Source organism: Arachis hypogaea, chromosome 3 (assembly GCF_003086295.3).
Source record: "Arachis hypogaea cultivar Tifrunner chromosome 3, arahy.Tifrunner.gnm2.J5K5, whole genome shotgun sequence".
Classification (NCBI taxonomy): Eukaryota; Viridiplantae; Streptophyta; class Magnoliopsida; order Fabales; family Fabaceae; genus Arachis; species Arachis hypogaea.
In genome coordinates this window covers 29,652,483-29,724,571 of record NC_092038.1, presented here as the reverse complement: position 1 = coordinate 29,724,571, position 72,089 = coordinate 29,652,483, and the positions used below count along the sequence as shown (strand labels likewise).

Here is a 72,089-nt window from a genome sequence, read left to right as displayed (position 1 = left end):
TGTCAGTGATAGAAGACATAGGCATGTGTGCAAAAGGTTGCTGAGCCAAACTTTGTTGAATTGGTTGCAAGGTAGGACGGTGATTTATTGGGTCAGGTTGTTGATTGGGATTATAAACAGGCTGCTGTTTGATAGGAGGGGTACATTGGCCTTGAACAGGTGATGGGGAGTGCGGAGGCTGGCGGGAACCGAGTTGGTTCCGGTGACTCGCTGATAGAAGAAGAGTGGGTCGTGGTGGAGAGGCGAAGAGGGCCTGACGGTGAGAGAGATATGTGTGTGTGATTGTTGGAGGTGGGTAGGTTAATATGAGAGAGAAGAGCAACGTTTTTATAGGTTTTAATTAGGTTTACTTAATCTTTTAAATTTTTTAAATTTTGAATTTAAAAAATTTAAAATTAATTATTAATATAAATTAATGTGATTTTGTTTAGTTTTTGGCTGGTAACCTTTTGGTACCATATACTTTTCCTTAAATTAAATATACCTTATATAAGTTATAACCAAAGATACAAAACAACATAATGCAAAATGAATTCTTAGATATGTACCATTCAGGATTTTGTATTCATAGATACCACGAAGCTATTTGGGGAGTAGGAATGAAGAATGAAGAATGAACATAAAATAACTTTAAAAACATATAGGAAAATGAATTTGTATGTGTCAAAGAAAAAAAAATCTGGATTCATGCAGTCTCGAGCAAAAGCTTCACGCCACCTAATCGAAGAAGAGCCGAGGAAAATGTTGAACTGTTTGTTTCATTTTTTTCTTTTATGGTTCACTTTTCTTTGGAGGGTAGAACGGAGATGATGCACTCAAATCAAAAGAAGGGAAGCTAGTAGAACGGGGAAACTTAACAAGGCGGCGCAGATGGTGACCCTGGACTGTGCATTCCCCTGGCCTCCTGTCTTGGTTCCGGCAGGAGCCGGAGATGGGGATATTTTGGAAACTGCGGGCAGTGGTGGCTCTATCACTTCAGAGACTGTTAAAGGTGGAACCGGTGCAGGAGCCGGTGGTGCTGCGCCGGGCGGAATGGCTTGAAAAAGAGCACCTGGTTGAGCAGGTGCCATGTAAGGAGGTGTCTTGTTACCCAAATTTAAGCACTTGTTCCCTGCAGGAGAATGGAGAGTAGCTATATTGGTGAACTGAACCAATAAGAATGCGACTACCGACCACAAGATATGTAAATACTTTTCATGAAAAATGTTAAATATGAATACCGCAATATCTATTAAGTATAAAAGATGTATTCAAATATGATAATGAATACCTATATATACAATTTTAGAAACATTTTAGTAATTATTCTAGAGACTAAACCCCCCAAAGTGGAGATTCACTCCTTGCACCGATTTGGTCCTTTAGATTCCAATTGAACTATTACCGTCCCTAGATAGATTTCCGAGCACCATAGTGGTCCCTCGATTCCTTTCCGGCAGCGACAGAAAACGGAGTGATGAACGAGCACTCCAATGCCATGCGGGACACGGGTGAAACAACAACGTTTACTTTTGGTGTCCAACAAAAGCAGAAACGACATCGTTTTGGTATATGATGGCATCTAAAATGGTTTGCACAAGCCTTTGATTATACAAACACTTCTTCCTTTTTGCCTTAATTGGGTGCCAAAAGCAAACCTCGTTTCACCTGTGTCTAGCGTGGCATTGGAGTACCAACTCATCACTCTATTTGCTGAGTCACTGCGGACTACTCTGGTGCTCGAGGATCAATCTCGGGGACGATAATAGCACAATTGGAACCTCGGGGACTAAATTGGTGCAAGGCGTGAATCGCAGAAACTACTATGGGAATTTAGTCTACTATGAATATGACATTGTCTCAAATAATAGATAGAACAAAGAATTTTATCTTTTGGTGTAAAGTCAGACACAAAATAAGAAAAACCCAAGGCAACAATATTTGATAGATATAAGCATACATGATCAAAATTGAAGTATTTGTGCATAATATTTAGCAATGAGAGGTGAAACGGAGCCATGTTATAAAAGATTCACTATCACTTACTTCTGTATCTATTTGCAGTTTTTGGGAAGTCTGTGATGACACCATCAATTTCTGCTCCTGTAACATATGAGTTGATCTCCTCAGTTGCATCTGAGAAGAAATCCCATGCCTGAGAAAGAAACTCATTGCTGAATGTTTCCACGAAAACCGAGAGGTTAGAAGATTTTAGTTTTGACACAGTCTTTGTAGTGCCTGTCAAGAAGAGAACATCCTGAGGAAATACAGAATCCTTGTTGATAACCACAGAACTTGCAAAGCTTTTTATATCCGCAATGGCGGCATTATCTGCATTGCTGATAGTCTCATCAACCTCGTAGACAAGCTCATAATTGGTCTTCTCCTTGAACTTCAGTAGTACAGAGCTACTAGTGGATCGAATCATAACTTTCTGTGGTCCCGGTTTATCATAACCTGCTTTGCTCAAAGCATTCATGACTGAATCAATCACACCTAACCCCTGCTTCTTTGCCAGATATGCTGCATTCTGATGAGAGGAAAGAAACTAAAATGTTAATTGATAGGGGAAAATGAAGGGAAAGAAACCAAAATTATTTTTTTTTTTTATTGAAAATTTGCAGGAATATGATTTTGGGCAGTAAGCATAAGCAATCTCTTTTTTTCAAACTTTCAATAGAGGAATTTCCCAAAAAATATATAGGGAGGAATTGATTAACAATGCAAGACTTGGCACACCTGCACTTACACTTTCTCAATAATTTTTTATCATTGATCCAACTATTGAGTTATCTATCATGATCATCATTTGAGCCAATTTTTTTTTATTGAGAAAAAAAAAAAACTAGATATCAAGAAAAATGGAATTAAATAGTACTGACTCGTTATACATTTAAAACAATTGTTACCTTGATTTTGAAAGTGAATCGAACAATTTAGTATTAATGTTAAATTGTGGGAAAGATCATAACATATTAACTTCTCTGAAAACCTTTAAAATATGATGTAATGGTGTAATAACTGTATTATCTCACTATATATAATACACACGACACATCTCAAATGGACTATTAGATAGTAACTTAAGTCAACCCAAACCATTTCACATTTTCACACAAAAACTTACCCTTATTTTTATCAAGATAATATGTTCAAATTACAGCTAATAAATGAATCCTATACAGGAATTGCGAGCATTGAATAACACACCTCAACAATGATCATGACACCTGACAGAGAAGTCTGGTTTTTTGCCAAGGATAGGAAATCCGATAATGTTACAAATTCCCCAGCATTCCTATTCTTTGGATTTCTTTTCAATGAATAATTGGTATAGGGGTTCAATATTGAGGCTGCAAGGGAAAAAGCGAAAGCAAAAAACTTTGCATTTATTTCATTTCTTCAGGAATTAAAAAATAAAGGACAAAAACTACAGGCAACAATCTACAAGACAGCAGAAGATACAAGAGGAATAAAGTTGTCATGATAATGATTAGTGAAATGTTGATTATCCAATAAAGAGGAATTGTAAGCCACAAAACACTTATGCTTGGACAACAAGACAGGATTACAAAAATGCATATAAGGAGATAACGAAAAATGATAGACCATACAACTAACTGAAAATTATAAAAGCTTCCGTTGACTTACGGGTCAGGCTTTTTATGTTATCCCAAGTCAAGCTGAATGTAAATATGCCATTGCCAGACTTAATCTCTGGGATAGTTGTGGCAAGTGTGCTGAAGGTTGACTGAGCGGCATTAGTAGTCTCTATAAGATCAATGGAACTCAAGCAAAATGGTACTCCATCTTTAGACAATTGAACTGGACAGTCGAGAATATCCACACCATCTGATATGGCTTTTGTATAAGCTAAATCGGTACAAGCAGGATAATCTCCACTTGCTCCATATTTTGAGATAACCAAAGTGTTAACTGAAACATGAGTAACGTCAGAACAGCATTATAAAATGAAACAATAAGGAAATTACTAATGAACGGTCACAGTACATGTTCCAAAAATCAGAACAGGGCAGTGCTGTACCTTTTTTTGTGGCATTGGTTCCTAGATGTGCAAAGCAATCTGCAAGTGTAGCATTGGAGACAAACGAATTCTTTAGTGAGAACTTAGTAGGAGAGGGAAATAAATGTATACACGCAGTCATTTTCATAGGCTTAAGGATGTAAAGGCCACAACAAAAAACTGAGTGCAAACTTGTGTTTAGAAAATGTGATGAGATCTACAATTATAGTAACTTAACAGTAGATAATTATATTATTTATCAGGATCACAGACCTACCTAGAGAAGGAAGCATATTAAGATGTGAAATCAATAATGCCTTGAGCTGATAGGTCACTCACTAAAAGATTTTTAAGTAACTATATGTATGCTATAGGTTATTATCTAACAGATCTCAGTACCTTTATGTGCATGCTAAAATCAACAGTAGGACATGAATCCCCTAAGGCCAAAATAAGAATAAACGAGACCCGTGTGGTAGTGCCCTTTCTTTCATCAAGGATTGATTACAACTACCTTAGTGGCACTGGAACCCTCATCAAAGGTGCAAGAATCCCATATTCTCATTATATGTAAAGTAAACTTGCTAACAGAAACGCTAAGTTTGGGAAAGATTAATCACCAAATTCCAGGATCATGCATCATTTGGTATGTAAATTCACACTATAACCGTTAGAGATCAGGATAGAATCATATCATATCCATCAAATATGATCTCCAAGGATTAGCATTGAGTATATATATATCATTATTTCCTTATTAGTATTAGTGTATTAGGGTTTTATACTGTTATAAATAGATGTGAGTATTCCTCTCATGTTAGACACGTCATATAAGAGTAACATGTTTTTTCTTTCATTTTGCTGAATACTTAACTCTCTTATTTTCCTAATTAATCATGGAATTCAACAATAACTGGCTTTAAAAAAATCAAAATGGATTTGTGAGACCGGATAATGGAGAAATAAATTGTTAGAGACAGAGCTCTTAATGGAATTAAAAGTTTACAAAAGAAAGAGGTTCTAGGATATTTCTTGGTGGTTCCTATCATAAATAAATAAATAACTTACCAACAGCTTCAGATGGTGTTATGGGGAAGTCAGATAGCACACCATCAACAGAGAAGTCACCATTGTCGATGAATTGGAGGTACTCAGCAAGAGGATCATAACTGTAATTGTAGCTAATTAGATTATCATTTGCAAAATCAGATGCAAAAACTTCCAGCCCTGCTTTATGTGCATCTGAGACCAATGAGGTATGAGGCTGCAGATAAAGGCCTGAATCTACGGGCCATATGTATCCCTTGGGAACAAGAATTCCAGAAGCAAATGTCTTGATAAATGTAAGATTCTTTAAGAGTGAACCATAAGTTTGATTAGTTGATGGTTCTACAACATCCTGTCCCATGAACCTGAATACCAACTTCGTTACTTTCGGGAGCCGTGATGTTATACTTCTCAAAAAGCCAACCTCCGGTGATGAGATATAACTGATAACTACCCTTTTAGAAGCTGCAAGTACAAAGCTTCTCATACTCAACTTGTGTTGCGAAAAGAATGCATCATGCTGAAAAATAACAGAGAAAACAACATTTAGATCAAGGGGAAAAGAAAAAGGCAACCTGTGATAGAATTGAATATTTCTTCCAATTATTACCTGAATATTCAGCCATATGCCTGGTTGTGGTTTTGATATCGCAGCTATATCGTCAACAGTTTGCATTGGCAAGCCATCATACAGATTAGTTCGAGAATATATTCCCTGAACCACTGCCAAGTAACAAGAGATTGTCAGCAACAATATAAAGATAAACTTTAAACACTATACAGACTGAAAGTGTAACAAGATCAGCATAAGAGAACACATACAACAAAAATGCTGCATTGGTAAGTTTTTAACTTACCAGAGACATTGGTTAGCTGATCTGATGTATAATCCACGGAAAAGTAGCCAGTGGAACGGACACCATTTACTGAGTAAGTAGTACTCTTGTTTGGGTAAAAGTTCGCAATGTCAGTATCATTATCAATCTTGACATCTGCAAGGCAAAGGCCGAATCCATCTTTTGTTAATTGCACATCACACCACAGAAGGACATCAGATACACTGGTTGATAATGCAAACTGGTAGGCAAGGCTTGTGGAATCAGGAAATAGCCCTGAAAAACCACCTCGCGCTACGACCAATGGACGATTTCCTGCAAAAAGAAAATTACAATAAGTGGATTTCAATACACCAAGCATCATAGAAAGCTAACATCTGCATTCAAGGTTACCAAACTCTCAACTAAATGTAGGAATTCCCAAATTTAGACTCTCAAATGGACTTTGATTACCATGAGATCATCTAGGTAAATGGAAGGGAGGAGTGTTAGGGGCCTTTTGTGATTTGTAACCATCAATTAGTCATTATTGGTATTTTTAACAGTGTAAGATTTCACCCAATAGTGTGAAATTACTCGCTTTTCTTTTGCTGGTTAATTGCTGGACAGATTTTAATATAGGTGCTGGCTCCCTAGACTTTCACAAAGGGAAATATTAACATGAGTGGCTCAAAAGAGAATATTAATATTTTCTTTTGAAAAAAAAAAGAAAAGAAATAAAACAACGGATAAACTTGGAGGTTATGTGAAGAACTTCACTATTACTCACTCTGTGATCAGAACATGCAAACATTCCAATTAACTGTTATATTACTTTAACCCACAACTATTTCATAAAAAATGCTAAATCTTGTATTGAATGGATATTAAGATGACAATCATATTAGGAAGATGATTCAGATATACAAGGCAAAATTAAACTTTTATGTTATTTTTTCCTTCAGATATGGTTATCGGGGGATCCTAATCAACGAGACATCAAATCAAAGTGTCATACTCATTTTCAACTTCCCTTCAAACTAAGTAATTAACATTAGCATTACTATTAAGTAGCTTCACCAACTTTGTTTCCACGCAAAAACCAAAGATCAAATAAAGTATAGAGAGTATAGAACAGAAGAAATAAAAACACAGATCGTTAGTAAGTTAAAAGAAGGAAGTTAGACAAACCAGTGAGTGTGTTCCACGCGGGTGTGGTGGATCTCTGAGCTAAAACCACAGCTACAAGAAGCGACTGAACAACAAGAAGTTGGAGAAGCAACGGTTGCTGCAAAGAACTTGAGCTCCACATTCCGGCAATCTATGCAGATTAAGAGAGAGAGAGAGAGAGAGAGAGAGAGAGAGAGAGAGAGAGAGAGAGTTGGTAATGAATGAGCTCTTTAACCCAGAAGCAGAACCTGTGTGAAGTTGGCAAGCGTATACACCTTTTTTGTTCACATATTTATATTTATTTATTTATTTATACCATAAAAGTGTAACTCAATATAGGGAGAGTGTCTAACTTGACCAAATTTTTTTTGGATTTAAAAGGAAAAACTTTATTGTCGAGAAAAAAAAATGTATAGTAAAATAATCATTTGTTATGTATATCACATTTTTATGTAGAACATTAGGATATTTTTCTGTTCCAGAATCTAATTCTCTGTTTTTCCATTTATTTAACATTAAAGTTTGAAGCCTTTCTAGAGGAAAATGTTTTTCACTTAACTATAGGATTTTTAACAATGTTTTCCTACTTTATTACAGGGAAAGTGATTAATGCAATTATTAGAAATGAGAATAGTTAAATTTGTTTCACTTTGTATACTATAAAGATTGATAAAAATTTGATATATAATTTTTTTTTCTAAAATACTTTTTGTCACATGTATTAACACAAATATTTTTTATTATTTGTAAAATTTAAATTCAAAACTCTTTATTTAAAAAATAAATGATTTATTATTTTAAGTAATTTTTGTTTATTATTTTTTTACAAATTTAATAAATAAAAACAATTGATAAAGAATAAAAAATAAAAAAATTATCTATGTACAAATAAAATTACACAAACATAGTACAAATATCATTCCACATTAAGAAAAATAGAACAGTTTCAATTCTTTTTGCTCTAATATTAACAAATCAAAACTTAAAAAGAAGAGTGATCAAGTAGACAAGAATTCACAAATAAAAGTAGAAAACTTAATTAGAAGAGAGTAAATCTAGATTCAAGTCCAATCTTCCATAGAAAGGAAATAAGAAACAAAAAGCTAACTTCTCTTCAACTTTAAAACGCCTATAAATTTAATCATAAAGAAATCAAATTAATTTTATTTTTATAAAAAATAATTTTTATACTATAAATGTACTCAAATATTAATTTTATTCAATGTGTAAATTTATTAATATTCTAAAATTTAAGAATATAACTTTTTTTTCATTGTCTCTGGATCAATACAAAATTAATTTTATTTATTTATGTATAAATTTGTTTAATATTTTATTTTTTGTTATGGATAAAAATAGTACTCTACAAGAACAATACCTGCTAGTACTAAGATGGTAAGATGAGAGCGAAGCAAGCAAACGGGCCGATGGCTAATGGTGATTTAGTGAGAAACTAATATAACGGAGCAGTACGGTAGCAACAAACAGAACAAAGCAGATCTGAAGCCCAGAACACCAAACACGACAAAACAGTGAGGCTGAGACAGCAGCAAGACGAGCCACGCTAGCAACAATGGGAGGAACCAGAAAGAACAGAATGTGATGAGTATGTTTGGAAGCGGTGATTCTAACTAGTGGAAGCGGTGATGGACAACTCCTATAGAAACATGGAGAGATGAATGAAGGACGCTATTTACTTCAAGACACAAGAAATTTTATTAGATAGTAGTGAGGCCAAGCTGGCTTGAGCTTTCATTTTTTTAAAATAAATAAATCTATGTCAATTGTCAAAGGCACAAAAACCCAGCTGGCTTGAGCTATAAGCCGCGGTTTTGACTGATGTCGAACACGTTCTGTGTGGGTCCAGGCCGCACGTAAAAACAGAGTTAGTGAGAGGATAACGTGGGATGGTGACTTTGCAAAACCTGAAAAATGCGATTCCTTTCGTTTTTTTAAGGGTGTGAATACGATTCGATAAGAAGAGTAGAAGATTGGCTATTAATATTATTATTGAGTTTGATTGATGATGATGGTAGTGCTAAATGCTAATTGTTGAGAATTTTTTTAGGTTTTTATTTTAAAAAATATAAAAGAACATCAATTTCCAAAATATATATGTTAATAGAGACAATTAGCGCTTGTGAGATAGCTAGTTTATTCTCGTAAATAAGCATAAATCACAGTTGGATAATAACATATATTAACTATTATAATAATTTCCTAAATCAATTTTCAATATTTTTTTGTTTGACACTTAAATCCTTCATAAATTTTAAAAGATAAATTTATCTTTAATATTTATTTTTATTGCTTAGAACAATCGCTACAAATATATTGTCTAGCTATTTAAGTTAAGGTGAAACATTAAGAGGTTGATTGATTTGTTAAAACATTTTCTGTTTTTGTTTTTCTATTTTTGTTTTTAAAAAATAATTTTTATTTTCAACTTTTTACCTATTGATTTACAAGAAGAGAATTTATTTTTAAACATTGAAAATAATAAAAATATATTTAGTTAATCTATTTTAATTTTTATTTATTGATATTTTATTAATTGATTCTAGATTAAACAAATTATTTTTATAACAAATTATTTTTTATTTTGTTAAAAAAGAAACGGTCATAGTGTTTAAAAAAAACGTTAAAAATATATTTTAAAATAAAAAATATTTAAAATTAATATTTTTAAATATAAAAATAAATTATATTAATATTAAAAGATAAATGCAAGATACAAATACAAAATAAATAAAGTATATAAAATAAGAATACAGTTGAATCTAACTTAAAAAATAGGAGTACGGCTAAAAATGATAAAAATAAAAGAAAAGTACAATTAAAAAAGAAAAATTATATTGAAAAAGAATCCACAAAAAATTCATATTAAATACAAATACAAATAATATAAACTATATAAATTCTTTATGCTTAACTTCAGAGTCATTAACAGAAAGAGTATTACTCCTTTTTACTCTTTAATTACTCAGATATAAATGATATTATATATATATATATATATATATATATATATATATATATATATATATATATATATAAACTTAGTTTAATTTTGATGTACTAATAATATAAAATATTAGTGTAATTTTATAACGTAAGAATACTGAACACGGACATGGAACATAACACACAGTCGCAAATTTTATAACGTATACATATAAAATATAAAGTATTTTTTAGATAAATCATAATTATATTTTGATATTTTATTAGTATTAAAATATAAATGATTTTTTTAATTATTTCTAATGTCTTATTTTAATTATATCAAGTATTTAAAATATTTTTATTTTAATAAATAATAATATATACTATATATAAATTTAGTTCAAAAATATATGTTAAGAATAAGACTGGACACGTAACACGTAATGATATTTAGGTGTCTATCCGAAGAATAATTTTTTATTTTTTATTAAAATACAGTTGGACATAGACACGGGTCTTGGACTAGTGTTGGTGAATATCATGTCAGAAACGCTGTCACGGTAATGCGTCTTGGACTAGTGTGAGTGAGTGTGGTGTCCGAGACACAACAACTTAACAAAATGTTCATATTTTATATGAACAATTATATCACTTCTTTTTTGTTGATATAACATTACCTAATTAGATATACTTATAAAACTAGACTAGACATGTATTCATAGTTAAGTCACAAAATACATAATATAAGATTCGACTTTACAAATATTAATAGTGTGATAAGTAACAATATGTTGCATTATAACATAAGACCATCTTATTTAGTTTAACTTATTTAACCTAAATCCCAAGATACAAAATATCCAAAAGAAAAGAAAAATTACAACCTAGATAAACAAAAAGAAAATAATATGCTAGTCTTCTGAACTTCTTGAACCTGCCTGCTACAAATATCCTCCAAAACGCTAAGATATTTTCCTTAACTGTAGTCATTGAACTCACATAGAGATAATTTGAAAAGGCGAGAAAGAAACCATAGGGGTGAAAACAAGTCTAAGTAGGAAAGAAAAGGAATTAACATATGTGTGAGACCTAATTCATCATATCCTAGAAAAGGTTTAGTGCTTGTTTCAAATGCACAAGCAATTCACATAACATGTAAGAAGCATACTAGATTGAAATTTCTTTTCACAGATTCAAGTCTCTATCATCCCAGGTGGATGATCATATCATTGGAGACCTTAGAAGCCAGGAGGAGATAGCATCAGATTCCACTGAGGAGGAGGACTCCTACTATTCACCGAGTTTCTAACCCCTCACCACTGCTTTTCATTGCAAGCATAGAGGACTGTAATTATTCTTTGTGATGTGTCACTTTATTATTGAATTTTAACTATAGTTAAATCATTTTGTAATTAAAAACTTAATTAAAAGGGATGAATGTATAATTTGATAAAATATTAAAAATTAAATTCTAACTTTTTTTAAATTAATCTACCAGAAAATGTACCTTAACTCTTTCTTATGCTATCGTTTCTCTTTCATTCTTTATTTGTCAGCGCTCATCCTCAATCCTCCACCCAAAAGGAAGCCAAAACCACTACTTCTCATAGGTACGTTAGTTAGTTCAATTTTAAAATTAAAATTCTCAGCCATCTTAACTCTACACGATAAATTCATTAGTTTTTTACACCATTTTCGTCACTCTCTACACTGTGTCAGTGCAATGCTGGTGCAAGAACTGGAGCGAGATGTCTTTGTCTAAGATGCTCTAAACCACAGGGATGCTGTCTATGCCTCTTTCCAAAGAAGAAGGTAGCATGATGTTGAGGCATATAAGTGTTTTTTTGTAAGGTCGTTTATTAAGGAGATGGACAATGAGAATATCTTACAAACGACATTGCGGAACTCAATCCTCTTGAACTAGAATCACATTCCCATTTTAAAAAATTATTTAATTATAAAATGGTCCTATTTAATTAAAATGTTAACTCTCATTAAGTTAAATTAACTCAAATTGAAAGTAAACATTCAACTAAAATATGTCACATCTATAAAAAGATAATTTACATGTTATTTAAGAAAAAGTTGAGTAGAGTTTACTATATTTTTTACATATTAATCATGGTCGAGGTTTCTTCAACTCCAAATTTTCTAGAGTTTATCTTCATCCCCTATAAAAAACTTAATAAGGTCAGAATGATTAGTTTCAAAAAAAACATTTTTTAGGGATGAAGTTGTATTATCTTTTTTAAAATTCTACAAGGATTAATTTTTATAATACGGTAAACTATTAAAATACATTTGAATAAAAGTGTATTTGAATTTTATTATCAACAAAAATGTCTTCAAATAATTTAAAAACGCAATAAAAATATTTAACATTAAATATATATTTTTTAAAAAATACTTTAAAGATTGAATTTTAATGTAATTTTTTGCAAGCATGATTTGATAAATTAGATATTTTTATTTTTAAAATTTGGTAATTTTTATTGAGTATATATTTTTTTGCGATTTTTTAAATGTATTATTGGTTTTTGATAAAAAAATCACTAAAGATATATATACTTAGCGAAAAATTACCAAATTTTAGAAATAAAAATATCTCATTTTTTAATCATATTTGCAAAAAATTGTATCAAAATTCAATCTCTAAAGTATTTTTTGATAATACATAGTTAATGTGGGGCATTTTTTCTCGTTTTTAAATTATTTGAGGATATTTTTGTCAATAATAAAATTCTAGTGTATTTTTGTTAGCGACAAAATTATTCGAGTGTACTTTTTATGGTTTACTCTTGATAATAATTAAAAGAGAAAATTTCACTCCCCTCCACTCTATTTGTAAAATATCCATTCTCCTCCCTTATAACTTCAAAAAAAAAATCCTCTTTAGTCCATTTTAAATTTTGTGTTAACTAATGTTAATTTTATCCATTTTTCAAAAAAAAAATAAGTTATTTTTTTTATAAAAATACTCTTTAGCAAATTTTTTTTGTCATTAAATTTTATTTACCAAAATATTTTTTAATAAATTACTTTTTATTAATTAAATTATATTTTTATCTATATATTTAAAAAAATTAATAATTAAATTATTTTTTTAAAAATACCATTCAACAATTTTTTAATTATTAAATGGTGATTTTACTAAAATTTTCGTTAATAATTATTTTTATATTTTACTATTAATTTTTCGATATCAATATATATTATTTTAACATTAATAAAAAAAGTCTTATCATTGTTAATATGTATAACAATTAATATATATTGATATCAAAAAATAATTTTACCAAGATTTTTTTATTTAATGTTAAAATAATATATATTAATATCAAAAAATTAATAATAAAATATAATTATAATTGTTAATAAAAATTTTGATAAAATCACAATTTAATAATTAAAAAATTATTGAAGGGTATCTTAAAAAAATAATTTAATTATTATTTTTTTAAAAATATTTTGGTAAAAATATAATTTAATCAATAGAAAATTATTAAAAGATATTTTGGTAAGTAAAATTTAATTACAAAAAAATAAAATTTTTGTTAAAGGGCATTTTTGTAAAAAAAAATTATTTTTTCTTAAAAAATAGATAAAGTTAATATTAGTTAATACAAAAAAAATTAAAATAAATTGAAAAGAAGATTTTTTAAAAATTATAAGAGAGGAGAATATACATTTTACGAATAGAGAAGAGGAAAGTGTCATCTTAATAGTGTAATTTTCTCTAATTAAAATCATTTTTCATTTTTTTTTGGAAAAGGGACAGATAGGTCCTAACTTTTTAAATTTTTCATAAATACATTTCTGACAAAATTTAAATACAAAAAAATTCCTGACTTTAATAAACGGATGATAATTTAATCCTTCCGTCTATTTGTCTCTCATACACCAAACGGAACTTGCTAACGTGGATGAAATGGTATCCAAGTGTTCGTTACGGTACCACGCTGGAAGGGGAATAAAGTTTGAAGGACAAATAAATTCTTGACGTCATTTTGCAAATAAAGTTCGAAGGTCAAATAGGTCCTTGAGAATTTAGTTCATTATGCTTCTATATATATTATATATTATTATCTAATTGAAATATACCTATATTATGTATCATATATTACTATCTAATTTAATAATCAAATGTGTCACATGACACTCTTATTAAAATTGAGAGAAAATATTTTTTTTTTCAAAATTAATAAACTCATTTCCTTAATTCTCTCATCTACCTCTCTGCATTTTTCTATTTCTCTCTACTATTTTTACTGTATATATAATTTATATTTTATATTAATAATTTAACAAATCAAAAATATGTCATCTGATATTTTTTTACAATTAAAATATTTTAAATGTAAAAGTATACAGGTTAAATTATTTTAAATTTTAGAAAACGAATGTTAAAATTAATTATTAATAAAAAATTAGATTTTTTATATAAAAATAATAACTAAAAATTTTATTATTTAATTTTTTATCTACAGATATCTTGATCTTTTTAATCAGAGACTTTTGTCAACTTACGACTTTTTTTGTAAAAGTAGTTTGATTTTATAAATTTTTTGTGGCATGCATAATTTATACTGTTAGAAAAAGTGAACTATAATTTTAAAAATTTTTATTCCCGTAATGTTATTACGGATAAAAATACTAGTTCTAATATAATACACAAATGCACTAATGCTAACTTAATACATGAATGATGCACAAGTGAACTAATGCTAACTTGATGCATAAATGAATTGATACTAACTAATGCCACTAATATGATAAAAACTGAACTAATGTAATTTAACAAATTCTAATATACACAAATGCACTAATTCTAACTAATGCTAACTAATGTGAGAAAACTGAACTAATGCAATTTAAGAAAAAAATAGAAACAAAACAAGTCCAATTTCTGCAATTTTAATACAAATAATCTAAATGGCAGAATACAATAAGTTAACTAGATTTTAAAATACAAGCATAATTTTATAAACTAAATTCTTATAATAGAAGCATAATAAACTAAATTCTCAAGGACTTATTTGTCCTTCGAACTTTATTTGTAAAATGACGTCAATGACTTATTTGTCCTTCAAACTTTATTCCTCTTCCAGCATGGCACCGTAACAGACACCTGGATATCGTTTCATCCACGTCAACCAATTCTGTCTGGTGTATTGACATCGTAACGGACACCTGGATACTGTTTCATCCACGTCAGCCAGTTCTGTCTGGTGTATGAGAGGCAAATAAAAAAAGGGATTAAATTGTCCTCAATTTGTTAAAATTAATGACTTTTTGTATTAATGACTCTTTTTTCCTTTTTTTTTTTGTCGGAATCTTGGTATCTACTGCTCAACTTCAAGCACTTCAAAACGTTAGAGGTTCATTCCCTTACTTGGTGAGTTTTTGGGCCATTAAAAACGTTACCATCACTTATTGTGTTTGTGTTTGCGTGTTATTCCTAATAACATTGAATGTTTGCCTGTTTCATCACACCTCCATTTTTGCAAGAACCAATTCATATTGAGTCCAATATTCCACCACCCAATGCAAGAGCGAAGCAAATTATTCTTAGACTCCAACATCCCTCCACCAATTCAATCTAGTACTCTACTCCTTATTCCACCTCCTCAAACCAATGAAGGGGTCTCGACAGAAACAATAACTGCTGCATGTAAGAATACTACCTCAAAGATGTTCAAATTATTTCAAATGCCGGATTCAAGTAACCAAAGAAGAAGTGAGGTAGATCTACCTACAACCTGTGCAAAAGATTACCAGTTAAAATACTCTGGAAGTTCAATAAAATTAAGATAGTGGTGACAAATCATAAGTTCCAAGAAAAAAGAACAAAGCCAGTTAAAAAAGAGGAAGGAAAGAAAAGGTGTACATGAGAAAAGAAGCCGCTTGAGTAGAAAACAAGTAGAGCTAGAAAAATCTTTTCCGTTGCAAGCTCACTAGTGTGTTACGGCCTTGAACATATTCTAATGTCACTGTACTGGCATTCTAACTTACTCAACTTCTTGAGCTAACACTAAGTTAGCATAATCCTCAGTATTTAGCAAGAAAGCTAAGAATACAAGATAAATGAAATTTTGGTGAAAAAAACACTTTATTATTCAAGTATTTGTTACAAATAACTCACACATTCAAACTCTAACTCTCACCTCCTTAATAAATGGTTAGGATTAAATCCAATTAACGGTCCAAATTAATCATTCAGAACTTTTATTACAACTATCTCTTACCATAATTTTCTAAATACTTCTAAATTATTCTATACTACTCTTTATACTTTTATATACATCAAAATTCTTCTAGATTATTTTATGTCCTTCCATAATCTTCTAGAACATTATAGAGTATTCTCAAATACTCAAAAAACCTATATAAACATCATTAAATCTAACTTTCTAAAATTAAGTAAGACAGGTGTGGCTCATATGATAGGAATGCAAAGAAAGGGTCCATGAAAATGGAACAGATTTTATCTGTCACAAAAATCATGGCAAATAAACTGACTGAGCATTTGATAAACAATGAAAATCGAAAGAACCCTAAGCATCAATTGAAAAAAATAGTCTAATTAAACTCAAAAGTTAACTTATAAATTGCATAAATTTAAACAAAGAGATAGAGTATGGCAGTATTACCAGAACCTATGCTAGCTGCAAAAATATTGAGAATAATCTGAGTTAGTTAAATAAATAATAATAATCATACACATAATTAATCTAAGTAATTAACTAAAACACACAAAAAATGAACAACCATGCAAATTCACTGTGCCCCGGATTTGATCTCCCACTCTGTTCTTGTCGCTGCTGCTATGTTCTTTGTTTGCCTAGTCTGGCTACATGTACTCTCTGTGGTTTTCGCTTAGTTCTTTCCACCGATCTTTTCTACTGATCTCTTTCACAGTTTTCTCCTCCGTGTCCACAACCACGACATTGATCACCATCATGAACTCCATCACAACTACTGTGCCCACCATAGCGATAGCCTCCTTCACCATCATAGCAGTCGCCACCTCACCCACCTCATTGATCACCATAGTCTTTGCATTGCGATTAAAACGAATAATGGGAATAGAAGGGTTTATATAAAAGTGAGGGAATAACATGTGAAAGAATGATCTTGGAAAAATTTAAATTTTAAAAATGTTGAGGTGAGAGACAAAATGTGAAAAATAGGTAAAAAAAACATAGATGATTAGATGGAATGGGAAAATAAACAAGTGAAAATTGTGATATTTAAAATTTGTCAGGAAGAGTAAGCAAGGAATGGTGGAAATAAGAGGATAAACACCATGATAACAATTATGCTAACATATGGCATACATGAGATCATGGAATAAGCCAATCAATGAATCTCTATACATGTACGAACCATTGCATGGCGTGTGATTAATGATGGACGACAATCCTCAATTAAAACAAGAAAATACTATCAGATAAAAAAACAGTTAGAATTTATTTTATTTAGTATTTATTAATTATTATAATTTAATAAATATTAAATAAAGTAAATTTTGATTGATTTTGACTAAATATTTTTTATTATCAAATATTTTTGTAAAAAAATAATATTAGATTAGATATTAGATGTGGTTTGGTTTTCTTTACACTTTGTTTGGGTATAGAAAAGAAAATAAAAGAAAAGAAAATAAGAAAAAAAATGAGAAAAAAGAAAATAGAAGAAAAATTAGAGTTATTTGTATGTTGTTTGGATGAAGAGAAAATAGATGAAAAGAAAATGGAGAAAAATTTTTCTTTTGTTCGGATAGAAAGAAAAGTGAAAAGAAAGAAAATCATAATAGTATAAAATTACATTAATACTCTTATCTATATTATATATAAATTATAATTTATTAATGATAAGTGATAAATATGTAATTTTATTCATATTTGCTACATTTCTCTTCATTTTCATCTCATTTGGTAAACATTACATATATATAATTTCATTAATCATAACTTAAGATAAGGGCACTTCACCAAAACAAAGGCATGAGCCCAACTAATCTAACATAAAGACATTTCACTAAATCATACACAAAAACACCACTATTCTATAATAAAAACCTCACATCGTCTAAGATTATATTTCGCAGAATAATTGAAAACAATAACACAACATAATGTTCCAAAGCGAATGATAAAATAAATTAAACTACATTAAATCATATACACTTCCAGTCTTCCACCCCATCTTTGGAACTATACTTTGACAATTCTTCAACCCCATCTTTGGATGCACCACCACCAACAGTTTTAGCACCACCAGTATTATTTTCATCATTATCCAAATTACCTAAACAAATAGAAGGAAATAATTAATCTCTAAACTATGAAATCTGAAGTGAGAATAAAATAATATATATTTTTTTTTGCAACAACTTCATATATAGTAATGAATGCATGATCAAGTGAGAATACTTAATTATTATTATCAATAATACAATAAATTCACATAACTTTCAAAAGAAAATTGTACAGTATATATTGAATTCACTTCGCAAAGATCAGACTTATATAGTGTCACTAATTTCATTAAATAGTTAACAACCTTTAACAAGACTCAATAATAAATTTTCATCTAGAACAAATTTATGTACAAAAGCACACATCTCTACCAAGGTTAGTCAATTGAACAAATAAATATACATGCTACTATTATTTAAAAAATAACATAAATAATCTTTATTTTAATCAGTAAATTTATTATATTATCTACTATCTACTACCGAAAATTTTGCATTAACTGTAAAATTATTCCGGGAGAGAGTTTGACAACACAACATAGGATGCTCATTATGGATTTTCGCGTTGAGCAAAAGTTGAGGAAAAGACATCATACGAAGAACCTAAGGACGAGGTGGTGGCGGATGAAAGGTGAGGAATAAAGAAGCTTCCTAAGACGGGTAGGAGAAGAAGCAAAGTGGGATGAGAATGGATGCGCAGAAGAGATGTGGAGGGAGATGACAGAAGTTATTAGAAGAACAGTAAAAGAAAGTTTTGATGAATCTAAAGGAATAGGACCAAGAGACAAGGAGTCCTGGTGGTGGAATGCGAGTATACAAGAAAAGATAAAGATAAGAAGGAAATGCTTTAAAGAGTGGTCTTTATGCCGCAATGCAGATAACTGGGAAAAATATAAGGCGGCTCAGAAAGAGACAAAAGTGGCTGTAAGTGAAGTAAGAACAAGAGCATATGAGGGTTTCTACCAGTCTTTCGGCACGAAAGAAGGAGAAAAAGGTATATATAGAATCGCAAAGAGCCGGAAAAGAAGAACGAGAGATTTGGATCAGGTTAAGTGCATAAAGAATAAGGATGGAGAGGCGTTGGCTCAAAAGGAGAAGATTAATAAAAGGTGAAAGAGCTACTTCTACGAGTTATTTAATGAGGGACAGAAGACTCTTCTGAGCCTTGGTCGATTATGCACAAGGGAAGAAGATCAAAACTTTGACTACTATCGAAGGATTTGAGACTTCGAGGTAAAAGAGGCTCTAAAACAGATGAAAAATGGCAGGGCAGTAGAACCTGATAATATCCCGATTGAGGTTTGGAAGGGTCTTGGAGAAAAATGCATCAACTAGTTAACCAAGCTTTTTAATGAGATTTGAAGGTCAAAGAAGATGCCTGATGAGTGGAGAAAGAGCACCTTGGTACCTATCTACAAGAATAAGGGGGATATACAAAGTTGCGGAAACTATAGAGGGATTAAACTTATGAGTCATACTATGAAATTATGGGAAAGGGTGATAGAACGGAGGTTGAAAAAAGAGACACAAGTAACAGAGAACCAATTTGGATTTATGCTAGGCAGATCTACCACTGAAGCGATATATCTATTAAGAAGGATGATGGAGAGGTATCGTAGTAATAAAAGGGATCTACATATGGTGTTTATTGATTTGGAAAAAGCGTATGATATGATACCAAAGGAGGTCTTATGGAAGGTTTTAGAAAAGAGGAGAGTAAGGATCGCATATATTCGGGCAATTAAAGACATGTATGATGGGGCCACAACTAGTATGAAGCCTCAAGGTGGTGTGATAGAGGAATTCCCTATTGGTATAGGATTGCACCAGGAATCATCATTAAATCCATACCTTTTCACATTAGTCTTGGAAGTACTCACAAAGCACATCCAAGAGCCTGTGCCATGGTGCATGCTTTTTGCCGATGATATCGTCCTTATGGGAGAGTCAAGGAAAAACCTAAATAAGAAGTTGGAGTTATAGAGAGAAGCCTTAAAAGTGTATGGTCTGCGCATAAGCCGTAGCAAGACATAATATATGGAATGTAAGTTCAGTCTGAGAAGGGAAAACCCTAATATAGAGGTGAAGATTGGAGAAAACATCCTACGAAAAGTTAAAAGTTTTAAATATCTTGGGTGCATCATACAGGATAATGGAGATATTGAACAGAATGTAAATCATAGGATCCAAGCAGGTTGGTCAAAATGGCGGAGTGCATCTGGTTTTATATGCGACAAAAAAGTGCCTCTAAAACTTAAAGGTAAATTCTATCGCACCGCTATAAGACCGGCTATGCTGTATGGTACGGAGTGTTGGGCGGCTAAAGGGGAACACGAACATAAGCTGAGTGTGGTAGAGATGAAGATGTTGAGATAGATGAGTGGTCATACGTGATTGGATAAAATAAGGAATGAAGATATAAGGGAGAGAGTTAGAGTAGCACCCATTGTGGAAAAGATGGTTGAATCGCGTCTCAGGTGGTTTGGACATGTAAGAAGAAGACCGATAGAACATCCAGTCAGGAGGGTGGATGAGATGGAAGATGGACAAAGGGCGAAAGGCAGAGGAAGACCTAAGAAGACCATCCATGAGGTGGTCAAACGAGATCTACATGTAAACGGTCTCTCTGTAGACTGATACATGACAGAGAATAATGGCGCTATTTGATTCATGTAGCCGACCCCACTTAATTAGACAAGGTTTTGTTGTTGTTGTTATTGTAAGTGCTTCCTTTTATTGCTTATTTGGTTTATAGTAACAGGCTTAAATTCTATTTTAATGATTTGAGAAGCCTACATCAGACCTTTAAATTTGAGAGTTGCGATACTTCACTTGATTTAGCAGTTGGAAATTTTGAGAAGCAGCCGCTACAATCCTTCTCACATATCCACAAAGTGAAATTAGCAAAAATGTTGCTTATAGCTAAAAACAAAGAACAAATAAAATTGACACTACAATTTATTATATTCATAACCAACAACTAAATTGAAGTATTAAAATTAAATAGAGTATATAATTAACACTTAAAACAAAGTATTACCTTTACACATTTATAAGTAAAGTAATAAACAAATATATAATTAACTATGTAAGCATTTAGGTTGTAGCAATTAAAAAATATTAAACTCCTTTGTGAATAAGAATGACACTATGACAGGAAAAGAGCATATGCACCTCATCCGAATTTCCAAGTTCCCAATATTTGCAAGAGTATCATACCGTATTGGCAACGACAACTTATATTATTTATTAATTTGTTGAATATAATGATGGTAAAGAAATTAAAATCAATTAATAGATATACTATTAAATTATTACTACAAGAAAACATATTTATTGTCACGCTTTTAAAGCGTGGCAAAAAGCTAAAAAAAATGTGACAATAGTTTTTTGTCATGCTTTTTGAATTATTGTCACGTTCTTGAAAGGGTGACCTCTGAAAGAATAGTGGTTGCTCTATCGTCACGCTTTTTTCAGCCTATCGCTATACTTTTTTTTGCCATGCTTTTTTATAAATTGCCACTTTTAAAAGAATGGCTGTAGGTGGGAGATATGGCCACGCTTTTAAAGCGTGGCGAAGCATGGCGATAGCCTTATCAAATTAAAAGAAAAATCTTTTTTTTTTTTATTTTACTTTCATCACTACACAATATAAATTTTCAGTCATTTTTTATTACCAAACCAATATGCAATTTTTATTACAAGACAAATCAAATAGTAATTAGTGACATATATAATTTTTGCTATAATTGTTTTATACATTAATACTCAAACACAAAATAAATCTCGAGTTCAAAACTCTAATTTCTCAACAAACTTTTCAACTTGAGCAAAAAATACAATGCTATCTAATTAGTTTACCAAATTTGACAATCATTATACAGATTTACTAAGGTGGGATTTACAAATCTTGGTAGGTTCATTCCTTCCCTTTTGGCATTTGAAACATCATGAAAACATCATACCTGAAAGCCATAGCAATATCTGTCTGCTCTGGCACTGCAGGAAGAACTTTGTCCACCACAATCACCTTCCCATCATTCGGTGTATAGCCTTCCAGCAATTCTTTAATATCTTCAAGCATTCTTCGTCATCCCAATCATGAAGTATGTTCTAGAAATAAAATAATATAATCTAAGAAAACTATGGGATCAACTCAATCATAATATATATAGTTTGTTCCATTAACATTAACTCCTGTTTCTAGTGTAAATGTTTCGGCATGCTATCAAATAAATTATTTATATCAAATATATATTAAAATGCAAAAATATATATTGAAAATAAATTCAATAATACATTTATTATACACAAATATACAAAATCTAATATACTAATGAATTTTTAGTGTGTATATGATATTGATAGATATAAGAGCAATGCATCAGAGAAGCATAAGGACCAAGTGACAGAGCAATCAAGAAAGCCTTCAAGAATATCTGTTTTAACTAATTTCCCTTTGTGCTTAGTTAGTTAGTTGTTCTGTTATACTCTTAGACTAATTCAATCTCTTATACATGTGTATAAAGTGGATAACATGATTGTACAATGTAATCAAGTACACAAATCACATATTCAATATCATAATTTCTATATTCTGCAGAATTCATTTTCTCCTCTCTTTTCATTATTCTCTCAATCTTAGTGCTAAGTCTTTCAGAAACAAACATTAAATGAACTGAGGCTGCAAGAATCAAGCAAACTATGAGAGATAATATATAAGTGTGTGTTAACATTTCAAGAAAAACTCAATATAATATATAAGTGAATCAAGCAAGAATCAGTGAGCCAATATAATAAGTAAGACTTGAGTTCACCCCCTGCCAAATAGAACTACTATATCAATTACAGTTAAACCTTCACCAATATCATGTCTTAATCCAATGTAAGGTTCTCTGAGCAATTAGAAGACATAACCAGTTTAAGAGAGAGTAAATTCAATTAACAAATCAAATATATTAAACAAGTGAAAGAGGAAGAAAAGAATGCCTAAATCCATCTTTTTTAGCTAATCAAAATTCTTCCTTGGTTCAAAAGCATTGAGAGAGAAGAAAGGGACAAACTTGAATGATATACATGCAAGTAGAAATATCCAAACTCAATTATTGTAAAAAAGCCATTTCCACTTAAAAGGGTCATAGCCAAGAAGAAGAGAATTAAGGAAGGAATACCAGTGTTGTAGGGGCTCTCAACTTTAACTTGGGCACTCAGACAAACTCCCATGCTAGAAACAAGTTCCTCAATTACTGAATCCTTGTTTATTGTGTGCAGATTACAATTAGAAACAATTTCCAATCTGCCAAAGAAGTACAAAATCTATTACTAGAACAATCAAGACAAAAGCAGTTTGAAGTACCAACAAAGGTATCCACTGCGCTGAAGGATCTCGAGTTTTAGAGTAGTAGAGGACTGAGATGTATTTCCTCATCTATTTTCGTTAAGGAAATTAAACATGCGAGTCCAGTGTAAGTACTCAAATAAGGTGAAATAGCTAGAAGAAAGAATTAACTTAAATAACTGAGCTAAATGAACAAGTAATATGGAAGACAATAAAGAAAGGCCACATAAACTAAGCAGAGAAAATGATTGGGAAAGTCCAGTACAAATACTCAAAACCGGCAAACAGAACATATTTTGTCCAATCATCTCAATTAAATTACATCTCTAAAGCCTTCAAAGTTTAAAATAGGATCATTCATCACAATTTCTTATACATATAAAAGGATCATTCATCCAGTACAAATACTCTTGTACATTATGAAGAGAGTTGCACGTAGTTAAAAAGGAAGAAAAGTTTCACATTCATTATTGATGATTCTCTATTTGAATCTTTAAATATTCAAGAAAGAAAACACTCATAATGAGTATTGAGTACCCCTGCTCTCCTGTTCCAATCATGACCAAGTGAGAAAACAATAACGTAGCTGAATCTTTTTAATAAAGACAATATACATGCTTCTCTGCCTTAGTAGTTAGATAAGTGTTGGATAGGGAATCAATTAACAATTTTTGTTATTTGGATTAAAATCAAAGTATTATATAGAGGAGAAGAATAAAGGAGCCATGGTCTTAGAATAAAGGCCTGAATTCAATTGCTACACACATCCCTAAAAACTGAATAGTGATCACCAAACAGAGTATTCAGGTTCCAGACACTAAGAAAATTTTATTCTTTCAAAGATAACATGAAATTTCTTGTAGATTTCTAGTAAGATAATATCCAAATCTTATATCATACAAAAAATGGATCTACATACCTCAGACCAGTTACAGCATCAAAATACTTTTCATCAGCTTTCCATATTTTGCCAATTGATCCAAATAATTTGGCTATGAGATTTGCATCTTCTTCTGTTGCTGCTCCCCCCAAGCTCATAACTGTCAAAGTTTAACTTGTAGTTCAGTAAGTCAAAGAAGGTAAGAAAAAAAGAAGAAAACAGGAAATGGTGTTAATAGAAAGAAGGTAATACCTGACTGGCATTTAGGGAAAGATAATGGCATGAAGGAACAATAATATATGTAAGAATATCAAAGTCTTCATATATATTATACAATTTTACTGGCTGTAAATAAATTATTGTCACTATAAATTATTCCAAAAAAGTTTGCAACAAAGGAGTCTTCATTCTTCTATGCATCAGCTAACTAAGCTAAAAATAGTCACAAAATATTATGAGAATACACAAAAATAAAACCAAAAACAAAAAACAGGACTGCTGCTTTAATGCATTCATAGATATTGCAGCAATCACCACGTCAGCAAGCTTTTCAAATTGATCAAGAGAATCAGTCACAAACTCGGGCACGGATTCGGTACGCGGCTATACATAGCGCACCGAAGTGCCATTTACTTGTTTGGCGCACCGGTCAGCCGAAGGAGGTAAGAATAAAAATGCATTTTTTGGTGGGTCTTTTTCACAATTTCGTATAAGTTAGAGGCGCACTTTTATAATTTTTAAAATGAATACATTTAACTTAATAGTCAGAATTAGTTGGACAATCAGCATTTGGCTAACAACTATTACTGCCGCTAAATTCCTCCTCCAGCTCAGGTTCTCTCCTCTCCTTCCCCTCCCCTTTTCCATCCGTCGCAGTCGCACCCTCTTCCTCCCCTTTCCGCTCCGTCGCAATCGCACCCTCTTCCTCTTCTTCCCTTCTGTCCCAATCGCACCGTCTCTTCTTATCTCCACCACCGACAACGACTGAAAACCTCCAGGCTGAGCTAACTTCTTCTCCTACCCCCACTCAGTATTCGGCAGCTGATGGCTTCACCGGCTCCATCAATGGAAAGAAGGTACCCGTTGTATTATCACCCTTCACTTGATTTATAAATATCCCCATTTTTCTTCGTTATAGGACTGCAGTTGTTTTTGGAGAAAATTCCCCAATTTTACGTGTTTCGCTAAATTACCGCATTGTTGCTGTTTGGCACAGGGTTGCCGAGGATGAAGATACCACTGGGGGCGTGCGCGTCGCCGATGAAGCAGAAATGTCCGACGAAGCAGACCACGGAGTTGGATCGGTTGAGGGCGAACGCTCTGCAGGGATGGAGTCGGACGAGAACGACTTTCAGGAAGATGATACAGAACACGACCATCATGCAGAGGCTGATGTCGACAATGGGATGTGGTTGAATTGGAAGACAGTTTGGACGGCGCCGGAGGAATGTCTGAGAATTATGCGGAAGACGAGTTTTACGCCGTTGATTCCGGCGAGTCCATAGGTTGGATTGATTTTTTGAACTTGAGCGCGGAGGATGTTCTCCGGTTTAATTTCGCAGATGTTGACATTGCATTTGAGTTCTACCAGCAATATGCAAAGCACCATGGCTTCGGCGTGAGACGTTCCAGAAGCGAAAAATGCGGCGAAGTAAGGATACGGCAGGAGTTCGTGTGCCACCGACAAGGGTTCCGATCCCCGAAGTTCTACTCAATGCCTAACCGGCAAAAGAGGCCGAGACACGGTGTGGATGCCCTGCAAGGATGCTACTCCGCATGGACGATGAATCAGGATGTTGGCACGCTGCGTTCTTTTCAGACGCGCATAACCACCACGTTCTTGAGTTGCGATTTTCTTCCATGCTCCCGGGCCATCGGAGGATGAGCGAAGCGGACATCGAGTAGATGAACGACATGCGCAAAGGGGGCATTGGCGTCTCCCGAATCCACAGTTTTATGGCGAGCCTGGCCGGCGGGTATCATAATGTCCCGTACACAACAAGGGACATGCACAATGTAAATGCGAAGCAACGAAGGGAGGGTGGCCTAGATGCGGAATCGTGCCTAAGGTATCTCCGAGAGTGCAAGGCAAATGATCCAGCACTGTACTACAAGGAAGTTGTTGACGGTGAGGGCGTGTTGCAACACTTGTTTTAGTGTGACGGCACCAGTCAAATTGATTACCAGGTGTTTGGAGACGTGATTGCATTTGATGCAACGTACAAGAAAAACGTTTACCTTTCACCTCTTGTAGTATTCTCCGGTGTGAATCACCACAACCAAACGGTTGTCTTTGCTGCTGCACTGGTGGCAGACGAGAAAGAAGAGACCTATGTCTGGCTGCTTCAGCAGTTGCAAACTTCAATGAAAGGGAAGGCTTCCGTGTCCATAATAACCGACGGTGACAGACAAATGAAGTCTGCGATCGAGCAAGTTTTTCCAGATGCTCACCATCGACTCTGCGCTTGGCATCTACTTCGAAACGCCACGAGCAACATCGGAAAGCCTAAATTCACCAGGATGTTTAGGGATTGCATGCTCGGCGACTACGAGGTTCGAACATTTCAGAGAAAGTGGTTTGAGATGGTTGAGAAATTTGGCGTGGCCGATAAAAGATGGGTACAGGACATGTACGAGAGAAGGCACAGTTGGGCCACAGCACACATACGGGGAAAGTTCTTTGCCAGATTTCGAACAACATCAAGGTGCGAGGGCTTGCACGCTGTGATATCACGGTATGTTAAGTCTCGATACAGCTACACTGAGTTTTTACGTCATTTCCATCGATGCTTGATGTTCGTGCGCGCAAAGGAGGTGGAGGCTAATTTCGAGTGTGCAAAGGGTGACCCTATTATGACCACCAACCTGAAACAGCTGGAGCGGAGTGCAGCCGACAACTACACTCATGCGATATTCTATTTGTTTGTTCCCATTCTTGACAGGGCCTGTGCAATGAGGGTGGTTGACTCTGAAGACAACGGTTCCTATTTTATCCACACCGTCTCTCGATACGGCACTCCGGGGAAGGATTGGCGTGTTATTGCAACGTCTGATACGAGGGAGGTCCGATGCACGTGCATGAGAATGGAATGTTTCGGGGTCCCCTGCGAACATATAATTGCGGTGCTTGTTCTTAACAATGTTCATGAGATCCCGAGGTCTCTGATATTACTGAGATGGACCAAGGATACAAAACTTGTGGCGGTGCAGTCGATGGGCGTGATTTGGGATTCTGTACAACTGACGCAACACTGGTGCTTGATGGATTGGTACCGGAAAGTGTGCAAGATTGCATGTCACAGCACTGAAAAGTTCCAGTTTGCAAGAGACATAGCCGTGCTGATGCTGAAGCACTTCGAGAACGAAGATGCAGGGAACACCAGTTTTCCACACGAGGGGCTACCTACTGAGAGTGGCGGACCCCCGGCGCGGAATCCACCCAAGCGCAATACAAAGGGTAACGGTGCTCATGGTGGAAAGAAGACCCAGCGATGTCGTTTGTGCCGGGAGGTGGGACACAACAGGACGACGTGTCCAAAGCGCCGCACAATGGAACCATCTAGCGCAGTTGCAGAAGACATGGATTCGATGGACACTGACATGGTGGGTTGGTCACTCTATAGACGATGTAGTTAAGTTTTCTGCTCTGTTAAATGGATCTAATCATTTGTTTTTTACATTGGTGTCAGGTCTATGATAACCTATCCGGCGATCTGTATGCGACCGCGGAGATTTCTTCGTTCCAATGCTCTGATAGTGACACACAGGCTGGGTTTGCTAACAGCGACTTCGTTGGGACCAACACGTCCGGGACAGTCATGTCTCTCGCCGATTGAGCAAAGAGGGCCTACAGTCATCACCACCGTGTGTTACAACGGCGGGTTGGTCGAACCCTTTCACGTTTTCCGGTAGGTTGTAGCCGCACACCGAATATTTTCTGCATTTCAAATAGGTACAGAACCGTCTACAAGTTGTCCACGTTAAAACAAGTTTTTGCTATGTTGGCTTTCCTTGGTATGTGGATGTGCTATAGATATCACCGTTTTTAATCGGGATTCAAGATGTGTAGGCGTGAAGTGGTGTCATGCGAAAAGCTGCAAATCAACTGTCAAACCTGATGTATTATTATTCAGTCGTTGTCCACCCTTTTATTGAACCGGACATGGTAGCTAGGGGCATGTTTACAGCAATTCTATATTTAGTGGATATTTTGTATGTATGGTAAGTGGATATTTTGTATGTAGTTGGTAGTAACGTTCAGTGGATATTCAGATGCACGTCTCATAAAAAAACTCGTTGGAAAATGCATGTGGTTCAATTGCGAATTTGAAATTTTTTGTAAGGGATCATTGCTTCTGGATGTAATTTAAAACACACGCTTAAAACACCTGAAGTGATGAGTAAAATGCACTAAATGAAACACGGCAACAACTTCGAATCAATAAACAACCACTACTAAGTAGCATTTTGAGGGTATTAACAAATCAGTGTGAAGTTTCAAAATTCAAAATGCAAAGCTACAAAATGTAGGTGAAGTGAATCGGATTACATTCAAGCTTCACAGCTTAAAATTACATTCAAACTTCACAGGCACTAATTGACATACATTTCTAATATTGGCAGATCAGTCCATTTGCAATGCTACGTGCACGTTAACAACAGAAACGATTATCGTGTTTATCATCCAAAGCATAAGCTAATGACGGCAAGGTAGAATTGTATTCCTGGTAATAACATATAGATTAAAGATACAGATGTATGGACATGCAGCTTGCACCACCGTACTTGACAAACTGAGGCAAGAAAACACCATTGACCGAGTTACTTGGATGGGGTTGGGGGCGGTGGCTGGGGGTTTAGGAGACAGGAGTTCTCAATACATATGCAGCCGGTATTCTTGCGGCGCCAGCCATTCGAAGACACACACATGGCCGTGTCTTAGTTGGCATGCAGTTGCTAAGGCAGACCAGCCCATTCCAAAACATCCATTCGTCCTCCCGACATAGTGCGTATACCGAACGGTCCACGCGCCCCTCTCGTTGGTAATCGAAATTGGGCTATCCTCGCATACTCCCGGCAGAGGGGGGACATTCGGCTGGAAACGAAGACATATTTTTTATGGTGAGATCAATAAAATAGTTGAGTAGAACAATAGGATAGAAAATAGTTGCCTTTAAAAATAATTGTCGGCACACTTACGAGAAAACGGTTTGCCAGGCGGTGCAGGATTGGACTTACAAAGAACGGATTGGTCGATCTGAACCCATCGGCTATGTGCCTTGACCTGGGGGCCGACGGATAGGTTATACAAGTGCAGTCCGTCCCCAGGCCGGCATGGGCCAAGTAGTTGATTTCCATTGTATGACCGTTGAAGAACTTGACGTACATTGTGTTTTGAACGGCGTGATAATGGAACAGCACAAGCCACTGATCCCTTAGGCGATAGCGTTCTCGGACAGCATTCCATCCTCCATGAAGCACGATCCTCCCATTAGGTTCCATATTCCAGCCCACGCGATGACGATGTTCTGTAGGCGTGGTTACGGTCAGTGGTCGCGGTAGGGACCGGCCATATTCTCGGGAGAACCGCAGCGGGAGCATCTGTAGTGGATGGTGGAAAAAATGGGTTACAATGTGTCACATATAGATGGATTGATGATTGCAGGTGGTAAAGGAATTGAAATTGGGTTCTATACCAGTGTATCAGGGTCGTTCACCGGGATTATCACGAAGAACTGGACTGTATAGTTGCCATGTGCGGGTATTGCTGGAAGACTTCCATTTCGCAAGTTTCTGGTAGAACGTAAAAGAGCATAAAACAAACGACTTAGCCGAGTGCATACAAAAAACCTGCTAGAATGATCTTGTTACCTTCCGTAGTTGATCTCGCAGTATCTTGTGTCGTGGATGGCCACATAGAAAAACTTCGTTTGGTGATACGATAGTAGCATTGAGTCACCGATTCGAAGGTGGTAATGTTCGTAAAAGGCTCGCCAGCCTCTGGTGAATACGATTTGATGCGGATACTCCTCCTCGACAACCCACGAGATGCTCCACGACTGACCATTTGTGGTGATTACCTGGACGGGGTTGCTCATGTTATCCCGTACAACGTTGGAGAAGGCCACCGACAATCTCTGCAGGAGTAAGAAATCGATATTGATGTGGGCTTGCATGCGGGCCTTGGGGTTATGTGAGTAGAACAGAAAAAGTGAAAACTTACAATTTGATTCTCCATGTTGGGGATTATGAATCTGAAGAAGCGACAATCAGCGAGTGGCGGCATCGTGATACCTCGCCTGCGATTTCTTTGATGGTTTTGGGTTCTTTACTGTCGGAAGCCTTTGAGTATCCAACAATGGCTTCCCTTCTTCGAAAAGTATGGGATTTTTTTTGTTCTTGTGACTTACAAACGTATGCGCGTTAAATAGGCGAAATAACTCCCGCCTTTTTAATTTTATTTTTTTAATAAATAACCCTTAAACCTGATTAGACTGGACATTAATGGGGCATTAATATAGGTGCAGTTACCAAGGGCAATTTCTGGATTTCAAAAAAAAAAGCAATAACCACTGAATGAGCACAGGATTTAAATTTAGCCCTAATCTAGAGTTATCATTCATTCCATTGCGTGGGTCAGTGAGTAATGACTTCGTATTGTCAGCCTTGACTTAGCGATGGATGGATGGATGGATGGATTGATGTATTCGATCGAAGCAGGTGAGTTGTTCATAATTACATTTTTTTTTGTATATTCACCGTTTTTAAATTTTTTCCCTTGGAAAAGAACCTTTTTTTTTCTTGTTTGGTCATGCTGGAAAATAACATTAAACAACAAAAAAGGGCCCAACAGAAAGATACAATAACACTAATAAGATATATGGCCGACGATATAATCAGCCCACGAAGACTGTCCGTCCATTGAGGAGGCCCAACAATGTCACATAACATAACTAGTATCAATGCATCCAACAACCAAAAAAATTGCAGTGCATGACTAAACAAATAAAAACACGCTATATTCGGCCCCTTCAGACGTATCTTAAACACGGTTCCCCGTCTTGGCCGCTTCCGCCGCCTTCGCAAGCAATGCACCGCTTTCCTCGTTGCATCTTCCCGTTAGCAGTGCAATTGCCATTTTGATCCTGATCTTCTCTTCGTCCAGCTGCAATGGTCAATGCGGTGTTCATTAGGAAAACACAGTGCAATTGTATTTTACCTTTATGCACGCGTTAACTTACAATTGGCAACACCGCGTAGGTGAACCTCCGTCCCATTGCCATCTACTGCATGACCCAAATGCCATAGTCTGTACTACTGCAGTTTTTTGGAACTCCCGGTGCGGCCATGATCTCCAAGCTGGCAAACTCGGGAGCGCTCTTTGAGCGTAACTTTTTATACCCGTCGGTTGCAATAATTCCATCCAGTGCAGTCAGCTGGCACAGATTCGCCAATATAAAAAGGATTAGCGTATTCAGATAGGACGCTGAATTTACTTATGTGCGTCGCTTACCATGCATTGTATGACACGTCTCCTTCTTGCCTTTGATTCTTTAGTTGCATTCATGTCAAATTGGTAGACATGCTTTTCCGACAGGTCAGCCACAGCCAAGAACCAGTGCTTGTCACAGTCTTCTTCTAGTACCGGTATATAGACCTGCAATCGATAGAAAAATCAGAATACGATAAGAGAGTCATAATTCAGTCCGACTAGGATCAGAACTTGCGTACAAGAATCTTATCGGTCGGTATCTTACAAGGCGCAGGTCTTCCGTCGGCTGCATGTGGTCATTGCCGTATCGCTGGGCCAAAATTTCATGGTGGACGCCGTCTATTACATCGGCCTGGTTACTCAGGGAGTATTCAGAGGTTGAAACAAGTCACCGTGCATGTCACGGTATGTGGTTCGTGTTAAAACAGAGAACGTTAAATCATAGTTATGCATTAAAATAAAAAACGGAGTTAGGATTTGGCCGTACCGCAAAATTCGGATACAAGCGCCACACCGCTTGATGGTGATCTCCATCGGTTTCTCCCTCCGATGCAACCATGATCGTGATCATCTCCATTATCTGCAAATCATATCTGACAAAAAAATCAGACTTCGCATCGGAAGTTATAAACTCGGGTGATCGAAAAAAAATCCATTAATTCAAAGAGGGTCCGATGGATTGCTACGTGCCTTCGTGGTTGGTTGTCGTCCGTCTAACAGGCATCCCATGTCAGAACGAGTTGCATGTTGCGACCCTATGCGTACAACGATCTCCCTGCGGTCAACAAATGGAAGATGTTACACCCGATAGCCCAATTTAATTGCCATCCGGTACTAATGACGCCGCACGGCAGATTCAGTCATTGATGTTCAGATAGAATACTCACGCGGGGTCGGCATCATGGTCGTAGACGTACTTACAGACGTCCATCTCGTGTTGAGAGATGGGCCATGCATTTGTCGTGTTCATTCCCTTCTTGGTTAGAGTTGACGGGGGACGTCGCGGATTCTGCTTATAGGCCCCGGATGTCTGTCCCTGGCTGCTTTCCGGCTTCGATGAGCTCTCGTCGGATGACGTCATGGTGTGGAAGGGAAAACTGCCTTTTCTGTTTTGCGTTGGCTGCAGTGCATTACGCCCTGTCGGGTTGTCTGCATTGTTGCTCCGTTGGGGCGATATAGTCTCTCGGTTACCCCCGTATACCTTTTCCTTGATTCGATTGAAGAAGTTTGTGGCCATGTCACCCTTTGGCCCATGTTCGACGCCGTGCGTGTTTGACCTGCATATCTTTGGGTACATGACCCGTTTCTTATCGTCGTCGTCATCGTAAACAGACATGTCGACGTCTCCGCCGCTGCTTAATGTCGATGACTGATGTAGTCTCTTCCTCATCCTTGCTGGAAGCATCAACTGTCTATGGATGGGAATGGAGGCGCGTGACATTGGGTTGTGCATGTGTTCCCTGTCGGTGACCGGTAGTCTTTGTATCTCATTCCGGTTTCCATCGGACGTTGCGTTGACTTTATCCCCCGGTCCCTTTTGCGCTTGGGTGACAGGTTCTCTGAGACCGCCCACCAACAACCGAATCGTCACCATTTCCGCCTCGACCCTCTCCATTCGGCGTAGCGTGCTCTTCCATGGAAAATCGGAACAGATCTGTCAGATGGTTGGATTTACCGAAACATTTAGAGCGGAAATTGAGACGGAATTTACCAACCTTTGTATTCTCGAGCACCTCTCTCATTATTTCCAGCAACGCGTCATTCGAAGTGTTGTCGTCTGGGAACGGTGTTCTCTGGTTCTCCTGGCATTGGGCACGCGTTAGTCCGTTGTGGTATACAACTAACTCACTTGAATCGGGAGCAGCATAAGCATAACTAAAAAAATTCATAAATAAATAAGCAAAACCGGCCAATGCACCACAACCGTACCTTAGCCGTGTCGTCGTTCACGTTGTGGGATGCAGCGGGCGTGTCATGATCGGCCATTGTAGGTTGCATTCTTGGTGGTCGTCGTCCGATGGGTTAGTCCGCGTTGGTTGTATGTAGGGAGGGGGTGTTTTGCTTTGACTTGAAGTGTGAGGAGGATCGAGTCGGCTACTTGTTGCCCGATAAAAATGTTGGGTCTGCAGGGCAGGATGCATCACATGCGATGCTTGGATTGCACCGGTTAGGCAACCTCGGGTGCCGTCCAATGTTCAAGCCTTTGCAAAGTGCTTCCTAACATAGCAAAAGGTGACCTGCCATTACACGAGATCAGTAGCGTCTGCACACGGCGATACCATATTAAAATATATTTTAGTTTAATTGTAAAGGAGAAAAAGTTAATATGCAAAATGACAAAAAATCTAATAAGAATATTTAACATTATTATTATTACTACGGGAAGTTCAAGCAGAACAATCTAGGTTAATTTTTTTAGTTAACCAAGTTTAAAATGTGTTATATTACATTATAGAAAAATGGTGTGTTTTTTTTATAAACCACTCAGATTTGCCTTATTTAAAATAAAAAAATTAAAACCATGAATCTAATCTTCACAATTGTAGTATAAAAAAAAAAAAATTCATAAAACTATGCCTCAAATTTGTAATTTTCCATAAAAATAAACACACCAACTCTTCACATTATTTAGAAACACCACCACAATGTCAATAATAAAAAAAAGTTAACAATACATTTTTCTATTATTATTTACTCTACAAAATAAATTAATAATGATGCGTTAATGTTAATGTTAGTAATCCAAAATGTTAAGAATTAATAACTTATAATATTGTTAAGGCTGATTTTTTTATTATTGACACAAAGATGTTAAATAAAATTTTTTGGAATTTTGATGGATTACACGAATACAGACCTAATATTAAAAAAAAAGTTCCAGATATACACTTCCTCACCTTTGCTAGGGTGTAGTGCTCAGACATGTGGCTGTGCCATTACACGATGGGTCTGTCAGTCACGTCACATAAAAAAACGTAAATGCCCCTTAAATACAAAAAATGGTGAAACAACTTATTAATTAACATCGGTTATCAAGGAATAACAAGAGATTAGTTGACAATAAATTCATTTTAGTCCAGTTTCAAGCAACATACGGCGATTGCATTTTGAAGAGTTCCGCAACAACGACCATGGAAATCATTTTTTATTTTTTTTAAACCTTACTTTGGGCCAGCTGTCCGACACGGTTCAAAATAGTGGAAAGAACCCATTCCGCAGACTAACTCAATCTCCCCACCGACCCGCATGCAACCGGTTCCTAGTTCCTACAAGATACATACATCTGATTTTTTTTTGATATTTTTCGTAGAGAAAGATTATACCAAACGGAGAAAACGGGCCACATATTTGAATCGTCAGCTAACAACTCCATGGGGGGAAGATGCCTCCGCCCTGGGGGCTTTAATCGACCGTTCCGTGCCAGGTTGGCGTCACATGTGTCAGTCTACAAGAAGACCGTTGGGCTGTGAGGACATGATGCCATTAGCAGAGAGGTGAATATGTACCCCCGTTCCGCACTGCTATTTTAAAAGCCAATCCTTCACTTTCCCGGGCGCCGTGAACTATTGAACACACAATGCAGGGATCCTCTTCCATAAGCTCGTCTTCCGTCGAAGCACCGACGCCTCATTGTCACTATGGCGTGAGGTCGCCAATCAGAACCGCTTGGAAATGTGACTACCCAGGCAGAAGGTTTTATGGATGTTCTGGGTACGGAACCAGCATGAAATGCTCCTTCTTTCAGTGGTACGATCCAGCGCCCCCGGCTCGTTATGCCGATGTCATTCGCAGGTTGCTGGAAACGAACGAGGGCATTAGAAGCGAGAACACAAAGTTGAAGAAGACAAGACAGGAACTACTAGACGAGATGCGTCGTTTGCAACAGAGTGTGCATGAAACAACGGCAGAGCTGGAAGGTGCCGTTGCAGCCTCTATGGCCATGGAAGACAACATGCTTGCGAGTGTCGCCACGACGAGAAGGCGTGGGGTTGTGATCATCGTGCTGATATCCGTGATCGTTTTGTTATTTTTTTTTCCGACCAAAGTCGCTAGTTGAGCCTTTTTTTCTTGGTCCACGACTGGAAAACATAGACCAATTCAAACAATTTGTTTAGCCTTAATTGTAGCGTGGATTTGATTGCATTGGCAATGTGTTTTCAATCTAATTAGACAATGTTCATTTCCCATATGCATTCTACCAAGTATAATAAAACATGATACACATTAATCCATTCGAAAAGTATAGTTTAAACATACCCGGAATACAAACAACAATTACAACTGGTCCATATGTACTCGGGACGGATTTACGCAATGAGTGCCTACCGCTTATGTGATCGAATCACAGTAGCTGCCGCTCCATCAGGGAACTAGACAACCCACTCCCACAGTTATAACGCGCTGAAGGTTCATGTCACTCGGCCACTCCCTATTGAATGCGGTGACTCTGTGTCGGTTAACTAAATTAATTTGAACACCAACGAAATCTCCGTCAGAAAACCACCGTTAGCACCTCTTGCCCGTTTGTGATTGTTTTCGCGCACTGTGATCATACGATTACTCATGATCGTCATAGGATTCCATGGAACGCCATACTGACCGGCAACTCCTAGCTTGATGAACGGGACGACGCACATGGATTCCAAGTCAATCTTGCACCATATGGTCGATAGTCCTCGGTGCGGGGATCGTTCATAGCCGACTAGGTGTGGGATGCCGTCGAGCACACACAGTGCCTGCACATGCTGAATTAAGCTACTATTTATCCTTATCTTGCTCAGAAGAAATGTGTCGGCATCCAACACTACCACATGCGTTGCAATCATCAAACCATGTCCACCCCAGTTTACCCACACGGCCTTACCAAGGTGAAAAGCTGAGCCCTCATCAAGGTGAGTGAGACGCTGATCGTTTATGTATGCGTGTTTCTAGCTTCCATCTGCCGAATTAAAAACATTGCAGTGCAAAAACCTGTATCCAAACGCATATCCGATGACGGCTTGTTTAAGTAGTTTGTCGGCCGGATCGTCCAGTTGACGAGCGATTCGCAGCAGCGGGTTCCATAACAGGAGTCTCAAATAAGGACCATTCGTGCTATACTGGACACAGATCACACCGCAATCGGAGCCGATAACAGTCCACCATCCGCGGGGACCCAGTTGTTCTGGCATTGGCGCGGCTTCTCTTCCTCTGCCTACACAGTCCACAATGCAAAAAGCCTGGGTTGAACCGTACCTCTCCGGGTCACCAATATGGAGCAACACCTTACGGTGTTTTCCAATGTTTGTGAACGTGTTGTCTCTCCTAAATCTGTCGGAAGACAGTCGGACACGCCAGGTTGTGCTTGCGGTTCTGCATCTCGCCGCCATCTTCGGGTTAGTTCGAGTGAAAATCTCCATCAACAGATCGTCTGGAAGGATCTGCTCACCCATATCAGCCAACGAATCCATAAATTGATTTTCCATATTCGAAGTTGCTTTTCTTTTCCTATTTATTTTTTTTCCCTTTCAATGCCGTGAGTTAGACTAGCCACAACAATGGCAATCAAGTAGATGGAAGCGTATATTATACAGTTTCCACATTTGCTGTATTATATAGTTGACGAGCGCGTAGAGTTGGGCATCATGGTTAGTCTGACTATCTTGTTCTGCGGGCAGTCTTGAGCAGCCACTCACTTCACATCAAGAGACGTCAATTCCCCTTAAATAAAAGAAAATATTAAACATCGTTTTTCAAGAAATTTTGTCATATTAGGTGACAATAAATTCGATTTATTCTAAATTCAAAGAAGATGAAACGGAAGACTCCTGCAACAATACCAAGGAAAGCTTTTTTATTTTTTTGCCGCGGTTCTGGGTCAGCAGATCACCCCGAACCAACTTAACAGAAGTGCTCTGCCCGAGTCCAAACCCAGTCCCCGCACCGGCTCCAGATGAGGCCCGACCATACATCAACCTTATATTTGCTCGTCGTCCTCCTACACGCTGTGTTATCCCACTACTGTCACTCCTTCGGCTCACGTGGGTTTGATGCATTATAAGAGGAGGATTTGGGAATTGGTGGGTGGGGCTATATGATCTGGATAGTGTTAACGGGCTTAGCCAATGAATGAAAGAATGAATATATGTAGTAAAAATAGTGATAAAATGAAAAAAATACTTAGAAGGAATATATGCAGTAAGTTTTTCAGATGTAATATTGTCTGAAAATGTGGTAGAGGATCAATACTTCCATCAGATGTTTTATTACCTAAAAATGGTGAGACTTGGAATATTGAGTGAGAATGACGGTGGAAGGCCAGTGCTTCTAGCAGACCTTGTGTGAAAATGGTGATGAACGGTCAGAATTTCTCATAGAGTCAAAAAGGAAAGTAGATTTTTTTGTTTTAAAATTAATTTTTTTAAGCAAGTGGTAGAGTGACTTCTCGAGAAGCAAGAAGTCGTATATTTTTACTTCTTCGAAAGGCTGCAAATTAACTTTTCGGGAAATTATAAGCTTTTTTTTAAATAGTGCCAAACACATAGATTATGACTTTTCATAATCCAAAAGTTAAAAAAGGTAGCTTCTGCTACTTCCCAAACGGGCTCTTTATGTTATTCTACATTGGGTTTAGGGTTTAGGTTTTAGGGTTTATGGTTTATGGTTTAGGATTTAGGGTTTATGGATTTGGGTATAGGATTTAGGGTTTATGGTTTAGGATTTGTGGTTTAGTGTTTATGGTCTACAGTGTGGGGTTTGGTGTTTAGAGTTTATGGTTTAGGGTTTAGTGTTTACGGTTTAGGGTTTCGTGTTTATGAGTTATGGTTTAGGTTTATGGTTTAGAGTTTAGGGTTTATGGTTTAAGGTTTAGGGTTTAGGATTTGTGGTATAGGGTTTAGGATTTATGGTTTATGGTTTATGGTATAGAGTTTATTCTTTATGGTATAGGGTTTAGGTTTTATGGTTTAGGATTTAGGGTTTAGGGTTTAGGGTTTAGGGTTTAGGGTTTGTGGTTTAGTGTTTATGGTCTACGGTTTGGGGTTTGGTGTTTAGGGTTTATGGTTTAGGGTTTAGTGTTTACGGTTTAGGGTTTAGTGTTTAGAAGTTATGGTTTAGGTTTATGGTTTAGAGTTTAGGGTTTATGGTTTAGGGTTTATAGTTTATGGTTTGTGGTATAGGGTTTAGGATTTATGGTTTAGGGTTTATGATTTATGGTATAGGGTTTATGCTTTATGGTATAGGGTTTTGGTTTATGGTTTAGGAATTAGGGTTTAGGGTTTAGGGTTTAGGGTTTATGGTTTATGGTATAGGGTTTATGGTTTAGGGTATAGGGTTTAGGATTTATGGTTTAGGGTTTGTGGTTTAGTGTTTATGGTCTACAGTTTGGGGTTTGGTGTTTAGGGTTTATGGTTTAGGGTTTAGGGTTTAGGGTTTAGTGTTTACGGTTTAGGGTTTAGTGTTTAGGAGTTATGGTTTAGGTTTATGGTTTAGAGTTTATGGTTTATGGTTTAGGATTTATGGTTTATGGTTTGTGGTATAGGGTTTAGGATTTATGGTTTAGGGTTTATGGTTTATGGTATAGGGTTTATGCTTTATGGTATAGGGTTTTGGTTTTATGGTTTAGAATTTAGGGTTTAGGGTTTAGGGTTTAGGGTTTATGGTTTATGGTATAGGGTTTATGGTTTAGGGTATAGGGTTTAGGCTTTATGGTTTAGGGTTTAGGGTTTGTGGTTTAGTGTTTATGGTCTACGGTTTGGGGTTTGGTGTTTAGGGTTTATGGTTTAGGGTTTAGTGTTTAGGAGTTACGGTTTAGGTTTATGGTTTAGAGTTTAGGGTTTAGGGTTTAGGGTTTATGGTTTGTGGTATAGGGTTTAGGATTTATGGTTTAGGGTTTATGATTTATGGTATAGGGTTTATGCTTTATGGTATAGGGTTTAGGTTTTAGGGATTATGATTTAGGGTTTAGGGTTTAGGGTTTATGGTTTAGGGTTTATACTTTATGGTATAGGGTTTATGGTTTAGGGTTTAGGGTTTAGGTTTTAGGGTTTGCGGTTTAGGTTTTAGGGTTTATGGTTTAGGGTTTATGGTTGTGTTTATGGTCTATGGTTTAGGGTTTATCGGTTTAGGGTGTATGGTTTGTGGTTTAGGGCTTAGGGTTTAGGGTTTAGGGTTTAGGGTCTAAGGTTTAGGGTTTAGGGTTTAGGGTTTGTGGTTTATGGTTTAGTGTTTAGGGTTTATGGTTTAGGGTTTAGTGTTTAGGGTTTAGGGTTTGTGGTTTATGGTTTAGGGTTTAGGGTTTAGGGTTTAGGTTGTAGGGTTTATGGTTTAGGATTTATGGTTTAGTGTTTATGGTTTAGGGTTTAGGGTTTAGGGTTTAGGGTTAGAGTTTAGGATTTAGGGTTTAGTGTTTAGGGTTTAGGGGGTTTAGGGTCTAGGGTTTAGGGTTTAGGGTTTAGGGTTTGTGGTTTAGGGTTTATGGATTATGGTATATGGTTTATTGTTTACGGTTTAGGGTTTAGGGTGTAGGGTTTATGGGTTTATGGTTTATGATTTATGGTTTAGGGTTTAGGGTGTAGGATTTAGGGCTTAGGGTTTAGGATTTATGGTTTGGGGTTTAGGGTTTAGGGTTTAAAGTTTATGGTTTAGGGTTTAAGGTTTATGGTTTAGGGTTTAAGGTTTATGGTTTAGGGTTTAGGGTTTATGGTTTAGGGTTTAGGGTTTAGGGTTTAGGGTTTATGGTTTATGGTTTAAGTTTTAGGGTTTAGGGTTTAGGGTTTAGGGTTTAGGGTTTATGGTTGTGTTTATGGTCTATGGTTTAGGGTTTATCGGTTTAGGGTGTATGGTTTGTGGTTTAGGGCTTAGGGTTTAGGGTTTAGGGTTTAGGGTCTAAGGTTTAGGGTTTAGGGTTTAGGGTTTGTGGTTTATGGTTTAGTGTTTAGGATTTATGGTTTAGGGTTTAGTGTTTAGGGTTTAGGGTTTGTGGTTTATGGTTTAGGGTTTAGGGTTTAGGGTTTAGGTTGTAGGGTTTATGGTTTAGGATTTATGGTTTAGTGTTTATGGTTTAGGGTTTAGGGTTTAGGGTTTAGGGTTAGAGTTTAGGATTTAGGGTTTAGTGTTTAGGGTTTAGGGGGTTTAGGGTCTAGGGTTTAGGGTTTAGGGTTTAGGGTTTGTGGTTTAGGGTTTATGGATTATGGTATATGGTTTATTGTTTACGGTTTAGGGTTTAGGGTGTAGGGTTTATGGGTTTATGGTTTATGATTTATGGTTTAGGGTTTAGGGTGTAGGATTTAGGGCTTAGGGTTTAGGATTTATGGTTTGGGGTTTAGGGTTTAGGGTTTAAAGTTTATGGTTTAGGGTTTAAGGTTTATGGTTTAGGGTTTAGGGTTTATGGTTTAGGGTTTAGGGTTTATGGTTTAGGGTTTAGGGTTTAGGGTTTAGGGTTTATGGTTTATGGTTTAAGTTTTAGGGTTTAGGGTTTAGGGTTTAGGGTTTAGGGTTTATGATTTAGGGTTTATGGTATAGGGTTTAGGGTTTATGGTTTATGGTATAGGGTTTGTGGTATAGGATTTTGGGTTTATGGTTTCTGGTATAGGGTTTATGGTTTAGGGTTTAGAGTTTAGGATTTAAACCAAAGAAGAAAAAAATCATGCTGCACCAACTTTAATTTTTGGTCTACTAGAAAGGACACATGTCCATCAAATCTTCAATCTGAAATTATATCCAACGGTCGTTTTCCAGGACTTCGTTGGATTGTCCACCTAAAACTAAACCCTATGCTTTATGCTTAAAAAATAACGTAACCAGATTCGTGGGCAATGGTGCTCATAATCGGGAGAGAATTAGATGCTACTAATCCATGGACGATAGTGGAAAGCAACCTCCGCCACTAATTTCGTCGTGATGCGCACGAGGCAAAACTTTATGATGCGCTGACCTAGAGCATGGGTAGCTGCAGACGAGCAGGTGTATATGTCAATTCGGGGTATGGGACAATATGCTTTGTATAAATATTTATGCTTTAAACAAGAATGGCACAACTTTGGACAAAAGGTTAATACGTACGCTGGGAAGGGAATCGGATAGCTAAAGGAAGCGAATGTATTAGCCATTTTGGCTTTCTCCCATCTTCCAACGAATGCCTTTTGACGGTTTACTGGTGTAGGAAATTCAGCATTACGCCCATTGCATATATAGCTCGCAGTCCTATGCCTCTATGATATAATGAATTAAAATAATGGGGGAGGGGGTGGGGAAGGCATGGTCTGACTTAGCGCCTAAGTGGAAGCCTGTCGATAGTTTTGGATTGATTTGACCGCAATGGTCATAGAATAAGTGATTGCAAAAGGAAATTTTATAGTATAGTGTCACTCAGAACTTCACTTTTGGATACGGAACAGACCATAAAACAAGCCCAAATAAGAACGTACCATACGGGTGAAAGATTTGTCGCGACTTTGACGATTACAACAAATACCCGTGACTCCATCCACAACACCCAAGTACCGTAAACATAGACGCATCACATTCCGTAAACGGAGGACAAAGCCATCGGCATTTGCAAGTTCCTTTGCAATTAAATAAACCCACCTACCGTGCTAAACCATCAATATTCAAAACACAAAAAAAAAGAAAAACAATGGGCGACAGTGAAGCACGCTTGAGCTCCGACGGTGACACACACAACAGGTTAGACAAATTTCATTTATGACTTTTAGAATACAACAAAACGCAGTACGTTGCATATGCATGGTAGACGAATATTCGCATTCATGGTTGTCAAATTCGCGAGTTAACTCGTAAACTCGTACGAGTTTACGAGTTTAGGTAGTGGAATCGAGTTGACTCGGACATAAACTCGTTTCTGGGTAGACTCAGGTTGACTCGGCTAGACTCGGATAAAATCGTGCAAACTCGCGAGTTTGCTAGCGAGTTAGCGAGTTTAATTTCGTTGCCCATTTTTGCCAAAATGGCGTCGTTTTGGCCCAGGAAAGAAAAAACCCTACAGCTAAGTGGCTAACCCAAACCCGGTAACCTAAACCCACACCCACTAATGAAGAAGTGAAGTTCGAAACCCTAGTGACTCCCTCCACCAAACCCTCACGGCCAGCCTCACTCCTCACTCCCTCCACCATCTAACGGCGACCTTGTTTGCGCCGCCACGCAGAGGCCGGATGCCAGAGTCCGGACGGATCCCTCGCCTTCTCACCTCCCCTCGCCTCATCCCTCATCCCCCATCGCTCACCCACGCAGCGTCGCAGAGCCCAGTGGAGGACCACCACGCAGAGTCGTAGTCTCGTAGAGCCCACCAGGCCACCACCACGCAAAGTCGCACAGTGCCAGAGCCCACCACCACGCCGTTTGCCTCCCCTCCCCTGTTCTGCCCTCGTCAGCCTTGTTCTGTTTTTCTTCACTGAAGCACTGTCGATCTGCTTCAAGTGATAAAGTCTGCCCATCTCCAAGGTAATTTTGTTAAACTAATTCAAATGCTAACAATTTTGGTTGCAATTATTCAATTCTGCAAATTTATTAAGGCCCTGATCTGCGTTTGATCTGTTGAAAAAAAAATTAATGTGTGAAAAAAAACTGATGCTGCTTGCCTGCTTCTGTAATCTGTACTGCATGCTTCATGCTTCAATCATGGTTAAAATGTGTGGATAGTGCTTCTGTTATATATTTTTTTTCTTTTGTTTTCTTCTTCTGTTATGTAGTTATGTTTAGTTTACTGAAATTTTGAAGTCTGAATTGAAACTCTGAAGTCTGAATTGAAACTCTAAAATATCTTAATTGAAACTCTAAAGTCTGAATTGAAACTCTAAAATATCTGACTGAAACTCTGAAGTCTGAATTGTTAGTTAGTGTTACTGACTTACTGTGTTAGTTTAATTGAAAGTTTGAAGTCTGAATTGTTAATTTAAATGAAAATGTATCTGTTGTGTGATAAAGTGAGTATTGGAGTATTGGTGGTTGACTGGTTGCCATTGTTTTAATTTGTTTGTGCTTGATCATATTAATGACCTCAAAGGGGGTTCATATGACAATGAGAATGGACTTTTGGGTTAACTGGGTGGTATATTATTCCGAATCACAAAAGTATTGCTTGCTGTACTGTATTTGGAGTGATGATTATTGATTAAGTCTTATGAATTATGATGCTGAAAATTTTTCATCTTTTGAACATTATTGTTGTAAGTGTAGCTGAAACTAGTGTTAGTTATGAATTTAGTTAGTGGATAATCTGAATATGAATTTAGTTAGTGGATAATCTGAATCTGAATTTGTTGTTTGGGTTGTTGATTTTTAGGGATAAAAATACAAAATGTCAGAGAATGTTGGTTCAGGGACAGGGTCTTCGCTTCCTAGTATTCCTAGACTTACACCTGCTGTTTCTAGGAGGAAAAATGCAACTGGAAATAGAAGTGATATAGGATGGAAACATGGGATTGATGTTCAAGGCAATGGTAAAAAAGTGAAGTGTAATTATTGCTCAAAGACTATAAGCGGAGGGATTTATAGATTCAAGCATCATCTTGCCGGTACTAAAGAGGATTCAGAGCCTTGTGCATCAGTACCTAAAGAAGTGAAGGCTGTGATGTTGAAAGTCTGTGTGGAGGCTAAAGAAGCATCATTGAAGAAGAGAAGATTCGGTGATGATGAGGATTATCCTGAACAAACAGAAAAGGAGAAGGACAATTCTCAACAAAAGGGGAAAGATATTCGCAACTTTGTCACAAAAGGAAAAGGGGCTCAAGTTCAATCAACAATAAATCAAATGATGAAGAAGGATCTAAAGGAACAATGTGATCAACAATGTGCCATATTTTTCTATACAAGTGCTATTCCTTTCAATGTTATTAAGAATCCCGAATTTTTAAAGTTTTGTGAGATGGTTGGGAGATATGGAATTGGCTACAAACCCCCTTCTTACCATGAGTTAAGAGAAACCCAATTAAAGAAAACATTGAACAATGTTGATGAAATGCTTACTGAATTTAAAGCAGAGTGGAAGAGAACTGGTTGTTCAATCATGTCGGATGGATGGACTGATAAAAAAAGGCGTAGTATTTGTAATTTCTTGGTGAACAGCCCTAAAGGAACAGTTTTTCTTTATTCATTGGACACTTATGACATCTCGAAAACAACGGATAAAGTTGTCAAAATGCTAGAAGATGCCGTAGAATTTGTTGGTGAAGAGAATGTAGTCCAAATTGTTACAGATAATGCTGTTAATTGTAAGGCTGCTGGAGAAAGAATGATGGAGACTAGAAAAAGTTTGTATTGGACACCATGTGCTGCACACTGCATAGATTTGATATTGGAGGATTTTGAAAAGAAGCTAAAGGTGCATGAAACAACCATAAAAAAGGGAAGAAAAATCACCACTTTTATCTACTCCCGGAGTATGCTCATTAGCATGTTGAGGAGTTTTACAAAGGGAAAGGACTTGGTTCGGCCAGGTGCCACAAGATTCGCCACTGCCTATTTGACTCTCACTTGTCTTCATGATAATAAAGGACCGTTGATGACTATGTTTACTTCTGCTGATTGGAAGACAACTAAGGTTGCATCAACGCCTGAAGGAATAAGAGTCCAAAACATGGCCTTGGATAGTAGGCTATGGAAGAATATTGTCATATGCCTCAAGGCTGCTGCTCCTCTCATTACAGTCCTTCGCTTGGTTGATTCAGATGAAAAACCAGCCATGGGTTTCATCTTTGAAGGCATGAGAAACGCCAAAGAAACAATCAAGACTAACTTCGGTTGTGTTAAAAAGAGGTAATCTTGAGTCTTGACTAATTGAAAGCTTTAATATTTGATTATCAATGTATCATGTTACCATGTTTTCTTCTTATATTCAGTTATTTATTTAATTTTCTTATTTTTATTCATTTGCATTGTTATTTTTAGTTATGAACCTATATGGGAAATTATTGATGGAAGGTGGGAAAGTCAATTGCATAGACCATTGCATGCAGCTGCGTATTATCTTAATCCTCATTATCACTATGAACCAAATTTCATAGTTGATGATGCTGACATTAAGATTGGTCTATATAGTTGTTTGAAAAAACTGGTTCCTAACCAGGAAGAAAGGAAAAAGGTTGGTCTACAGATTCCTGACTTTCATTATGCTAGAGGCCTCTTTGGTAATGAAACTGCAAAGAGTAGTAGGAAGACCATGTTACCTGCTGAGTGGTGGGACTTCTATGGAGATAGTTGTCCAGAACTAAAGAAGTTTGCTATCCGAGTTCTAAGCTTAACTTGTAGTTCATCTAGTTGTGAGCGTAATTGGAGTGCATTTGAAATGGTAATTCCTTATTCCTTACTTTCCTTAGAACTATTCATTATTTATTTTAATTTTAATTTTTGTATTTTTATTAACTATTGGCACTATATGTTTGTAGGTTCATACAAAGAGAAGAAATCGGTTGCATCAAAAGAAAATGAATGATTTAGTGTATGTGATGTATAATTTGAAGTTAAAGGGCAAGTAAATTAGAAAAACTCCAGAACTTGAATTTGATGCAGTGCATTCTGATGATGAGTGGATAACTGAGGATGTTAATGAAAATATTGCTGAAAGTGTTGAGCATTCTCACTTGCCAACGAATGACAATACTAATGATGATCCAAATAGTAATGAATTTGCTATTCCAGGTATGAATAGTAATGAATTCAACATGGGTGAGGGAGGTGAGAATGAGTTTATTAGGGATCCACAACAAAATTTAATAGAGGAAGAAGATGAACATGTGAATCATGATGATGATTTTGTTGGCCATGTTGAACCTGAGGCTGAAAGAAATGTTTTTGATAAAGATGGTGAAGATGATGATGTTGATGCCATGGAAGATGAAGATATTGGAGGATTTGAGTTTTAGAGTTTATTAGAAATTTAATTGTTGCTTTGTTGTTTTCTTTTGTGTTTTGGTTATGTCTTATGAACCTTTGATTGTGTAATTGTGTGTTTTATGTTGAACTAGATAGATACTTGTGAATGATTTAAATGTGTGATCCAAAGTACTTGTTGTAACTTGTAATTTTAGTATTAGGTTAATTTATTATGTGTTTTGATGTTGAAATTGTTAGGTTTGAATGTCTATATCTGAGTAAATATATATATTATACATGATATATATATTTTTTAAAAAAATATATAACAGGTAAACTCGTACGAGTCTACGAGTCAGGTCTACGAGTCGAGTCTAGGTAAGCTCCACGAGTTTACCTAGACTCGCGAGTTTGACAACCTTGTTCGCATTAACAGCCACGTACGGGGTACATGCAGGGACGTATGCGAAGAGGTCCACGACGCAGATACAGTTGAGCAGTCGCAGCCCCAGCGAGCGTCTGAGGTAAATCTTCTACTCAGGTGTACTTCACACATTCTTTAAACAAATAACTGATTTGATTTTGGTCTTTTTTTATATGTAGCTCCCCGGTGGACCCAAAGCTGACTGCGAAACCTCAGCCGAAGCTCCATAGCCGGATGATGTTAATACGGTCAAAGGTGACCAGATCCAGTCGGAAGAGGACTGGTCGTTTTCGAAGATCGGTCTCATCGTCAAGGACTTGATGAGGGGCTTCGTGGAAAAGGTTCAGCTTAGGTTTAACTCCTTGGCCATGTATGTTACGTGTCATGTAGGTGTTCTTGATCCTAAACCGGTTTAGCTTATTCTCCGACAGAGGGATCTCGAGAAGGAGACCGACAACGCAGTTGCGACAATCTCCGAGAAAACCATCGTGTTGTTGGATTCCGACAGGGAGACGGATGAACAGTCAACCCTGCAGTCCATGAAAGTTGCATTTGGCATTGCTAGTGGAACGCCGATTGTCCCAGATCCGCCTGAGAATAGTACTCCACCCCTTGCAGGAACCGACAGCATCATGAGAAAGTTGTTTCGCACACCACCATCAGCAACAAGGAATGCCGAACGGCGACGTTCCGGTGATGGAACTGACAGTTCTATGCGATCTGGTTCCAGCAGGAAAAAGTCTGCCCAGTTAACGAGTAAGAAGGTAACTAATCGGTAAGTTAGTTTATCAAAAAATGCGACAATCGACTGATCTTTGACAAACATGTGTCGTAGATGAGGTTCAAGATCACTCCCGCGATGGACTTTAACAACCGACAGTCAGCCTTATTTGCGTATGTGTTCGACGGAAACCTTGATCCATGGTAAAACTCGAGCTTCGTTGTGTTTAAACCCGCTTATCGCGGTTATTTTAATGCATTAACACTTTCCTTTGACTATAGCGAGGAACTTGTCCGTATTGGAGTCAAGTCCGCGGACAGGGTTGATTTACACAGCTTACTACCGGGAAATGACGTTGATGACAAGGTATGGCACCTGTTTACGCTTGTTTTGAGTAGGAAAAACACATATATGGTATCGCGAGACATCATCGGGGTTTTTTGTTTATTTTATATTTTTTGCTATTCTTCGTTACCAGATCATCCATATGGTTGTCATGACTATGACCGGTGTTGAGATCCTTGCCACGTCGCCCGCGTACTGGTGCTTACCGCCGTCTGTCTCGATAACTTAGCCCTCATCTGGTGTTGGTACTCGATATGAATTATTGCGCCGTTAACGGTCGTTGACAGTCGTCGACGCTCTGAGATTTATAGAACATAACTTATTTAATTCGTCAACGTTGTCTGTGCAGGATGATATATTGAACGGAGAGACGACAGAGCTAATGCTCAACCGTTACACGGAGAACTGGATGAGGCCATCCAGATTTCTTGAACTTGTCTGTTAAAGGAGAACTATTTGTTAATCGAAATATAAACCACGAACAAGTATCTTCAGTGGATTAACTATACGTATTTATTTTCTGCAGATTTATGTCCCGATGCAGGACGTGCTGGGCCACTGGATTTTGATGCTCGTGTCTCTCAAAGACAGGGCAATTTACAACCTTGATTCATCGCCGAACCAGTTCAAGACGCCTCACCGGGAAGACCGGATCCGGAAAATGGTTACCTACAACTTTGATTGTAGTCTTTACTTTAATTTGGCATACCGTGCAACAATTTTGGTTGTAGTATTTACTTTTAATTTGGCATACTGGCATAGCATGCAACACGGCGTACATAATAGCGTTCTGATTTATATTCCACGGTTCGTGCAGGCAAGGGTCTTGTACAACGTGACACAGGCAGTTTACGAGAAGCACTTAATGCCCTTACCAAGCAACTTCGGAGATTTCCCGATAAGGAGCCCCATAGGGATACCAAATTGTGGGCAGAGGTACGTTATCAGCAAGTAAAACATGCATGTATCACAGTGATGCTTTTCACGGGTTATCCATAATACGTACTGACGGTTACTGTCTATTCGTCGGATCAACATTCAGCATGAACTCAGGGATATGGGTCATTGGGTGGCTCAAAATGGGAGACAAATTCAACCCGATCGTGGACAGGATTGTAAGTACGCTCAAATAAAAATGGTAAATTACGGCTATTATATTATAGGGGCACAATAAACCCGATCGTTCACCGTTTTGCAGTTACGGGAGAACGAGATCAGGGCAACAACTGCGGTGAACCTGACCAGCACACCATTCAACAAACTCTGGGACCGTGTATTGGGCAAGGTAGAGTTATGGAGGATGAAAACAAAGAAGAACACCTAAGTCGACCGCCTGGTACTGCGTTGGATACATGGTTCAACCAGCTGTGACGCTTATGCCCCCATGCCCGAGGTAGTATTAGGTTGCTTTCTTCTTTAGTTTTATATTTGGGTACACTACGAGCATGTGTGGCGATTCAAGTTTATCTTACTCGCAAATTCAGACTTTCTGTGTTTACGGCCTTTCGTTTCATGTTTCGTCTTTCGTGCATGGACGCCTATTGCAATTTCCAAGAATGATTTTCTTTAATTATATTTATACATATGAATGCGATGATGATTAGTTAGATTATAATTTAGTTAGATTTAATTTTAACGCTCCTAGCCATCGACTAAATACGCACCAGCGCGTAACGATAAATCTAATAAATGCCCTCAATTAATAATGTTATTTCTATTTACAAGGCAAGTTCGTAGAATCCTTTTTTTATTTTTTTAAAAAAATAAAATGGATTTTGCCAACGAAATGATGTGTCAGTTAAGTCCGAGGGAATTGGATTCCAAAGGGCAACCCTAAACCATAAATATACTAGCATTCCTACTCTCAACACCGCTGGTCACTGGATAACACCGTCTGAAGCATATACACTAGCAAGCCCCAGTCCAACGGAAAGTTACAATGGAGCGTTACTCTAACGCCTTCGAACTACCCCGCGACGTTTGGTTAGCCATAGCCATTACAGTCGCGACCACATTGATTGAGGACCTGTGCAGGTTCCGTATGACGTGTTGCGTTGCGCACGATGTGGGCGACGAGGATACTGTGCTCAGGATGGTTGCCATACCACCTCTGCATGACATGAATTGGTTGTGGATACGGGACCCTATTGGGCGAAGATTTTTCAAGAGGTGCATTGAGATTGGTCACCCGGAACTTCTGTTTCAGGAGGCACTGCGGGAGCTCTACATACGACGTAACCACGCCATCGGATGGGAAATGCTACAAAATGCAGCAAGGAATGGGTTGGACGCCGCCAAGTACGCACTTTCAATGGAGTTGCTCATTCGAAGGGACGACAGCGACGCCAAAAAAGAAGGTTTGGAACTATTTTGCATGCTCGAAGCAGGTAACTTACTCCCCGCATGTTACTCGAGTTGCTTCGCAGTCCTCACAATTTCTTGGCCGGATGAAGTCCAAATGCCGGAAAAGGGAGAAGAACATACGGTATGTGAGTCGACCAGATGCTTGACCCGAGGCCACATGGGTCTTCTCTATGACTACCGCCGAAGGGCGGCAGAGCGGGACTCCATCCATGGTGTCGGAGGCGCCGACCATATCCGGTGCATTCGCTGTCGCGCCGACTACGAGGTAGAACGATTCGTTGACATAGCTAGGGTTTAGAATTGTTATGCATATTAGGTTTAGTATTGACATATAATATTTCGGTTTAGTATGGACGTATAATATTAGTTTTGGTATTGAAAATTTGAAATATCGTGTAATCAATGCTTTGTTTTTTATATATCCATTATGTAAATATTTGTCAGTGATTTATTTTAACTAGCGATTATCTACTCTATTACCATACAAATGTTCTTTAGTTAAACCGATACTTATTATATATAGATATAGTAAAATTATAGTTAACCAACAAGAATTTTGAACAATGTCTAAATAATGTCAATTAATATGATTAAAATATTAAACTTAATTAATACCATTAAATTCTGATATAACAAAACATAAAGAGCAAAAAAAAACTGGGAATCCCCAAGCGACGAAATGGAAAAAACGGAACTTAAAAGGGAAGTTATTGACCGGTTAGTTAAAAAAATCAACATAAAAAAAATATGAATACAAGGGACGTGTTGGCTAAGGAAGCCGTGTGAGAGCCGACGGGAAACTGAACCGGCACGCTCCCTAAACGACGTGATTGTAGCTGAGTAGGTGTAGATGCACGGTACACAACCGATGGGATACCATCGCACACGGCACCAGGTGACTATAAAGACACCGTAAACAACAGCCATTGAGATAACTGCTTGGAGGGTGTCGTTTTGTGGGGATGGAAACTATGCACGTTGTCGCAGCCCAGGGCCATCTGGCAGCCCAGTACACAGTGGCGATGATGCTGATGCTACGCGACGACGCCGAGTCAAAGAACAAGGGCTTACAAACATTCCGTGGGCTTAAGGCGGCCGGTGCCCTAACAAACTGCAAATTGGTGTTCCACAGCGTTGTCCAGGGGACGTGGAGACACCTGCGTCGCCTGCCAATGCTAAACGCAGAGAATCTAGTCTGTTCTTCGCATGCATGTCCAAGCCGTGGAAACATGGGTGCTATTTACTGCCATCAACGCTATGGAAGAGGGTGGGACGTAAACGACGGTGATGGAGGTGCTGCTCATATTCCATGCGTGCATTGTAGGGCTGATTATGAATTGATCCTGTTTGTCCACCTCTTTGACTGATAGGATAGAATTGGGTTCTCAATATTTTTTTGGTTATCCTATGTAATATATGTATTATCACTATTATGTAATAATTTTTGCAACTGTTTGACTCGTACTGGCACTGTTTGACTCATTTTGCCATCATTTTTATTTTTGTGTTTTCTGTTTAGTATTAAAAATTTAACTTATGGAAAATACAATTGTTCCCCGTTACTGACCTTACATTCGGTGACTCTCCATTGCATAGCCAAGTAATCATTTGTTTATAAGATCAACGCAAGTCCCGTCTGCCACGTTATTCATAGCAGTCCATAGACCTTCAACCCTTCCTGTCTACTCTAACGTCACATTACCAAGATTTGCATTTATTTCGAATTTTGCGCAAGCGATGTAGCACAAGTTTCCACAGGCTTTTTCTTCGTTTATCGATAAAACCACCAGGTGCATTATTATCTTTATTTTTCCAACGAATGGCATACGTACATTAATTAACCACATTAAAATGTATTAATTTATTTATTATTAACTTAAATTTTGATTTTCATTAATGTATATCAATGCCAAGTCCGTCACAAGTCATAACCATTCGCCAGTTCCTATAATCCTTACCTTTATCTCTAACCTCTCTGATGGGAGAAAAGTCATTGCTTCAAGGGCCGTTGTCGTCTACCAAACCTCCCGGTCTTCATCCAAAAAAATGTCGCACGAATCCCTTGACGACCACGCCATTAGTCCGGGCGACCTCGAGGAACCTCCGACCGCAGACCTGATCAACACCCTCCAACAGAGGATGAGGTTTTTGAGTGATAGTCTTCGTAGGACACAAGACGAAGCAAGGACGGCGAGGATCGAGGCAATCACCGCGAAAGTCAGGGCGAGTATCAGGAAGCATCAAATGGATCAAGGCCGCTGGTTGGAAAAGAAGTTGCGCACGGAGATGGAACAGCATCAAACCACCATTCGTGAACTCGAAGACAAAGCAAACGCTTTGAAAGCGGAAATTGCCGATCTTTGTCAAAGGGAACAGAAACAGATGGCACCGTGGCGTGAAATGGAAGGCAGGCTCGAGGCTGTGGAGATCAAGGTAGGTTTATTGGTCCGCCAATTGTATGGTCAACCTGCGGCAACGGCACACGGCTCTGATTATCAAGAAACCGCTGGGCAGAATGGAGATGATTTCGGGGCTATATGACCTACGGCATCTATCTTCCAAGTCTTTATTTGCTGTGTTTCTTTAGCTGTTCTTTTGATGTTCTGTAATCCCTGCGTAAAACACGATTTTCCTAATTATATCTAATTTCCGCAGCATTTGAGTTTTTTTTTCTTTCTTTCTATTTTCGGATGAAGCTATTTAGTAATGCGTGATCACATAGTAGCAACATGGCAGACAGGTAACCTGCTTCGACGCTGCCCTCCGTCCAGGCCTAGACAGCAGTTCCACCCCAATGCAACGGCGGGCAATCCGGAAATACTCCGTCAACCCCTGTCGGAGTATAGCATCCGCAATTCCTACTTCAACACAGCGATCGATGAAACTACTCTCCGGCATCGTCAGTATCGGCCAAGAAAATTTTACATATTATATTATACACTGACATTAGTTAATTTTTACGGCTTAGCGCGTCAATCGTTTCATTGCCCAACATTATGGTTAATACCGGATAATTAGTACATTTAATTTATGTACTTAGACCCGTATTTATCTAAACTTACAATTAGAAGTGGCTTCCTTTTGCCAAACGCAGGTGGGCAGTCTGGTTTTCATTTTCCAGTTTGCCTAGATATCCGGAAATGAGAAATGAGAAATGGGAAATGGGAAACGTGAATGACGTTTTTGTTGTTTGCAAATTTAATGGAGCTCATCGATAATTGTTATTATTGGAAAGCATTAGATAAAACAATTAAATACATGTCGTATTCTGTAGATTATGGAATATTAAACCGATTAAAAACCGTAAGTGATCACATCAAATTAAGTTATCGAATTAAATGATAATTTTTTATTTTCAGTTAATTGCATTCATGTTTTTATAGTTGATTTGACAGAACAAAACTCTTTTCTTCCTATCTAAGTTGATCCAGTACACCCCTACACCTGACCCTGGCATCCTTGCACACCTGCTTCTGGACCTAATTCTGCTTCTGGACCTAATTCGGCGTGAAGTACACGCTAACTCCTGAACGTGGGGTCCGCGCGACAGTAAACCTCTACCTATAAACCAATTTACACCAATTTACACCATCGAGCCTGACCAAGTCAAACTAACCAAGATCTACCCACGCGCGAAGACGGAAACAGAATAAAAATACATCTAATTTAGTATGAGGATAACCGTGGTTAAAGTTAACACAAGTGGAGATAATGCTTCATACGGTAATACAACTTACGAGAATCATAAACGACAAACCAGGGATACAGAAACCCCAAGATAGATAATTTTTATTCGAATGCAAACAAATCCAAGAACACCTGAACCTCGTAATCGGCCAAAAACTACACACAGGAGACCCGGGACAAATCTTCCACATCACACATGGTGCTTCTGGTGCGGCAACTGGTTGACCGACAAACCTCGGGCAGTCCAGTATAGAACGGCTTAAGTTCCAACCCGGGACCCACGAATAAGTGACTGAAGACACCTCTGCACCTTTCGAGCGCCCCAGAAGCATGTACAATCTCAAAAAATTTAAGTCCCTTTCGCACGAGCACTTCGTCTTCATTGGCAATATATAGTAGCAGCATCGCACACATGTAACAACCATCCAACTCGTCCCCAGTTACACCAACGCAGTCACCAAATAAACTAAATTCAGTCATCTCCGCCCGGAGCATGGCACCCGGATTTCCTGCCTCAGCGCATCATTCTATGAAGCTGTGTTTAGGTAGGCCATAGTTGTCTAAAAAGGACGCAATCGGCAACTCCATCATCGACGCCTCCTTGTAAACAGCGTCGGACCTCGCTGCACCAAGAAACACCTTGCAACTAACCTGCATGTTGAACAAATCCTTAATCGAATACAACGCAACCCTCGTGCCAATCTTGACCCATATATCGCGAGGAAGAAGATTCAGTGGACATTCGCACTCAACGGAGACGGTCCCTTTACCTCCGACCTTCTTGGCTGCCTTCCTTTTCCTTCCGTTCTTCATGGAACCTCCAGCCATTTGCAAGCAACTTAGGCCATAGGTTATAGAAAGTATAAAGACGACACACAACCACCAACTATACGTTTTGTGCTGTTAGGATATATATATTTTTTAATTGGTTTAGTGCCTCGTACGTTTTTCTACCGATGGTTCTGGAAAAGATAAGATAATTAATTAATAAGGGACGAACGAAATACTAATGTGCTATCCAATTCAACTGATTTGGTTTTACGACGCAAAAATTTAATGTTGACTTTTCGATTCTTGTGTTATATTCATGACAACCTTAATTACTTTCGTTAATTACTCACCGAATAAATGTTAAATGTTATCCTTTCTTTTTTTTTCATCGAAATAGTTTAAATTAATGTCTTATTTTCGTGAATAAACCCCATCATTGACACGTTAGTTACGTAAAAAACCCATCCAAGCAACTTTCTACTATATATATGTATACGTGCCCGTTATTCACAACCCCAAACCCTACTAAGTACTAACCCTTCTTCAGATCTTCTTTGCCGTAACTCCTTCTCTCAACTCTCTGTCTACCCTTCTCCATTACTGCCACTATGTCGTCGTCCTCTTATCCCGAGAAAATGTCAGAGCTATCCATCACCGAACACGCCATTAGTCCCGACGACCTCGCGGAACTCTCGATCGACGCACTTATCAACATCATCCGCGTAGATGAAAAGTCTGCAGATTATGATCTCGTTGAGGTGGCACTGGTTAAGAGGGAGGAGATGTTAAAGGCTACACTTGTGACGACCAACGCAGAACTGAGGCAGGCAAAGGTGGAGCTGATGGCCTCCAAGTTCGTCTTCGAGGCAAGGAAGGATGAACTGGAGGAAGAGGTGCAGGAAAAGCGACGGCTGGAAAAAGAATTGAAAACAAAGAAGCAAAAAAATGACGTGCTCCTTCAACAGTTGGTTCTCACTGAGAAGGAATTACAGGCAGAAATTGCCAAGCGCCATGAACGGGAACAGGTTGAGTCTCTTCCGTGGTGTGACCTGGAACGCCGGCTGGACGTTGTGGAGGAAAGGCAAAAGTTTTTGCTCCGTCGGGGTCTTCATCTAGCCGGGCAAAATGAAGACGGGGCCGGAGGTAGTTGATGTGCTGCACATTCTTGATATCTTAATGTCATTTTTTTCGTCCAAGCATGTATGATGCTTTTATTTCCTTTTTTTTGTTCTGTCGCCCATTTGATCTTCTGTACTGGAACTTAAACTCGTATAATATGATTATATATACTTTAATCTGTTGAGATCGGAGCCAAATACCAGAGTCAGCACGTTAGATTTCTGCGAATGTTTACGGGTTTCTACTGATTTAAGTACGCGCACCATCATTTTACACTATACACTACATAATAAAACAAAGGAATACAGACATAGTCTCATGTTAGTTTTTGAAATCCTAATATTATGTGAAATTATAGGAAATACATCTTTCAAAATAGATTGCTCGAACGAACAGAGAATGCAAAGCCATTGATCGAAACAAAATTCAAATTAATTCCCTCTCATGTTATATAATAAATAATACATTTAGTGCAATTACATAATAAAAACTCCTAAAAAACCTCGATCATTGGGGTTTAGAAAACTACTTAAACGCAATAAGTCCGCAGGAACTTCCGCACATCGTATTCGGCCAGGCATTGCACACACGACACACTGGACGAATCGCTCAACAGTACAGTTGGGGGAGGATTGGCGTGAGTGGTGAACAGTCATGGTCGTTCAGATGCGTGCCAACAATTCATTTAAGATCACCTTGTTATCTTTGCAAACATCCATCAAGAAATTGGTGTAGCTCTCTAGCTGGCCAGAATTGATAAAAACCCACCATCATTTGAACACCCCTAACCATGTCTTCGTCGTCTTCGTGATCAAACATTAACAACATGGAAGACAGGTAACCTGCTTCGACGCTGCCCTCCGTTGAGGCCCAAGCAAGCAGTTCCATGCCTTTGTCACGGCGACCAAACCAAAGATATTCCGCGAACCCATGTCGGACTATAGCATCCACATTTCCCACTTCCACACAGCAATCAAGGAATCTCCTTTCAGGCCCGTCGAGGTTACCTAAAAACCGCGCTAGCGATTTATAAGATATCGCCGCATGCTTGTATACAGCGTCTGATCTCGCCGCACCGAGGAAAACCTTACACGTCGCCTGCATGTTGAACAGATCCTCAATCGAAGTCGATGCAACCTTGGTGGCAATAATTGACCAAATTTCACGAGGAAGGCGATTCAGCGGGCATTCGTGCTGAACGGATACGTCCACTTTCTTAGTGTCCTTCTCGGGACTTTCGGCCATTTGCAAGAACTTCGTCGAGTGATTATCGGAGATTATGAAGAGGATAGACGACTGACCTTGTGGCATTTTGCCTTTTCATATACTGCCATGGGGGGGAGGGGGTTAGGGGGTTGTGGTTTAGTACCGCATACGTTTCCCTAGATGTTTCCGTTTATCGATGCGTTCAGATAGTATAATAATTATATTGATAAAGGAATAAGATAAATGTTATTTATTTGTTCTTTGCTGGTGCAATTACACCACTATTCGCGAACCTAGACTTCCTGCAGCCCTACTCCTGAGTCCTGACCACTCTAGTTGCTTTATTTGTTTACTCTTCCATTTCTTAGCCTCCAAGTGAGAGAAAAAACAATAAATTGTATATTCCATCATCAACCCTAACCACCTCTCCCTCTCAAGTGTGTACCAGATCTCCTCTAACATTCGGATGGGAATGCGCACAGAAGGTGTCTGGTACGTCGTCTTTAGAGGGAGGATACCCGAAATATACCCCAACAGCGAGACGGCAGCGGCTCAGGTGGATGGCTTTCCACGGAACCTGCTTCTTCGTTACCGGAGTTACCAAGAGGCCGTGAACGCTTGGAACGACTATTTCAAGGTGAATGCATCGCCTGTAACGGTGTTGGGCAGCGAGCTCCCGCCGTCATCAGGGTTCAATCAATTCGTTCGCGGTGGACGGGATGATTCGACGGTGACGACGACTCCGCCTGTTCCGGTTCTGGGCAGCGAGCTTCCGCCGCCAACTGACTTAAATCAATTCGTCGTTCACGGCGAATGGCACGATACAACGGTTAGAAATAGTCCCGCAACGGAACCAGGTGCATCTGGTAAGCGAAAAATGTGTCCTTGCGACACCCCCACGTCTAGTCACTTGCGTCGGTATCAATACGTTGCTAACAAAGTTACATCATTTGCAGCTAGCCAATCGATTGAGGACATACAACGGGCCGTTGCATCGAGCGAGTACTGTGTATCCTAGATGGATAGAGAGAGACATGAACTCAGGAATCAACTGGTAGAAATGATACGGCAGTTGGCCGTCGTTTTGCTGGACAGGTGAAGTCCCGGGTCTTAGGGGTCAGTGCAACAACGGGATGGAGACACCGTAAACCGACCCCTCCCCTCCCCGGCAATGTATGTTTAGGTCTAGTATTGTACTGTTTAGGCCCAACGCTAATATTGAACTGTTCTGGTCTGTTTGTTCTTTTTTTTTTATATTCCGCTTGACCTATTAGCTAATGAAGTTATGTAATAGTACTTCTATCGAAGGTTATGCGTGGGAGTGTTTAAAAGTAAAAACACCGTGATATGCATCGGTTCGAATATGTCATCTGTATGACCCACGAAAGCGAAAATTTACAAAGCCAAACAACTCAACCACACGAATCATTAGCAATGAAATACATTCAACTTTGGTTACAAACAAGCTTCATCTGAAAGTAAACAGACTAAGGAAATGCAACACCTCAAACTCGGCAAGGCATTGGACGCACGACAGACTCGACGAATCGTTAGCGGCACCCATGGTCCCGCGGGTCGGGCAGACACTTGACCGGCACACTATGGGCTTCCCTGGATCCGACGGGTGGACCCCAATCAGCGGATTTACGAACAACTTCCCGAAGAGTTCTCTGCACAATTCGATTTTTCCAGCAGCCAGTACGTTCGCAAACATTTCAACCCCCCTGCCAGCGTCCGCCTCGTCCCCAACACCAGGCGTCAGCAGCAGCATCGCACACATGTAGCGGGCTTAGACGTCGCCCGCATCGGCGGCTTCAAGCAGGGTGTCGCACCCACCGACTCTTCGGCCCATCCAGAAGAATTCCCTCATCCCTATACGGAATATAGCGGCCGGATTTCCTGCGCGCTCGCTTTTAAAAAGGAACACATTCTCAGGACGGTCCTCCATGTCATAACCGAACACGACGGGTATCTCCGGCATGGAGGCCACCTTGTACACCGCAGGTGAGCGGGCTGCGTCCAGAAACACCTTGCAGATCGCCTGCATGTTAAACAGATCATGGATCGAGGCCGACGCAACCCTTGCTGCAATTCTCTCCCATATTTTGCGAGGCAGAAGAGTCAGCGGAGAGACGAGTGGGGTCACTACTTTCCCTTTCCCTTTCGTTCTCCCATATCCAGCCTTCTTTCCCCTTCTGCCTTTCTCGGAGGTTGCACCAAATTTCATCCTATTTGATTGAAATTTAGTGAATACGTCGTGGAAGCAGAAGGTTAAAGGAGGACCTTCGTTAGTATGGATCACCAGATGCGATGAAGGAAAACTGGGTAGTGAACTTATATACTGCAAAACGGCTCACTAGATAAGTCAGGTACCGTGCCACATACGCCTTCATTTACGCCCACTATAATCGATGCTTCGTTTTTGGGTTTGGCACGGGAATCAAAGACATCGTAAACGTAATTTTAAAAGCTGAACACTGAAAAATAATTTTAAATTTAAATTTAAAACTATATTAAACTTGTTATCCCTTCTTTTTCATTAAATATAAATCGTTTATTTTTTCAAAAAAAACGACGTACATTAATTACTCATTTTCTACGGAAAAAAAAGTATTCGAAGCAGCTTCTCACTTTAAACTATAGGGCCTACACTATATAGGTATACGTGCACGTTAATGACAAACCATATCCCTCTCAATGCTTCTTTCCTAGTTCTTCTCTGCCGTATCTCCTTCTCTCACCTCTCCGTCTATCTTTATCCACCTCCTTATTTCTGCCACCCTCCATTGCTCTCTCCGTTGTGTACTTCTGAGAAAATGTCGAAAGAGACCATCACCGACAACGGCGTTAGTCCCGTCTACCTCACGGAACAGCCGATGTCCAATCTGATTGACATCGGCCATCCACGCGATCGCGTCACCCACGCGACCGCGTCACCCACAATTTTGGCAGAATGAGTTTTTAACCAGAAAGTTGCGCGAATGCGAGGCTGCCCCTGTGCCAATTGAACAAATCACTCCACACGAACGCATGCTCCACGCGTTCGCATTACTTCAACAACGCGCTAACCGCGCGAACGCATGACCCACGCGTCCGCATCGCTTGTGCCGCACTAGTTCCGCCCAGTTTTCTTTCTCTCTCTCTCTCCCAATCCTAATTTTCTCTTATTCTTTTATCCTCTTCTTTTTCTTTCTTCATAATAACTTATCTCTTTCAATTTTCAGTTCTTCTTTGCTTGAGGACAAGCAAACCTTTAAGTTTGGTGTTGACACTTTGCATAAAGGTTTTCTGTTTATTCCTATAGCACCAAAAGGGAGGCGAATCATCTTCACTGAGGAGCACAACCTGAAGAATAAAACGACCGCTAGGATAACTAAGGAGATGCTATTTATTGAGTTTAATTAAGAATTAATTATATTTTAGCCACTATGGATGCTATTTTGAGTTTTGTGCAATTTTATTTATTTTAGGTAGCATTCAGATGGATTTTATGAAGTTTCTGCAGAGAAAGAGAAGAAACCAAGGAGATGACTAGCGAATACCGACGCGGACGCATGGCTCACGCTACCGCGCGGAATGGAGAAAATCGCAATGACGCGATCGCGTGCCTGACGCCAACGCGTGGACTGGAATCTGCACAAATAACACGAACGCGTGGACGACGCAGACGCGTCACATTAGTGATCTGCAGAATTAACAGAAAATTCTGGGGGCAATTTCTGGGCTGTTTTAACTCAGTTTTTAGCCCAGAAAATACAGATTAGAAGCTGTAGAATGGACAAATCAAGTGGTCCCTACCCATCAACTGAAGACCTGTTAATTAATTCGAACTTAAATTCAAATCTTATCTTTTAGGAAAAGATATTATTTTTAATTTTAGATAATTAGATTTTAAATTTATTAGGATTAGTTATAAATAGGAACTTAGATGCCATCAGATTGGAAGACAGTACATTTTACCAGAATCCTAGTTTTCTTCTCTGAACTATGAGCAACTAATCCTTCATTGTTAAGGTTAGGAGCTCTGTCTATTTGTATGGATTGATTCGTTTGATCTTTCTAATAATCCATGTTTTGATTTATATTTCAATAATTATTTTCGTTCTTTATTTTATGAATTTGGGTAGAACTGAAGTATGACCCATGTTCTAATTGAGTTCTTGTATAACTTGGAAAAGCTCTATACTTGAACAACAGCTTGAAAACATATTATCCTGAATTTCTAATTGTTTGTATTTAACGAGATATGTGACATATAATCCCTTTATTTTTGGATAATTAGGATTCTTGTGGCATATAAACTGGAATTTGATCATCACCTTCTAATTGGATTTAATTGACCAAGAAATTGACAGTTAACGAATTTTAGAGGAGACTAGGAAGGTCTACGGAATTAGGGTCTAGTCACATATAGTTTGCCATGAATTAAAGCTTTCATGATTAAATTAGTTAGTAAGAAAAATCAATCTGGAAAATAGATAACTCAGAAACCTTAACTGTTTTCTCCATATTTTATTCCCAACTCATTGCTGCTTGCTTTCTGAAATTCTTAAATTACTGTTTAATGCTCTTTGAATACCAAAACACTCTTTTCTGTTTGTCTAATTAATCCTATCAAACACTATTATTGCTTAATCCATCAATCCTCGTGGGATCGACCCTTACTCACGTAAGGTATTACTTGGTACGACCCGGTGCACTTGCCGGTTAGTTTGTGGGTTATAAAATACCGCACCACACGGCCAAGACTCATAAGTAGTTGTGTTCAAGAATCAACATACTGAACTAGTAGAATCAATAACACTATCTTAATTCTGAGTTTCTATAGATGCCAATCATTCTGAATTTCAAAGGATAAAGTGAGATGCCAAAACTGTTCAGAAGCAAAAAGCTACTAGTCCCGCTCATCTAATTGGAACTAAGCTTCATTGATATTTTGGAATTTATTGTATATTCTCTTCTTTTTATCCTATTTTGTTTTCAGTTGCTTGGGGACAAACAACAATTTAAGTTTGGTGTTGTGATGAGCGTGTAATTTATACGCTTTTGGGCATTATTTTTAGGTAATTTCTAGTATGTTTTAGTTAGTCTTTAGTATATTTTTGTTAGTTTTTACGCAAAATTTACATTTCTGGACTTTACTATGAGTTTGTGTGTTTTTCTGTGATTTCAGGTATTTTCTGGCTAAAATTGAGGGACCTGAGCAAAAATCTAATTCAGAGGCTGAGAAAGGACTGCAGATGCTGTTGGATTCTGACCTTCCTGCACTCAAAGTGGATTTTCTGGAGCTACAGAAGCCCAATTGCGTTGAGAAGTAGACATCTTGGGCTTTCCAGCAATGTTTAATAGTTCATACTTTGCCCGAGACTTGATGGCCCAAACTGGCATCCAAAAGCCCGCCAGAGACCCTTTTCTGGCGTAAAACGCCAGAACTGGCACCAAAGCTGGAGTTAAACGCCCAAACTAGCACCCAAGCTGGTGTTTAACTCCAAGGATGGCCTATGCACGTGAAAGCTTCAAAGCTCAACCCAAGCACACACAAAGTGGGCACCGGAAGTGGATTTTTGCACTATCTACTCATTTTCTGTAAACGTAGTTTACTAGTTTAGTATAAATAGCACTTTTTACTATTGTATGAGGGTCTTCTTTGGAACCCTTGAGCTTTATGATCATCTTTAGGGAGGCTGGCCACTCGGCCATGCCTAGACCTTTTTCTCTTATGTATTTTCAACGGTGGAGTTTTTACACCTCATAGATTAAGGTGAGGAGCTCTGCTATTCCTCATGAATTAATGCAAGTACTATTGTTTTTCCTTTAATTCATGCCTACTTCTTCTCCAAGATATACTCTTGTATTTAATTCAGTTAAGTCAGACTGAAGGGGTGACCCGTGACAATCACCCACTATCTTCAGTACTCACTTAGCCAAGATCCGCGTGCCTGACAACCACAAAGCGGTCTACATGATGTTCAACATAGTCATTGGACGCCAGCCGAAGTATACTTTCTTGGGTCTCTGATCCATGGATTTGCATCGTCTCTCCTGACAACAGAGCATTCGACCCCATGATTAGGATCTTCATGGTATAGGCTAGAATCAATAGACAGCATTCCTGAGATCTGAAAAGTCTAAACCTTGTTTGTGGTATTCCGAGTAGGATCTGTGAAAGGATGACTGTGAGGAGCTTCAAACTCGCGAATGTTGGGCGCAGTGACAGTGTGCAAAAGGATCAATGGATCTTATTCCGACACAAGTGAGAATCGACAGATGATTAGCCCTGCGGTAGCTGTGCCTGGTATTTTTCATCCGAGTCGAGAAATCTGACAGTTGATTAGCCGTATAGAGACCGTAGCCAGACCATTTTCACTGAGAGGATCATACAACTTGCCATGGAAGGGAGCATGCATGATTGGATGAAGACAATAGGAAAATAGAGGTTCAGGAGCAACAAAGCATCTCCAAACGCTTATCTGAAATTCCCACCAATGAATTACATAAGTATCTCTATTTTATTTTACATTTTATTTATCCTTTAATTATTAAACTCATAACCATTTGAATCCGCCTGACTGAGATTTACAAGATGACCATAGCTTGCTTCAAGTCGTCAATCTCCGTGGGATCGACCCTTACTCACGGAAGGTATTACTTGGATGACCCAGTGCACTTGCTGGTTAGTTGTGCAGAGTTGTGAAAAGTGTGATCACAATTTCGTGCACCAGCTGGACGTCTCAAATTCGCTGCTATTCGCCTTCTGGATTGTCTTACTTCTGACGCGATGAAAATGAGACGATTGCACGATACTCGGCAATTCCATATAACTAAGCTTCATCAGAGATAAGTAGAAACGGACACGCATAACACTTGCAGACACTTAAAATTGTCCGTTTCTATGATAAAAGACGCAATTTTTGCTATCTTGTCGGGGTCCCTTATAGGTACCTTCAACCGTCGGGAGCCGACGTGAAGACATTTCAAGCACTCTTACGGAGTTACGGTCACTTCTAATCTCTTTTATCTAATCCATTTACAGGCAACCAGTTTAAAGTACACCTCCTAACAATTATTTCCTTTTTTTTCGCCGAGCTCTCTCCCTTATTTTCGTTCATTTTGCAGACATTTGACCAATGACAGAACCACAAAATTCAATCATCTCGACTTTCTCTCAGGAAAAACTGATAGCTATAAATGAGTCCCTTAAAGGTGAAATTCAAAGGGTGACCAAACTTCTGCAACAGAATAGTCGAGGTGATAAAGAAAATAGCAACACAACCCAATGATAAGCTGATTACCCTATAATCTAAAAGACACAAGATCCACCCACACCTCCTACAATGGTAAATATTAATGGTCAATGGCATGCATTTAATTGTTTCATGTCTAGACCTTTTGATTTCGTTACATCTTTATAGTTCAAATACCATAAATTCTATATTATAATAATGAAAATTGAAATTATGCTCAAACCATACCATCTACTTAATCATTGCAATTACTCATAGTATATCCTTACCTACAAATACAACGGCACATTTAACAATCAAATGAAATCATAGAACTTTGCAACTCGATAAACCCCGAATATTCAAGTTATACCAATCAAATTATAGCTAATTAATAATAAAAAAACAACCATAAAAAACTTCGGTAGAAGTTCATAGTCAACTACTATCAAAAGCAAAATGGATTAATCAAACTTATTTGTATAAACAGAACATGCAACATCAGTTTTCCTTCACCGCCTCTGACATCCCAAATATTGCCTTTTCTTTCTTCCTTCAAAAGCATTGCATTGGTAACCTTTTTCAGCCCATCATCGTCTTGCATGTTTCAACTCCCGTGTCTGACCAATACATAGGAATCTTGCATCCATTACTCGCAAAACCAAAATACAAAATGATTGACAGACTCTCCAAATCTGAAAACCAACCACAGCAAACACATCAATATCAACTAACACTTGGAGATAGTGATCGATACCAAGATCACCAACGTCTTCCACTTGTTAAATATTGTCGGCAGATTGAGCCACTTGATTGGCAAGACTACCAAATTGATAATGCTCTCACACCACAATGAATCAGAATCTTTGTCACCATAGTAGCCATGTAACAATTTCTGACTCTTCTGAATTGATAATGACTCTCCAACGTTCTCTTCTTCAACTTTCCCTTTCATTTGCATAGAGTCAAGTTTCTCATATCCTGACATATCAACCTTTTTTTATTTTTAATATAATTATTTTGGCTTTAGTACGCAGCTGCATAACCTCCACTTCACTATCCTTTTCATGAATGGTAGTCGAGCCTTTTTTCAGCAGCCTTTCTTTTCTTCACCTAAGTCCTAAACCCAGCTGATGTTACATTAGACGCTTTCTCACCTACAACAAAAAACAACCCACATTTCAATTAATAACATTTTAGCAGTATGTATCTTCAATATTTACCTATATCCACTACCACTCTATCAAATTTAATCTTCAACAGGCACACCCAACAATTTATTTGCCAAAATATATTCAACTAAAAAATCCACCCTCGGATTGTCATCTTCGCTACGATCATTCACATCTAATACCTGAATCGGTTACTAGCACCAATATAGCGGAAATAGTTCACACAAATTTTTATCTAAGTAAAGAGGAATTATATTCATAAACTTGGAATTATATTCAAATTTTTTAACCAAATTTAACAATTTTTTATAATATTTTTGAACAAATTTTCAGATGACATATACATTATTTTTGCACTTTACGTATTTTGAAAATGTTTGCTACTCAATTTTATTTATGCCTTATCTAGTATAACATCACAATATTTGATAATTTTTTATTCTAAATAAATTAAAAAAAATTATGATGTCTTTACAAGTAATTTGATTAGTGAAAAAATAAAGATAATATAAAATATATCAATTTTTGCTATTATTTATTCTTTGATGTTATGTTTTTGTACATGATTGATCTACCTTTATATCTATCATTATCAATTATTGAAAGCTAATAATTTTAGTCAAACTCTTGTTTAAAAGAAATAGAAGCAAAAATTGCATTAGCTATTGTTAAAATTTTGATAAAACTTCAAATCAAGGGCATGAACATCACTCACTGTAATGAAAGCATAGATGAAGATTCAAACTTAATTTTCTCCCAATTAAGGTGGCACAATGAGCAAGATCCCGCAACTCAATACAAATCTTTTCAAATTTTCTAGTAATATCATCTAGTGTTATATAATTCTAGTTGCATATAATACATGCTCAACTTTCATGTTTTCATCAGAAATTGTGTAAGTACAATTTACAAGCATTTGATAAAAAAAAAATTGATTTTCTTATCTTTAGTACATGATCAAGAGTAAAATTATATAAGATCCAAACAATCAAATACGAATCTCATAATTTCAAAGTGCTAGTTCAGCAATTTATCATCTATTCTATCCTTTTAGTAATAGTGAATTTTTTTATGTTCATTTTAAATTCACCTATTACTCATAAATAAGTATTTGCTTTATTCCCTATTTTACATTGTTTTGCTATATTCACCACATTTATTCTTATGCCGATTCCTTTTTCTCTTCTTATGTTGCTATCAAAAAAAATTTCAAGCAACTTACAATGGTAACGACACTTTCTAATTAATTTCAGCGAAACAACTCGTATTCTTATTGACACGTTAATAAGATGGAAAAGTATATGGAACCAAGATTTGAATCAGCCAACTTAAACAATATTATCTAATAATTAATTTTTATATTTAAAAAAAATCAAAATTTAAATAATTAGCATTAATTAAGTTTTGGGTAACTAGGTTAAAAAAAGTAACTTTTCTTCTAGAGATCAAAACACATTCTCAGTAACTACCCCTCTTTTCACTTGGACCTTTCGTCACTCAGAACGCCGCCTCACCACTACCAGATTGCGCCACGTACGTTGCCGCTGGAGGGAGCTCTCGTGTGAACGCCGTAGCCCCTCCACTCTACGATTTGCAGCAACAAAGACGACCACCGCAGCCACTCTCTCTCGCGTTGGCAGTAGTGCCGCCGACCACCGCATCGACCTCTCCCTCGCGAGTCGCAGCAGCGCCGCCCGACCACCGCAGCCCCTCTCCCCCCGCGATTCGAAGCGACGTCGACCACCTCAACGTCCTTCTTCTCCCTCTCGTTTCTACCTTCTTAATTCTTTCTCCTTTTTTCTGGTGAACCAATTCATATTCTTTTAGTTTTTCTTTTCTGTTCTTTCTTTCTTTTGCAGTTTAATTTAAAATCCAATTTTTTGTTATTAATTTTGATATTTTTGTGTTCTACTGTTGTTGCTGATGAAGATTTAGGTATGCCATCATCCTTGAAAATTTCACACAGTAACATCATGTAGTACCTAAAATTCCAAATCTTTTAATTGCTAACTCCAGCAATGATTTACTTGTAAAAAAAATAAACAATGTTGTTTAGTTTTGAAAATTATAGTATTTTAATTCGATGTATGATATCAGAACATCAAATTTTTGTAATGATTTTATTGTTGTCTCTTCCTTCGATCAACGGATTGTAGGTTATTGATCTTACAAGAGTGTCACAAGATCTTGCTTACCTTGCCAGTGATGCAGATTTGGTCATCTTAGAAAGGATGGTAAGTTCTATACGGGCTATTTTTATTTTGGTGGATGTTTCATTTGCTTTTAGCTGGATATTTCTCTTTATTCTATATGGATTTTTCTGCTAATTCAATTATGTTCTCCATCTTATACATTTTGGTTGAGGTGCTTGTAGCTTGTATGGAAATTATTAAATAGTTTGTTGGTCTGTGATATATGTATTGTGTAGGAGATTCTGAACCTATGAAGATATTCAAAAGAATAAATTTGGCAAACAATCAACTCATTCATTATCAATGTTTTCCTATAGAAAAATGGTTAATCTTGATTGGTATTGCTTCTGGTTTCTCTGAGATATGGTGCCTTGCATGTGTTATAGTAAGTAGGCAACTTGGTTAATTACATTCAAGCTATACTTATGTTTTTTAATTTAATAAGAGGAAGATCAACAAATTAAAGAAGCTGAGTTGTTAAGAAATCACAACAGCTCTATTTTTTCTTCATTTTTGCTTTTTGCAGAAGCAATGTATTACATCATCAGAAGATACATCCAAGCATTCCGAGCTTCAAGATTACATTGAAAAACAGAAAGTCTACTTGAAGATGATTGGTTAATTTGAACTGATAGACGAGAAATTTGAAGCAGTTGATGAACCAGATGAAGTGAAAAAGACGCGATCCAAGTGTAACAGATAGAAAGTTGTTCTTTGTTTAGCTAGTTGTATAGTAATGATATAACAATTTTTTAAACGATGAGCCTCACCCCTCTAACAAAATATAGGATTCTTGTATTATTTTTTGTTATGATGAATTCCTGATTATACAGTGTTGCAAATTGTATGAATAAGTTGAATGAATATTATGATTCCTTTCATTTCATCTTGGCATGATGACAAATTTATTGTTAATTATGTAGGATAAACTTTTTTTATTTGTCATTCACATGGCTTCTGTTAAAGTAATATCCATTTAGTATAGGAAAAAAAACATCTGAATGCTTGACAGAAATAACATCCACTTGAGTCTTTGCAAAAATAATCAGGTGTCTACACGGAAAAACATGCCGAGTAGAATTAAAAAAAATGTCATGTAATTCTTAAATAAATACAGTCATCCACAACTGCAACACAAGAAAACTAGGATAATATATGAAGTAACCTCCATTTAGTCTAAAGACAAAAGATGCTGCTGTAGAACAAAAAACTACTTATATCTTGATTAAAAAAACAAGGTACAAACACCAATAAACCTGCCGAAGAATATTAGAGAACAGAAAAGACATTTACTTCCTAAAGAAAATAGAAGCATCCCTACTATTTAAAACAGAAAAACTCGGAACATATATGTAGAAACATCCATTTAGTAAGGTAAAGGAACATTCTAATTCCTAACAAAAGCAACATCCATATAGATATTGGCATTAACAAACAAAGAAACCTGTCAAGTAGGTTTATTACATAAATAGGCCATACAATGCTTAAAGAACTAGATACATCCACAACTGCAATACAAGAATACTAGTAAAATATATAAAAAAAACTTCCATTTAGTCTGAAAATAGAAGATGCTCCTGATTAACAGAACGAAAATCCACTTATATATTGGCAAAAAAGCAATGTACAAACACCAAGAAACTTGCCGAGAAATATTGAGAAATAGAAAAGACATTCACTACCTAAAGAAATAAAGGCATCATCTACTAATTAACATATATAAACTCGGAACATATATTCAAAAACATCTATTTAGTCGGGTAAAGGAACATCCTGCTGCATAATAGAAGCAACATCCACGTGGATGTTGCCAAAAACAACCAGCTATCTGCACAAAAATATGTTGTGTATGGCCTAAAAAAGTAAATACTTTAAAAAAAGTATCACAAGTGTCTCAAATGGATACAAAATCATTATTTTTCTAGATATCTTTCATCTTCTGTTGTCTTGTCCCCTTGCTTGGCTTTTTCATAGGTAACCCCGCACGCTGCAGCATGGTCTTCATGCTCGGTGCTGTTAAGGGGGTTCTCACTTCTTTAAGTTTGTTTCTGGACTTGTTGTGATGTACAAGATGGTCGTCTGACGCCGAAAGTAAAGCAGCTTTCAATTCCTACCAATTGCAAACAGCAACATCGAACTCTAACAATTGCAATTTTCTTTTTCCTAATTTCAGTAACATCCAAGTTCCAATTGCATCAACTCACCAAAATAAAGCAATTTAGAGAATAACATCCAACAATTCATCAAAATTTAATCCTCCGTATAACACACCTTAATTGAAGATATACATTTACAAAATCAATCAAGAACCATCCACATGCACGCTAGAACGAACATCTGTTTAATATGATCAATAATATATAAACAAAAAATTTGTAGATAAAATGGCTTTGTTTCACCATGTGTAGATAACTGAACCCTTTGTGTTTTTCTATTTAAATTGTAAACCATGCATATCGAATACAACACATTTGAGCATATACATGTAGAGTAAACTAAGTAGTAATTAATCGCCTAAATTTGAACACCATCAAAGACACCAACGTTTAAAATAAACAACATCTAACCTTTTTAATGGGAAACAAACAGAATTTTGTAGCAAAAAAAATAGTCCAATTTAAAAAAACTGCACAATCGAATATCCACACACATGCAACTCAGCAAAATCCAACTCCTAAAGATAAAGCAACTTCCAATCTCTTAACAATTGCAAATAGGAACTTCAAAACTCTAACAATTACAACTTCCAATCCCTACTTTCAGCAACATTCAAGTTCTAATTACATAAACTCACCAAAATTAAGCAATTTATAGAACAACATCCACCAATTCATCAAAATTTAATCTGCCGTAAAACACACCCTATTGAATATGTACATTCATAAAATCAATTAAGAACCCTCCAGTTACCAATAGCTATAGTAAAAGAACCATACAGTTACTCAATTAGATAATAATCTCATAGCTACCACTAGATCGAGTTAAAACTCATCTCCTCATCTCATACCTACCAATAGCTACCAATAGCGTGTTTCTTGAATCAGTAACCTTACTTACAAAGTCTAATCCACTAAAGCTAATTGAACTAATAATTAATGATACGAGTCATATTCAATAGACTATAGAGATCTCAACTCAACTTTCCTTTTCTACTTGCTTTGGTAACTGTCCCGATAAAGAAATATACTTTTTCATAAATTTTGGCTCGTGTACAACTAATGAATAGTTTTTTCCTATGCTTGTGGCCACAATGATACAATGCATCTAATTAAAATCTTATAAATTTAAATTGAATTTGCTGGTTATAATTTTTTAAAATTCGTGCTGGCAAATTCTCCCTTTTCCTTTTATTTATTTGAACTGCTGTGCATATGAATAAATAATAATTTTGGAATAATAATTTGGGAAAAAACACATGCAACATAGAAAACACATATGCAGGTGGGATGATGTTAAGTTTCAGCAACAAGTTGGAAGTGCATATGAAGTATGAAAGGAAATCTATGTTTATGTATGATGCTAAGTTTCAGCAACAGATCAGGGGCACTTTGTTTTAAAAATCAACTGTTGGACAAAATCCAATAATGTATATAATTAGTATTCAATTATTTCCCAACTATAGTAGAAAAGAATCATCTAGCAAAATAAAACACCATAACCAAATTCTTTAACAAAACCGTCATATTCAATCAACAACAACATCTAACAAATATATGTTTATAACCAAATCAACGGCAACATCCAACAACTTGTAAACCACGGTACTCAGACCCTATATCAATCAACTCCAATTATTAAACACTTACCAATTAGTTCCGTCAAGCGATGTTTCGAAGCTGGGGCAGGGGACGTCCTATCGCGATAGTACAAGGCAGAGAGGCTTCAAGGGTGCCGCCATCACTGACATGCAGCAGCAGCAGCGCACTCTTGATGTGAAAGAGAACCTCCTTGTTCCTTGCAACTGGGTGGCACGGCGACGCTGCGGCGTAGATGGTGTTGACTCCAAGTAACGCGGCAGTGACCACGTTGATGGGAAGGAAGTTTTGCGGCATTCTGAAGCGAGCTACGGAGGTCGGATGTTGCCCATACGTGGTGGACCGAAGAGC

General features: G+C 37.4%; 4 protein-coding genes across 5 annotated transcripts; 1 reads left to right on the top strand and 3 right to left on the bottom strand.

Annotated features, from left to right (window-relative positions):
- Positions 1 to 519: 519 nt before the first annotated feature.
- On the bottom strand, positions 520 to 8,840 carry LOC112790082 (glycerophosphodiester phosphodiesterase GDPDL3). Of its 2 annotated transcripts, none has more exons than XM_025832309.3 (10): positions 8,414 to 8,840; positions 7,057 to 7,186; positions 5,908 to 6,201; positions 5,661 to 5,773; positions 5,072 to 5,570; positions 4,025 to 4,063; positions 3,631 to 3,915; positions 3,190 to 3,332; positions 2,026 to 2,509; positions 520 to 1,111 (listed from the first exon to the last, which is right to left on the bottom strand). In XM_025832309.3, the coding sequence occupies exons 2-10, from the start codon at positions 7,175 to 7,177 to the stop codon at positions 816 to 818; spliced, it is 2,274 nt and encodes a 757-aa protein (XP_025688094.1). In that variant the 5' UTR covers positions 7,178 to 7,186; positions 8,414 to 8,840; the 3' UTR covers positions 520 to 815. The 2 variants fall into 2 exon arrangements, with proteins under 2 accessions (XP_025688094.1, XP_072088792.1); XM_072232691.1 differs by having other exon boundaries at positions 7,057 to 7,283; positions 8,414 to 8,771.
- Positions 8,841 to 26,364: 17,524 nt separating this feature from the next.
- LOC112775686 (protein FAR1-RELATED SEQUENCE 5-like) lies at positions 26,365 to 28,295 on the top strand. Its single transcript, XM_025819502.1, has 3 exons — positions 26,365 to 26,595; positions 26,647 to 28,062; positions 28,149 to 28,295. The coding sequence occupies exons 1-3, from the start codon at positions 26,365 to 26,367 to the stop codon at positions 28,293 to 28,295; spliced, it is 1,794 nt and encodes a 597-aa protein (XP_025675287.1).
- Positions 28,296 to 36,879: 8,584 nt separating this feature from the next.
- Positions 36,880 to 37,416, bottom strand: LOC140183361 (uncharacterized). Its single transcript, XM_072231774.1, has one exon. The coding sequence runs from the start codon at positions 37,414 to 37,416 to the stop codon at positions 36,880 to 36,882; it is 537 nt and encodes a 178-aa protein (XP_072087875.1).
- Positions 37,417 to 59,185: 21,769 nt separating this feature from the next.
- LOC112775668 (uncharacterized) lies at positions 59,186 to 59,623 on the bottom strand. Its single transcript, XM_025819466.1, has one exon. The coding sequence runs from the start codon at positions 59,621 to 59,623 to the stop codon at positions 59,186 to 59,188; it is 438 nt and encodes a 145-aa protein (XP_025675251.1).
- Positions 59,624 to 72,089: the final 12,466 nt, after the last annotated feature.

Bases quoted from the DNA above. Each gene is read 5' to 3' on its own strand.
- LOC140183361 (XM_072231774.1), bottom strand. From the start codon at position 37,416: ATGGAAAATCAATTTATGGATTCGTTGGCTGATATGGGTGAGCAGATC.
- LOC112775668 (XM_025819466.1), bottom strand. From the start codon at position 59,623: ATGAAATTTGGTGCAACCTCCGAGAAAGGCAGAAGGGGAAAGAAGGCT.
- LOC112790082 (XM_025832309.3), bottom strand. From the start codon at position 7,177: ATGTGGAGCTCAAGTTCTTTGCAGCAACCGTTGCTTCTCCAACTTCTT. The intron at 3,333-3,630 runs GTAAGTCAACGG...TTTCCCTTGCAG, and splicing joins TAACATAAAAAGCCTGACCC to CCTCAATATTGAACCCCTAT. The intron at 1,112-2,025 runs GTAAGTGATAGT...ATTCTCCTGCAG, and splicing joins AACTGCAAATAGATACAGAA to GGAACAAGTGCTTAAATTTG.
- LOC112775686 (XM_025819502.1), top strand. From the start codon at position 26,365: ATGAACGACATGCGCAAAGGGGGCATTGGCGTCTCCCGAATCCACAGT. The intron at 26,596-26,646 runs GTGTTGCAACAC...ATTGATTACCAG, and splicing joins AAGTTGTTGACGGTGAGGGC to GTGTTTGGAGACGTGATTGC. The intron at 28,063-28,148 runs GTGGGTTGGTCA...CATTGGTGTCAG, and splicing joins ATTCGATGGACACTGACATG to GTCTATGATAACCTATCCGG.